We start from the raw sequence: 72089 nt of genomic DNA, 5'->3' as shown, positions 1-72089 counted from the left end.
TATTTTTGTATTGTGTGGTAACAGTTTTATAAAAGCAATAAGGTACTGGAGGCTATGCTGTATCCACTTCACGTCATGCCTAACAATGCCCTTCAGCCCTGATTTAATCACAATCATAGACTGTATAAAAACATGGACGTAGTGTCCGTGACGTCACCCATAGGTTTCTGAAAAGCATTTTTAAAGACAAAAGTAGGCGGGGCCAGCCGTCGCCATCTTGGCAATGCGTCACCGCACATCACTCCTGGATAATCGAAAATGGGGTGAAAATTGCTGAAACCACGCCATCCTAGCTTGATGACAGTAAGAGCATCTGTCACTTAAGTGGCCACGGCCTTAATTATGCAGAACTTTAATGGGGCGTTCACACCAGAAGTGACTTGCATCAATAAATTGCATAGTTGGCATAGTTGGACGCAAATTCACGTCATGGGAGGGGCTTCTGCCAGTTGAGTTCACGCAGCATTGTGATTTCAACCACCATTTATTCTGATAATTAAAAAAAATTACTATTATGTTGTCATGAAATGTAGTTCTAAAAGTATTTAAGGTGAGATTGTAGTTGTTTAAAACTAAAATCTGTTGCTAATTTATAAAGACATGTTTCGCCGATTTCGGAGACGATCAGCTCCACTCAATCAACGGGAGCTCAGTGTTCATGTATCTGCCTAGAGCAATCTCAACTCGGCTAGTCGTTCTGACATTTGCCGCCGGCTCTGATGTCTCTTTAGTGGTTAAACATAAAATATGAATTGTTTTTGGTGAATCTAACAGGTAATCTTTGGTCTTTATTCAATTAATCTATTCCTTCCCAGCAAGATCCTTATTATTCCTGATTATAATTATTGGTAATAATCATGTCACTACTAGAGCAAGCGCCAGATTGGTTAACGTGGTGCAAATTTTTGCCTAAATTCAGATTTTTCAACTCACACGCAGTTTGTGCAGGTTGTCTATTTGCGTCTTTGCATTGACTTAACATGTAAATCACTTGCGCTTAACGCTTAATTCGCATCTGGTGTGAACGCACCGTCAGGCATAATATAATAATAACGGATAAGTTATAAAAAAAATTCAACCTCCTCACAGTTGTCATGAGGGCATAATTAAGCTATATAGACCGAATTAAGTTTTAGAACCAGGCTGTAAACATTTTTTTTCTGCTGTAAAGTTGGGCATTTTAACATGAGGAGTCATGGGATTGACTCTCTTTTGTAGCCAGCCTCCAGCGTCCAGTCAACAAATTATAGTTTAAGTCACATGTTGGCCTCACAAGAGAGAATATATTATCTATATTATCTCGGAAATAAAATTTTTTTCATAAATATATACAGTACATGCATGTATGTGTATTTATATGTACTTAGTAAACATACATTATGTAAATAACAACTTTTATTTTGGATGTGATTAATCACGATTAATCTTTTGCGGCACTAGTGTGCACTTAAGTATATTCTTGTATGTTATATTATTTGCATAATACATACTCTTTTTAACAGTATGTTAGCGTGTATTTCTTTGTCACACTGTTTTCGAGACTGTTTTATTAACCTTAATCTTGCAATATAGCACAGAATTGGGATTCAGCCATCACTAGCTCACAGCGCTATGCCCCTGAGATGTTTATGTAAGCAGACATAAATTTGTAATGTAAATTTGGTGTCTAACAGGAAATGTCCTTGAGACGTATTGCTGATGAGCAAAAACTAAAAAAAATAAGTGTTCCAGATTTCGAATGATTGTGTCTTTTAAACTAAATTGTGTACAACCAGAACTGTAATCTGTGAAATTAACTATTTCTCATTCTTTATTTATTTAGATAGCTTGTGCTTTGTTTATGTTCCACTTAGCAAATGGCTAGCTGATCAGTTTGCTAGTTTTGCTTGTGCAAAATTGCAAATCTGCTTTTGTTAGAGAACAGACCCCCGGAAGTGGTTGATCACCCTTTGAGACAGCTAACTTCCAACCACCTACTATTTATTGTAAGTCCCATGTCTGTTTGAGGTTTTATACTTTGTTTTATACTTTTGTGGGACTACAAATTTAAGAATCTGTGATCCTACATCGTCACATAACATCATATGAAAAACTAAAGTGAACTGTATTGTATTCAGCATTCAAGGTGAATGTGAAGGCATCAATTTATTGATTAGATTAAATATAATTTGCCGTTATGGGGTTCTGCTTGTCTCTGATCTTCCTACTTAGTTAACTTTTTGTAAATAATTGCATGTATCTAGTTCTTGTGACCAGGTGCTGCTTAAAACATGTGGTGATATAGATTCTAGGCAATCTGTGCATTATGTTCACAAGTCTTTAGGTCATTTGATGTATATCAGGTCTAATTGAGGATCCGTTTGGGGGTCCTTGTATTCACCTCTTTTTAACCCTGGGTGTAAGTCCAATATGGATAAGGACAGTCCACTAAATGCCTATGAATTACAATGTATGCCTACAGTACCATAGTCAGACAGTGATGACTGCAGCACAGCACATTACATTCACAATAAACAATCTTTTGAGGACACACTGAAATCTCCTGGTATTTCTTCTGAGTTTCTTACAATTTGATGACATTCATTTTCTTAAATTTGGATGGTTGTAATCTGTACTTTAGTTTTTAAAAGCAAATGTAATGGTATAAAACCATTTAAAAACCTAAACCTCATCAATGCAGATATATTTAGCCTGCGAACATTCACACTAATACTTGGTTTTACTCGCCAAAAGTTTTCGCAGGAAGTTGATTTTGTAGTTTGCATGAATCTTTGAATATTAAATGAAGTGACAGACTAAAAAAAAGTGCTAAAGAGAAGTAAAGTGCAATTCACATATGCTTTTACTTTCGTGCCACTGTAAAAAGTGGTGACATGCAATTGTTACTGTATAGAGATATTTTTACCTGACTCTGTTCTGGATTCTAAGCAGATGTATAGTGTGTGAGAAAATATCATTTATGGTGTTAAAAAATAAATGACACAGCAGATTTTATTTCTTTATTTTTTTTAAGTGGAAGGACAGCATTTAAACAACTTGCTTCAAAAAGGTATGATTTCAATACATACATTTTTTTTTAAATATATATATATATATATATGTGTATAATATATATGTGTGTATAATATATATATATATATATATATATATATATATATATATGTTTATTGTGTGGCAACAGTTTTATAAAAGCAATAAGGTACTGGAGGACATGCTGCATCTGCTTCACGTCGTGCCTAACAATGCCCTTCAGCCTTGATTTAATCAGAATACAGCACGGCCTCTCCTAACTTCTTGCTTACTTAAAGGGGTCATATGATATGATTTCAAGTTTTCCTTGAAAGAGTTAGAAGCTCTTGGTTCATAAAGAAGATCTGTAAAGTTGCAAAGACTGAAGTCTCAAACCCAAAAAGATATTCTTTATATAAAGAATCACCCCCCCCCCCCCCTCAAAAAAAAAAAAATGTCTTGTTCTAAAAAACAACAACACATGTCTATGTCACGTTTTGCATAACAACTCCCAAATGTTCATGCAAAGAAGGAAGGCTTTAACTTTGATTCTTGCTGTTGCCGCTGGCACCATATTGTGGAGAGGCTGTTTCTTTGTTAAAGTGAAACTACTTTGTTTGGCCTTCCAAAAGTGGACACAACTACAAATAAGGGGTTGAACGACTACTGATTTTTTTAAAGTCGACTTTGATATGATTAAAGTCGAGTTGAAATCGACTAGTCAAGTCACCTTTATTTATATAGCGCTTTAAACAAAATACATTGCGTCAAAGCAACTGAACAACATTCATTAGGAAAACATTGTGTCAATAATGCAAAAATGATAAAGGCAGTTCATCATTGGATTCAGTGATGTCATCTCTGTTCAGTTAAATAGTGTCTGTGCATTTATTTGCAATCAAGTCAACGATATCGCTGTAGATGAAGTGTCCCCAACTAAGCACGCCAGAGGCAACAGCGGCAAGGAACCGAAACCCCATCGGTGACAGAATGGAGAACAAAACCTTGGGAGAAACCAGGCTCAGTTGGGGGGCCAGTTCTCCTCTGACCAGACGAAACCAGTAGTTCAATTCCAGGCTGCAGCAAAGTCAGATTGTGAAGAAGAATCATCTGTTTCTTGCATCTTGTCCTGGTGCTCCTCTGAGACAAGGTCTTTACAGGGGATTTGTATCTGGGGCTCTAGTTGTCCTGGTCTCCGCTGTCTTTCAGGGATGTAGAGATCCTTTCTAGGTGCTGATCCAGCATCTGGTCTGGATACGTACTGGATCCGGGTGACTGCAGTGACCCTCTGATCTGGATACAGACTGGATCTGGTGGCTACGGTGACCTCGGAACAAGAGAGAAACAGACAAATATTAGCGTAGATGCCATTCTTCTAATGATGTAGCAAGTACATAGGGTGTTATGGGAAGTGTTCCCGGTTCCGGTTTACCTAATAAATGCAGCCTAAAATTCCTTTAATGGATTTAGGTATTAAAAGCATATTAGTATGTTATGTGTAAGCCAGGTTAAAGAGATGGCCTGCTAATGACATCATTAATGAACAAATAAGTCTGGAGCTGTGAAAAACACATTGTGCACAGCTATGGCATATCACACAGCGCTGCGTACATGGCTATTTCTCCTATAACAGCTAATTTTTATCAGTTCTTTTGCCTTTGGGATGTTTTATTTCTCACAGATTTCTGCTCGTTCTAAATCAGATACAGATAAAGTAGCACAGTAAAGATTACCTTTATATGAATGCATTAGTGAGAGCGTGTGTGATATTGAATTATGCGTGTGTGTGTGTGAATTATTTCTACATGGCAGTGTCTCTCTAGTGGTAGTGACACTGTGGGATTTAGTTATCAACAAATATATGCTTAAACTTTTCAGTTTCTGAGCTATTTTATTGAGAAATCACAGAACAGCTCTTAAATTAGAACAGCGATTAACTTACCTGTACAATAAGCTGTTTAGAATGTGCTTTCTACCATTCAATTTCGAACATCCATCAATATATAATTGTATAATAATAAATGTATAATCGGATAATACATTTATTTGTCATTTTAACTGTTTGGGAACGATGCGAAAATGTGGAAGTCCTTCAAAGATTTATAATACTGTTGCGCCCTCTATAGGACCGGCGACTAGTCGAAGTCAAGTTTAAAGTGTCATGGCAGATCATTGAAGTCGACTAGTCAATTAGGCGGTGCAAACCCTAATACAAATCATTGGTGGAGTTGTATTTACAACACTGTTCCCGAACAGTTCAACCCAAATATTTAGTGTGCAGCACATTTTATGGAGGACTGATCCTGGGAGAAAAGACTACAATGCCGGCTGTTCTGACTAGAATTGTGAATCAGCTCCTGTTTCACGATTTAATTCAATTATGATTATCATGTCAACGATTCGATTAAATTCAGTATCACAATGCATCACGATTGTCAAATTTATTTTTGTGCATTTTTATTAAATTATATAAGCAGGCACATTTTTTTATAATTATGTTAATTACTTAATATATTATTTAATATATAATTAATTCTTGTTAAGAATTAAAAGTAAATACAGTATAGCTTCAAAACATACAAGCAAATATAGAGTAAAAGACAATTATAAACGATAAATAAAAATAATTTCAGAATATTTTCAGAATTTGGAAGGGCTTTAAGTATTGATAGTTTATAGATAATCATAGCATCCCTCTATGCACATCTTTGCAATAAAATGACTATTGGCTATTAAATTCTTTAGTTTATGCACCAGACTGATGGCTGACACACACACACACACACACACACACACATATATATATATATATTATATACGCACAACCATTTCTAGGGTTTACTCATTCTCATTTTTTACTCTTTACTTATTATTCAAGCTGATAGAAGATCAACTTTGACTGAAATAACTACTCTAGTCAACCGACGTTGCCACAAGTTTTCGCAGGAAGTTTTTTTAAATTATGTGACAGACTAAATATAAAAAGGTGCTAAAGAGAAGTAAAGTGCAATTCACATATGCATTTACTTTGGTGCCACTGTAAAAAGTGGGGGCATGCAATTGTTACTGTATAGAGCTATTTGTTTTATTTGATCTTAAACAATTATGTTTGTTGGTGTAAATTAATTCATATAATTTGATTCAGTGATGTTAAATAATATTTCTGACTGCAATAAAAGCAGTTGATTTAGATGTATAAATTATTAATAATAATATTTAATTATTTGGTTACCATTTTTCACTCTTTGCTACTTTCTCAAACGGGTGGAGAGAGAGAGAGAGAGAGAGAGAGAGAGAGAGAGAGAGAGAGAGAGAGAGAGAGAGAGAGAGAGAGAGAACAAGCAAGGAAGTGGTATATTGTAGTGCTGCCTACATTTAGAGTGCCTGGAAAGTTAGAAATAGTTAAGGAGCAAACTAGTTCAAGTTTTTAAACCCTTTGGATATGGCGAGATTGTCTGCACTAGGACCCTTAGTTTTGATCCTATGCTTGGTCTTATGTAAGTACAAAAACGTAACCTAAAAAAAAAGATTAACAGATTTTTATTTATTATAATTATTTATTTAAAAAAAAAAATATTTACAGATTAATTTGTGACTGTGTTCATGTATGCATGTATGTGGTGTGTATATGTGTATATATTAACTGCTGTATTTTGTGGCATTTTGTGACACATTTTTTAAATTGTTCAAATAACTTAGAAAGGTGTTGTCGTGGTATAGATTAATTCATATGTTGGTCCAGTGTCTGTTGCCAAAATGGTAAGTTGTTGCTTTGTAAAGCATGGTAGTGAATTCAGAGCTTGTGAAATATTGCAAAAGAGTGTTTCACTTAAGACCTAATATGAATTTATATATATATAAGGTTTTGTGGTGGGACTCTTGTAAGAGTATTAACTAAAGTATGTATTATTAACTTAAAAAAAGTCACAGAATTTAAAACCATTGTGTAAACGTAAATTCTACTTGTATTTTAACTGACTAAAAAAATAGAAGATGAAAAATTAAGAGATTTTTATTAATTAATCAAATTAAATAATACAATTAATTTTATTTGGTAACTTTTTCAACATTGTGTAAAACATAAGCTTCATCAAAGGAGTTGAAAGTGTACGACTTGCTAGAAGACACTTTGGTCTGTTGTATGAGTTTCAGTGTGTTTGTAGTTAAATCTTATACTAAAGCATCTAAACTGAACTTTTTCCCTTCACTCACAGACCCCTCAACCTCACAAACTCAAGATGACAACAATCAAGACCCAGGTAACAGTCTTTCAGCAGTTTGTGAAGGATAGGATCGTGATAAGGATGTATGAGATGAAGAAAAGGAGAAATCTTTTTCATATCTAGTTTGAAACACATTTGGAAAATTTAGATGTAGACAGTTAAACATGTGTATACCATTTCTACAAACAAAAGTGAAGTATTTTCCAAACATATTGTGGAGATTTGGACATATTTGTCAACAGTTTATATGATGTAAGTTTATATTACATTTAGTTTTCATGAATAATTGTGTAATTATGAAAATTATTCATGAATATTGAGCAGTTGTTTAACATTAACTTAGTCTTTGATAAATTCATAATATCAATTTCATTAACATTTTACAATGATGCCCCATTAGTTAAGTAAGGAATAATTGATGACGGGCCGTTGAATTATTAGAAAAATAATGCACACTTGCTGCGGCGGTCATTACACCTCAGCTGTGAATCATTTTTCTAATAATTCAAGGGCCTGCAGTCAATTATTCTGTTTATACTACGGTTACCACACCTCAAGACCAGGGCCGGATTAACCATACGGGCAACTGGGCAATTGCCCAGGGGCCCAAGACCTCTAAAGGGCCCAGGGCAGCAAGGGCACGAGCAAAATACTGTATCTGGTAATCTCCCGCTTTACATTAAACAAACTGTCAACACGGGCTTTTGCGCTGCACAGAGAGACGCTGCGCTGCCTATGACTTTGAACGTGAGTTGAGAGCGGTTGAGAGTCAGTCTCATGCGGAATGACCAATGAAGAGAGGGCCTCAAGTTAAGACCCTCTCCTCATTGGTCAGTCCGCATGAGGTTGGTCAAATGTTACGCCGAGCGGGTTACGTCAGGCGTTGCTACAACAGAAAAAAATCTGACATGGAGAAGCTAAATGGGAGCGCGAAGCGGAAATTAAAAAAGGAAAAGGACATCAGAAACGCATGTAAAGTATATACCTAAAATAGGTAATTTCTTCACTCCTGTTAATGTTGCCGACAGTTCTGTTAAGTCAGCTTCCGTCAACGACGAGGACAACTCAGCTAGCCAGGACTTTTCTTCAAGATGCCAAATGAAAGCAAACATGCACTTCATCATTATTTAGGATTAAAATTGTGTGTTTTGCCAGGTTTTGTAGTATTTATTTTTATCTTGTCTTCTAGAGAGAAATTGTGTCACAGACACGGCTCTGCACTCTCTATTTTAGCTATTGGACATGAACTTGTTATTGGCCTTGATTTTGAAGATGTTATACTGTACACCAGTTTGCACAGTCAAAGTCCAGAAAAAAGCCATTGTAAGATGTGTTTGCCAAATGAAGGCATTTCAAATTCAAACATGCACTTCCTCATTATTTAGGACTAAAATTGTGTGTTTTGCCAGATTATGTAGCATTTATTTCTGTCTTGTCTTCTTCAGAGAAATTGACAGATTTCTAAATGTTTATGTAGCACTAAAATGTTTAACTGGTTAATTGTGCTGTGTTATGTTGTTGTTCTATTTTAAAATGAGCTTAGGATAAAAATGTTTATGAGCAGATAATAGTGATACTGCATTTTATTTATTTATTTTTTCCTTGAGGTGTCAGCTTTATTAAAATGCTGTATATTGTTGTGGAGGGAAAACTGGCAGATTTTAAATTGTTTGTGTTGGACTAATAACTTGATTGCCTTGTTGAATTCTGAGGAAACAGGGTCACCCTGTCAGGGTGTGATTTCTGCTTAAAATGAGCTGAGGACCAAAATGTTTCTTGATGTGTTGTCTGTGGTCTTCTGTTATAGCTATATTAATTCAATACATTTCTATTGGGAATACATGTTGTTAAATAAACAATGGTTTGAAAGTGGTTGCTTATTTATTCATTTTTGTGAAAATGGAGGATATTTCCCTCCCTCTCAATGTAGTGGGTCAATTTTACCAGATTATACAGATGCTGATGTGTTTTGTTTTCATAGCATCATATGTGAGTGAATGTCTTTGATAGGGGACATAGTAGTGTATTTGTAGTTCTATGAGCATTTAAATATTTGTAAATCAAAATACACCTGATGACAGTTAGAATTTGATATGTATATGTATATTAGTATATGACCATATTATGGTGATCCTGGGGTCGTGATGATGGGGCCCTTGAATATTGTTGCCCAGGGTACAACAAAGTGTTAATCTGGCCCTGCTCAAGACATCGATCAGATGATATATTTAAAGGGATACGTCCGGTTTTTGTACTTAATTGTACTTACGCTATTGTGAGTAGGATTATTTCTTCCACATCTCATCCACTGTCTCTTTTGCTAGTACAAAACGTAATTTTAAAGCTGGAGATGGAGGCTTGAGCCATTAATAGCAGTCTAATGCAGTTATTAATGAAGTTATTAGAAAGAGAGCGAGAGCGACAGAGACACACAGAGAGAGAGAAAGCTGAATTAGGCCAACGTCACGTCTCTAAACAGCTCTGTTATTACCTTGCTACTAAGAAATGTCATGTGTGGTCTTTAAGATGCTACACTATATAGGTTAACTGATCAAATTGTCAGGGTTGCCCTGAAAACACATTTTTGTGACCATTATTACAGTTAACAATGTGAAGTGATATGAAATTGTAATGCGGTCAAGAGATCTGCCTGGAACTGTATACACTCGCCGTGCGTTTCCCAGAAAATAATTGCAATTATTTTATCACTTTGCATAGTAAAGCTGTAATAACAGTCACGCACTTTGCACAAAAAGCTGTTTTCAGCGATGCCCTGATGATTTTATCAGTTAGCCTACAGTATATAGTGTAGCAATTTAAAGGTTACACATGACATTTCTCACTAGCGATGTAATAACAGCACTGTTTAGAGACGTTACGTTAGCCTAATTCACACAAGCTTTCTCTCTCTCTGTGTATGTCTCTATCGCTCTCGCTCTCTTTCTAATAACTTCATTAATAACTGCATTAGAATGCTATCAATGGCTCTATAGTCTCCATCTCCAGCTTTAAAATTATGTTTTGTACTAGCAAAAGAGGCATTGGATGAGATGCGGAAGAAATAATCCTACTCACAATAGTGATGTAAGTACAAAAACCAGACGAATCCATTTAAATATATCATCTGATCGATATCTTGAGGTGTGGTAACCGTGGTGTGCATAATTTTTCTAATAATTCAATGGCCCCGTCATCAATTATTCCTTACTTAATGCATTAACTAATATTACCTAACAATGAGCATTCTATTTGTTACAGTTTGTATTTCAAACAATACAATATTTAGAAGTATTTGTTTTAACTGCTAGTTCATGTAAAAAAATTAACTGATATTAATAAAGGGTAAGTATTAGAAAAACATGTTATTTTAATATATATTTATAGTTTTTTTGTGGTTATTGCTGCATTTGGTTTATTAATCCGATGGACAATGTGTTGACTTTATGCATATAGACTGTTTATGGATCCAGTTTAAACTATATAATTGTCAACTAGGTGACAAACCTGACCAATCGAAGAACCTTACACAACCCACTGCTCCTACCCCTGCATTACCTACCACTGCAGGTAACCACGACAACACGCATCACCACAGCAGACACACACTCCAGCATTATACAGTATCTCTCTCACACTCAGTCTGTCTCACTCATGACCTCTGACCTCCATCCTCCCATCATGTACACTGTGAACTCGGATGAATATTACCCAGAATGCACTGTTTTAATGAAAAACAGCATGTTACTGTCAAAATTTGGCTGTTTTTTTACAGCGATTTTTAACAGTGTGTGTGTATATATTAGGGGTGACCCCAAATAGTCGACAATTCGATGCTTCGATTCGAGAAGCTTTATCCGACTACCAATCTCACAGTCGAATATTATCGGGGTGTTATTGACTATGCCATTCTGACTATATGGGGAGCTCAAATGTCTGAGTTCACATAGAACTTGTGGTTTTCTCCCAATAAGTTAATATGCAGCCTATTATGATAAAGCCGTGAATAAGAATCTGAAAAGAAAAAAGCTTCAAATAAATATTTGAAAGTGCGTGAATACATCCAACCACCCCTATAGATTTATGATTCACTTTCCATAATCCTGACCGAAGAGTGTCTTGGCGGCAGGGATTTAAAACTTTACCAAGACTCAAACTGACTCAGGCAGAGACTGGATTTTTTCAATCAGGTTTATTTTCAACATTTCAGACGGTTTATATATATCGTGGATATATTATTTTTTAATGTCTCTTCTGCTCACCAAGCATGCATTTATTTGATCCAAAATACAGCAAAAGCAGTAATATTGTGCAATATTTTTACGGTTTAAAATAACTGCTTTCTATATGAATATATTTTAAAAAGTAATTTATTCCTGTGATCAAAGCTGAATTTTCTCCAGTCTTCAGTGTCACATGATCTTCAGAAATCATTCTCATATACTGATTTGCTGCTCAAGAAACATTTATTATTATTATTATTATTATCAATATTTAAAACAGTTGAGTACATTTTTTTTTCCAGGATTCTTTGATGAATGTAAAGATTCAGAGATCAGAATTTACCGCTAACACACCGCTCGCTCAGGCCGGTGTAATAGAAATTAGAGAGCGAGTGGTCGGGGAAGTGGGTAAGGCACGCCAGATCTAAAAAGTCCCTGGTATGGTCCTCGAGCGACGGTCCAGTTGCTCCAGGCATAGGAGTCGGACTGCTGGGATTGCCATTCCGAGAGGGGGTGGGGGGGCAAAAAACAAAAAGAAAGAAAAACGCCGCTAAACTACACTTTGGGTCCGTGATTCTGTTGCGGGTTTGCTGGTGTGTAAGGAAGGTGCACAAGGAAGACGATATACAAAGGGTTTCTTTTAATGATCGCAGAGGAACAAGGGCACATCCAACATAAACTTAACTCACATCAGGATACAACAATACTACATTAATCACGGACGAGGAAGAACTAAACAGACAGGGTATTTAAGCACACAGGAGGTAATCAGGGAAATGGAGACAGGTGGGGATTAATCAATTAACAAAACAAGAAAAAGAAGATGACCAAATAAGGAAACAGAAAGTAACTGAATGTAACATCAACTGTCCAATTTTGGTGAGCTCGAGCAAATTGGTAACCTCTTTTTCCTATTTGTAATGGAGATGAGTGGTACCCGGTGGGGTCTTCTGCTGTTGTAGCCTGTACGTTATAGTACTAACTTTACTATAGAACTAATTTAGTACTAGTTTTAATCGTTTAATCACCACCACAGCCTCTATTGGCAACATGCACGATTTGTGTCGATTGCAAGTGTCGCAGGTAGCAGAGAGTGCAAGTAGCGATTGCAAGTGACATTGTTATTTTGTTTCTTTTTTCTTGTCTTCGCCACCTGGCTACTGTTATAAAATGTTGGGAAATTCTAACAAAAAGTAATAAAAAATTCAAAAATACAAAATAAAAAATAAAGTCTGAAAGTGACGTCATTAGCGGAAGCACAAGTGTCTGAGAGTGCAAGTCTGCAGCCAGACCCTCTTGGGAGGTTCCCGCTCAGAAATATCTCAATGATTTGATTTCCTGATTTGAACATATGGGTCATAAAATATTTATCAGTGAAAACTTCAACCTCTTAATGCCGTCAATCTATCATTACAGTCACTCCCAAGTCACTTTATCAAACACACCTGCAGACATCACCAAAGGTAAAGCAGACATCAAACTCACACTGCTGCATTATTACTCACACACACTCTCACCTCCAGTTTCCCATCATGCCATGCTGCAAGCACATGTTACTGAGCAAGAGGTGTTATTTATTTATTCATTTGTTTGTTGAGACCCAAGCAAGCCCTTTATGGCAACACCAGGTGTCACATTTAAAAATCCTGTAATATAGATACTAATATAAAACATTTATTTTTGTTAATCAGTAAATCCAGTTCTTGTGCTGCAATATCATCATAACATCATGCTACACTGTGAACTCTCCTTCAAAATCACATCTTCAGTTCTGCACTCATGAGCAGTGTTATACTTGTATAATGTTGCTAATCTTTATTAGAGTTTTTATTTGTCCTATGAAGTCAGCTGAAGACATGAACATAAATAGTAATGCTAACAGATGCTTTGTGTTTGGTGAGGTAATGTGGGTAAAGTACAGTAGCTGCGCGTCATGCAGTAATTTCAATCTAATCATCACTAAAGCTGTTGACCCTTTAATTCATATAAATAATTGAACTAAATAATCAAAAGTTTGGTTGCAAAACATCATTTTAATGAAGTTAATAATGTTTTATCTTACACTCAGACTCCTCCATTCCAATCAATGCATCAGACACACCTGCAAATACTACTGAAGATAAAGATGACATCAAACTCACACTCCAGCATTACTATACTTTCTCTCTCTCTCAATAATAAATAAATAAATCCAGATTAAAAAAAGAGTTTTAGTATTCATTCCTTTTTTCTGTTTGCATTTTATTATATTTATGCAGTACCAAACTCAGCCGCAAGGTGTCTTTAGCAGTATGTATGAAATCTAATGTTGCACAGCTTTCTCGATTCTTCCTTAACAACACATTTTGCTCATTGTATTGTTTTGCTCATTGCTCATTGTATACCAATCAGGTTACATATGTTTCATATTGCATTTGTTGTCATGTAACTGGTGTTTTTTTATTTTTATTATTATTATTATTATTATTATTATTTAAACATGCCATTAATACTTCTGCCATCACATTACAATATTTTACAATACTTTGCATATTTCAAGTCATTGACCTTGAAAAAGCTTTCTCATATCTACATTCCTCTCTGTAACAGGGGTCTTCAAGTAATAAATCATATCAGAGAAAGATAAATGTCAATAATCAAATTAATTTAGCCACATAATAATGCATTGATAGAAAATTATCTAAAAAGCAGACAAGAAAACTTTTGTGAATCACACAATGTGATTCTGATGAAGGTAATTAATATATTTGTTTATCTCACACTTTTCCTGATAAAAAATATGGGACATAAAGTATATACAGTTATAACTGTAAAACTTGACATGTTAACATATTGTTTCATGTTGTCAATCCATCATTACAGACAATCAGTCAAACTGCTTCACTCCCACAACTTCAGCAAACACAACTATCACTGAAGGTAAAGCTGACAACAAACTCACACTCCTGCATTATTACTCTCACACACAATCTCTCACACTCTAACCTCCAGCTTCCCATCATGCCCTGCTGCGAGCACGTTACTAAGTACATTCAGTGATTGATGTATATGTGTGTGTGTGTGTGTTGTTTTCATATTCAAAATGTTTAGACAAGTTTACATAGTATATTTAAATATTAAAAAAAAAATCTCACAAATATCAAATAGTTTTAATTCAGTTGAATATGTTGGGAACCAGAGGTGGGACAAAGTCATTGTTATGCAAGTCACAAGTAACAGTTAAGTCTCAATTCTTTGCCCTCGAGTCCTGAGTCAAGTCGAGTCAAAGATGAGGCAAGTCCCGAGTCGAGTCAAAAGTCAAAGCCAACAAGTCTCAAGTCGAGTCCAAAGTCCTAACATTTTAGTTTCAAGTCATTTCAAGTCATCTTACCACAGAAATAAAATGTATACAAATCATGTATGTCTGTAAGATTTGTATTTATTTAAACCTCTTTTTATACAATGACATTAATCAAATACAGTAAAAAATGGAAAATAAATGTGTGACGAGTGGGGCGGGGCCGAGGGACATGGGAGCGAGGCCGGGGGAGTGATTGGAGATGAACTGCACCTGTTCGACCCACCGGTCTCGAGGCCCATGGAGGAGATGGAAGGATATAAAACTGGAGCGACGACAGTGAAGGACGAGAGAGGACCAGGCCTGGGCTTTTAGTTGTGTTTTGGTTTTATTTTATGCGCACCAGTCGTCCGTGAGGGGCTGGTGCGCTGTTTTGGGTTTATTTTCCTTTATTAAAATGTTGTTTGATTGTCCGCCGGTTCCCGCCTCCTTCTTCCGGATGAATATGAAGGTTGATATCATTACAGTGGTGCCGAAGCCCGGGAGAAGGAGGGACGCGCTGCTGAAGATCCCTCGCCGCTGTGGTGAATCCGCGGTGCCATCGAGCTGGCGAGGAGTGTGCCGCCATGGACGCTCGAGGCGGTGGACTGGAGCGAGTTGCCGGGGACGGGCGAGCTCGCTACCGGCCGCCCACGATGTGGAGAGACGGCTGCCGTCCGTGAGGGAGCGGAGGAGTCGGCGCCGTTCGCCAGGTGGCCGGAGCCTGCTGCCTCCGCCGGAACGGGGAGGAGCAGGGAACGGGGGACTCCTGCCGGCTGCCCAAAACCGGAGGAGCCGTCGCCGTCCACCGGGCGGCGGAGGAGTGTCGTGCCGTCCGCCGAGGGCCGTCCAGTGCCACCGCCAGGCACCGCGGAGGAGATCACCCAGCTGGTGGAGGGCCGAGCAGCGGTGCGTCTGGGAACCGGAATTTTTTTTTTTTTTTTTTCCTCTCTCCCCTCTCTCGTCTCTGTCGCTCCTCCTTCCATCTCCTTTTCTCTCGCCTCGCCTGTCCTACCCCCAGGTTCCCGCAGGTCCCCGGGAGCGGCCCCCCCGGAGGGAGGGGGGGGGGGGAGTAGAGCGCAGTCTCGGGAGTACCCCCCGGCCTGCGAGGGGCGATGGGGGTATGTGACGAGTGGGGCGGGGCCGAGGGACATGGGAGCGAGGCCGGGGGAGTGATTGGAGATGAACTGCACCTGTTCGACCCACCGGTCTCGAGGCCCATGGAGGAGATGGAAGGATATAAAACTGGAGCGACGACAGTGAAGGACGAGAGAGGACCAGGCCTGGGCTTTTAGTTGTGTTTTGGTTTTATTTTATGCGCACCAGTCGTCCGTGAGGGGCTGGTGCGCTGTTTTGGGTTTATTTTCCTTTATTAAAATGTTGTTTGATTGTCCGCCGGTTCCCGCCTCCTTCTTCCGGATGAATATGAAGGTTGATATCATTACAAAATGTAAATGTTTTTGTCTCGTGTGTTGGAGAGACTGAGATATACATTTGTGTTTATCCGTCTAGCAGCAAGGTAGAAATGGTACTTTAAAACGGACGTTGACATGGTGTTGGCGAGGTTTTCCATCTGAGTGTGCTACACTCATGTACCTCATATAATCCGGGTTCAAAAATCCCTATTTTTGTTAGCATGAACCAGCAAGAGACGGGCGTTTACGGTCTCGTTGATACAGTATGGTACATCCGACAAGGTGCTTAGCATTCATTCAAAACTTACCTTTCTTTGTGCAACTTCAGGTGTTGAACAAAGTTGGACGTTGTGGCAGCTCCGTCTGTAATCTTCGACCCGCATTTTTTGCAAATTGCAACTCGTTTTTTGTCAACTACCTCGTAATATTTATAGCCAAATGAAACTATCCTTGGTATCATTTTGCCAACTGGGGCGTTGTTGCTTGTTGCGCTTCAGTGGTTGTCTTTTAATGTGCCTGCTTAGATCAGAGCCTGATTATCCATAAGGGCACTTGGGCCAGTGCCCAGAGGCATCAACCATTCACAACAAATAGGGGGCACAACATGACACAAGTTTTAAAAATATTTTTCGTAAATTGTTTTATTATTAACTTGAAATTCTTAAAAGACCATACATAACTCGTTTATGAACACCAACTTAACAACAACAACAATAATAATAATAAATTATAAATAAATAAAGATTACATGAACACTATCAGTCCCCCCCTTCCGTCCCCAATCTGTCAGAGTTGAGTTGGTCCACAACAAGTACGCGCAAATGTGTAATTTTTTTAACGGCTACAGAAAATAAATCAAAGTGGACAGATGTCAATTGAGTGGTTTTGCAAAAAGAAAGTTAAATAAAGACAAGGACGCTAGACGTTTAGCTACAATTCAAAATGTTCCAGGGATCGAAAGTTTTTTTTAAAAAACGAGTGAAGAATGAGCTCAGGACAACAATGACACAGAAGCGATCCGTGACGTGTTTCCCATTGAAGTTAAAGTTAAAACATTACCGTCTACAGCCGCGAGAGGGCGCTCTATGCTGCTCAGTGCTCCTGTAGGCTACCACTGAAAACATGGAGCGCCCTCTCGCAGGTGTAGACGGTAATGTTTTCTCTTGGTTCTTTGTTCTAAAAAAAACTTATAGTCCAGTGCGACTTATATACCGGTATGTTTTTTCCTTGTCATGACGTATTTTTGGACTGATGCGACTTAAACTAAGGTGCGACTTATAGTCCGAAAAATACGGTCAGGTGATGAAGCTTGTAGATGAATATATACTAGTCTTCCAACAATAATTTATTCTGTACTGAACTAAATCCTTTTACAGTCCCATTTAAATACACCTGGCAAGTTTGTAAAAATGTTGCATTTATAGTTTTTCACTCTTAAAAAATAATAATTAAAGTGTATCATTCATTATGTTAACTATTATGTTAATATATTGTTAATTTTAAAGTTCATTTGTAACATTTTTATATATTTGTATTTAAACATTACAAATATTTCACAATCATTAATATATTTAATATATTTGTGAATTACATAAAGTGATGCTCAATATCATGAACATTAGAAACAGGCCCCTCACCCTCACACACTCCTACACAAACCTCACTATCACCAGATCAAGGTAATGATTTGCTTCTTGAAATGTGTTATTTATTCATTAATTGAACTTTGCAGTACATCTTCAGTCTGGTCAGACAGTTTTAAATCTTTTATTGTCAACTAGCAACTCAACAAAGTTCAAGTAATGACTCCATCACCTCACCTCCAATCACGACCATCACATCTCTCACCTCCACACAACCCACCTCAACCTTACACACATCCACCAGCATCACGGGTAACTCCACAACACTTGTGCTCTCTGATATAATTATTAATGTTTATTGAGACAACATTGCTTGATTTATGATAATTACCGTTTAAATATGTGTTTTTCTCAGGTACCACAGAAGGACCATATGAGTATTTGTTTGTCTGCTGTGTGAAGTCAACTTTAATTGTGTTGTTCAAGACACAGTTTCTTCTTATGAGTTTGTGACTGTTCATACACACTTACACACAGGTCAGTACAGCGTTTTGGAGAGAGTGAAAGAAAACGAAGCTCATGTGGTGAATATCAATGGCTCTAAGGACCAAATGTACACAATCAGGATAAAGGATAAGCACAATGTGACCCATACTGAGCAAATATCTAACCAGACTGCCTTTAAAATTCCTTTTGAATGGTTAAAACCATGCACTGTGTACAGCGTCAGTGTGGATGACTGTAAACTCAGTGGAAACAACACCTTTACTTCCAGTAGTAAGTGTGAAAAAGATTTCTGCATGAATTAAAACAAGCTGAAATAGACTCAAATGGGACATAATTTACAGTGAACTCACACTTAAAAATATCCAGGTTGTTTACACTCAATAGATTCATATTTTGTTACATAACGCAATAATAGTCATTTTTAAATGTGATTTTTAAGTCTCTAAACACACTTTGGGGACTTTTTTTATTTATTTATTTCACATCATAGAGAGCAATATCAATTCTTATATGTCAGGTTTTGAACTGTGTTTGTATTTTGTTGCTGAATAAATATTTTGTGAAGTAATATGTATTTATATTTGTCTCTCGTTTCTTGTACAGAAAATGGAGAAACCGTTCCAAAAACTGTTGTGACAAGCGTGACAGATAATGAAGTGTGTTTGAAAGGAGAATTCACTGGTATTCAATGGGATCTGACTGAATGTGTTGAAATAACGGAGCAAAACTCTTGTGCATCCACACACACCGTTGTACTGGACACATGTAACTACACAATGAATGTTGATCTGCCCCCAGGTTGGTATTTAATAAAGAAACAGATGGATCATTATTCAGTTTATTTTTTACTGCTGTTTAAACACAAATGAAATGTCTGTAGAATAATGATGAATGTTAAATCAATCTCTCTCTCATGATGTAGAATTGACTGTTTTTCAGTTCATGAGTGTGAATTTGAATTGGTCACAACACACAGGAGTGTTCTTAATTAGAATTTTATTGGCATTAATTGCAAAATAACTGAATTAAATATTATATACATTATACATTTCAGTAGATGGCATTTCAAACACTGCTTTTTAATAATATCTGTTTAATATCGGTTTCTTTGCATATAAGTATCCAACATATATTGTATTTCATAACAAAATTAAATCAAACAAAGCAGTTTTACACTAATGTTATAATTTTAATTTTAATTGCATTTTAATTATACATTTTGTTTGCTCCTTTAATCAAAATTCATTGTATTTTTTCCTGTTTGTTGCTGACATGTTTGTGATGTGACTTGAAAAGTTTGATCTGTATTTTATTTATTTATTTTTAATCAACTGAATGTTTATGTTTCAGTCAAGCCGCACATAAACTTCAAGAAAACTATTCCCTCTCAGTTTGAATGGATGAATAAACCAGAACGATGTAATGCTGCACTGCTTAACATCAACTGCATCAATGACAAGAACAGTAAGTACTGGACATGTTTTAATGGGACTGTGAACTGAATTTTTTTATTATTATTTTTTTATTATTATGGTAGTCATACTATATTTTCATTGATGATTAAACAGAGAAGGGGACGATGAATTCGTTTTCTCTTCTTTATTTATCAGAAAAGGGCACAGTTTATAGTTTAAATACCCCAGTGTTATTATTACTAAACACACAGTACAGCTGCACTGGAGAATATCCTCGTGAGAAACAACCCATCAAGAGTCATGAGCTCGACATTCAGATCAAATGTGGTGAGTTCCTATTATATGGACAACAATGATTCAAAGTTTTTCCTAATTTTGTCTCCTGCACACCTGGGAAGATTTACCAATAATATCATGGTGACTAACAAAAAAACATTGTTTACCTGTAGTTAAATTTACAATACTTTGACCCTAAAAAGTATTTAGACTCTTATACTCCAGCCTAAAATGAAAATTTTGTCATTAATCACTTACCCCCATATGATTCCAAACCCGTAAAAGCTCCCCTCCTAGTAAATAACAAGGTCCATAAAAGGTATGAAAAGTCATTGTCAGAATACTCCATCTGCCATCAGACGTGCAATCTGGGTTATATTTCAAATAAAAGCTAAAAACACTTGAAAACATCCTTGTGGCGCGGAGGACACAGAAGAGCACACACAGCATGGTGATATGGAGTTCTTCGATTACAAAAAGTGTTCCTATCGCTTCATATAACCCAGATTGCACATCTGATAGCAGATGGAGTATACTGACAACAACCTTTTATACTTTTTATTGACCTTGACACTGTTATTTACTTGGCAGTCTATGGGACAGTCTCAAGCCTCCCGGTTTTCATCTAAAGTGTCTTAAAGTGTGTTCCAAAGACGAACTGCACATGGGGGTAAGTGATTAATGACAACATTTTCAATTTAGGGTGGAGTATCCCTTTAAATACTTACCGGTCACCCCCCATTTTCGGCACGGAGACACAAATGACATACCCAAAATAAAAAGGTTGCTGCTCATGAGTCTTTCTGACTAGATAATCATCATACGTTCACAAAGCTGACACTTCAAAGTTTGCAGAATTACTCAGACTGTTATGATAATAAATATATATAAGCTCAAACATGTAAACAAAAATAAAAATATTAAAAACTTTTTTTTTAATGTATTAAAAAAATTGACGTAGGATATGATTTTAGAAACATAATTAAGCTAGAGACAGAAGTCTACTAATGCTTCTTTTAAAAATTCATTAATATAATTTCTAAAACTGTGAATTTAATGAAACATTTTCTAAGACAATCTCATGTCTCTTTTTAGAGAAGGCTAATAAAAGGCTGATAAAATTGATTGACTCACGACCTTACATTGATTATTATGACAAAAACAACCACACCTGCTATGTAGCTGCAATTTGTTTGTTTACTGTTGTTAAAATATGCTATTTATAGCCTTTTATATTGCTTCACAAATTAGCATTCCATATGTACATATTCTTTATGGTTTTCAGAATTCCTCAAATCTCAAGTAAATCACATTCAAAGCATATCCTTTCATAAACATGTGTTTATCATATTCAGTCTTTGTGTGTAAAAGTGCAAAATATTCAGATTATTATTCCCTATGATGCACAAGGCTTGATTTTTCAGAAATGCATTTAATGCATTATATACAGTACTGATTCCATGTTTTTCATGTTTTATATACTGTACCCACTTTAATTAAATTCTGACACCATTTGAGATAAAGGAATCAAACCAACTGTAAAATATTCAGAATATTATTCCCTATAATGCACAAGACTTGTTTTTTTTTTCAAATTATGCATTTATAGTTTTTAAAAACAATAATTAAACATGTTTTCATATGTTTCATATACTGTACCCACTTAAAATATTCAGAATATTGTACAGTTGGTTGTATATCTTTATCTCAAATGTGAGTTCCTGTTATACAGACAACACTGATTCAAAGTTCTTCCCTCTTTCTCTCCTCACACCTGGGAATATTTACCAATAATATCATGGTGACTAGCGAAAAAAAAAAGGGTACATTACGGTACATTGACCCTAAAAAGAATTAAGACACTTAAGGTTAATTTAAAACAATTTACATGTCCTTACATTTAATTCTATATTATAATATAAAAAATGAAAATTTTGTCATTAATCACTTACCCCCATATGATTCCAAACCCGTAAAAGCTCCCCTCCTAGTAAATAACAAGGTCCATAAAAGGTATGAAAAGTCATTGTCAGAATACTCCATCTGCCATCAGACGTGCAATCTGGGTTATATTTCAAATAAAAGCTAAAAACACTTGGAAACATCCTTGTGGCGCGGAGGCTTGATTTTTCAGAAATGCATTTAATGCATTATATACAGTACTGATTCCATATTTTTCATGTTTTATATACTGTACCCACTTTAATTAAATTCTGACACCATTTGAGATAAAGGAAACCAACTGTAAAATATTCAGAATATTATTCCCTATAATGCACAAGACTTGTTTTATTTTTCAAATTATGCATATATTGTTTTTAAAAACAATAATTAAACATGTTTTCACATGTTTCATATACTGTACCCACTTAAAATATTCAGAATATTGTACAGTTGGTTGTATATCTTTATCTCAAATGTGAGTTCCTGTTATACAGACAACACTGATTCAAAGTTCTTCCCTCTTTCTCTCCTCACACCTGGGAATATTTACCAATAATATCATGGTGACTAGCGAAAAAAAAAGGGTACATTACGGTACATTGACCCTAAAAAGAATTAAGACACTTAAGGTTAATTTAAAACAATTTAAATGTCCTTACATTTAATTCTATATTATAATATAAAAAAATGAGAAGGTTTTCACCATTACATTATAACATCTTTGGTTTTGTACTTTTAATTTGTCACATCAATTTATCAAATGTAAATCACTTTTATTTTACTTAAACTTCAAGGCACCGATTAAACTAAAGATTATAATTGTAGTTTTTTTCCATCTTCTTGTTTGTTACATTTTAAAGTTGTTATTTGTTATTATTATTATTATTATTTTTTTTTTTTTACAAATAATGATATTAGTTATGTGATGTTATCCAATACGCTGACAAGTCAAAATAAGACCACTGTAAATCTGTATTTGACTCATGGAGAGTCTTGTGTACAATTGTGTATTGTGAAGATTTGTTTTGAATTGTTTGTGATTTCTATTTTTCTTTCTTACAGATTGGCAAAAGAATGGGAGATTTCAGCTCCTATCCAGCAGCTCATTGGAAATCTCCTGGTCTTCACTCGAGGGAGATCGATGCTCAGGGATTGAATGGGAACGTTATTCAGCCAGCTGCAAAACCCCTGGCAGTGATGGAAACAATCATCGTAAGAGCTCCAACTTTCCTGTTGTTTTACCAATACACCATCACTGAAATTATCATCCACACATTATCTGTAATAATACTCCAGGGTCTTTATGATATTAGTAGAGGTAATAGATGTTCAGTGTCTTATTCAGGTATATTTTGTCTTTTCAGGTGTGAGCTGTACACAAGACAGTGGCACTAGTACAGTCTGTAGTATTACTGGATTATTGCCATATACAAACTATGAATGCAGTATTATTGGAAAAGTCAACCAAAAAGATTATGTTATTTACACTGGTAACCGTGCAACACTTTCTGACAGTAAGTTTTATATCTTTTACTCAGATCTATTCCCTCTCTTTCTTCATTTTGCAGTTATTTTCTGGATATTAAGATTTTGTCCTTATGAGTAATGAATCTTTTTACCTTCATGCTTTTTTGATCTATGATGTGTATTGTTATTAATTTAATCTTCACAATCAGTTAACAATTTACCGTGGAATAGAATTTTCATAAATGTTACAATTAAATGCTTGTATGTAAATGAAAGGTCGTTGTGTGTCTAAAATAAGTTTTGTTTTATTCTGTTTGATAGAGCCCATTTTCAAATCAAAAAGTAAAGTACATAACCCTACTCACAATTCTCTTGAAATAAATTGTAAAAAACTGGAATCAGATCTCGTCTGGAATGGAGGAAAGGGAACATTCACAGCTGAAATCACATACAACGGAGACACTAGAACTGCAGGTCCACAGAACGAATGTTTGTTTAAGTTTTCAGATCTTTACTACCTTGCAACATATAAAGTTAAGGTATTTGATTCCTACCTAATGTCTTTCAGCATCTGTCATTCATTAAAGCCAAAGAGTCGCATGTGTTGGGATTGCAGTTTTTCACATTTCACATTTATTCATTTCAGATCACAGCCAAGAATACAGAAGGAGATTCAGCTTTCATTACTTCTGAAGCTACTACTCAGTGTAAGAACAACCTTTTCTTTTTCCAGCACAACTAGAGGAGATATTTGCCATTTCAATTTAGCTCCATCATTGTTATCTGTTCATGTATCAGCTTTCCCAGAGTGCTTTAAAGTTGCTCTTTGTATAAGTTTTTACGATGGCCGAAAAGAGCCATATATATATATATATATATAGCTTTTCTTTTATTAGGCTGATATAGCATTTATTTCTTTGTGCAAATCTTTTTTAATGAAGAAAACAACTGAAGATTGCACCTTTAAATGTACCAACATACTGGAAGCAGTTTATTCAGCCTAGTTTCATGTGTTTCTTCCTCAGACAACGATAAGGCTGTCGTTGGATTGCTGGTTTTCCTGATTGTTGTGATATCAATTGCGCTGCTCTTGGTGTTCTTCAAAATCTACCTTCACAAAAGAAAGCGGTCAGTGTCACAGTAAATCCCAGCTGTCCTCTGAACTCTTAAGACACAATGTTTTCTGTGAACGTTCATCAAATGTTCATCAATGTTTCTAATGGAATTGCTCTCCACAGTGATGGAGAAGATGGAGAAGATGAAGATTGTGTATATGTGAATGTTCCTATGCATGTACACAGAATGGAGACAAAACAACAGACCAGGAAGTGAATATGGATGGCTGCAGTTTTATGGATGGTATATTAAAATCAGTGTACCATCAGAATAGATGAATGCATATCCAGAGGAAGCACCAGCATTTGTACATTCTTTACAGTGACCACAAAAATTATTTTTTATGCTTAATTCCCACTTGAAAATTTCCAGTTTGTTAACACTTAAAAATAAAAGAAAAAAGATTTTGTTGCATTATGTAATGATAGTCATTTTTAAATGTGATTAAATGCATCCAAATACTCTTTGGGGACAGAAGAGAGAGAACACCTGTTAATGTATTACCTTTTCTGTCAGCATTTAATATTAAAGATTTGTTTAAATTAATTGTTTGCCAAAATCTTGCTTTACAGTATTATGTTAACAAATGATTGGACCATAAATGCAGTGCAATACAGGACTGAGGTTTAAATATCAGGACATATTCACTTGTCTGAAAAGTTGAACAAGATGTGTTATGGACTGACACAAGTACAGGAATTAAGAGCCAATGGATGCAGACAAGACATTCTTGAAAACCTTGTTCCACATAATTGTTCACATCAGTTCTGTAGTAATACTAATTACTTACTTGTATTAGTTTAGTAGTGAATATATTCAAAACTGAACAAAGGAATACATTTACCATGCATCATTTACTATAATTATTTGGCATGCATAATTTCATATATACCTGCATTATTTGTTTTATTTGTCTAAGTTTAATATCAGTAGGTTACTGTATTTGCTGAAATTATTATGTTTTTTGTTGTTGTTGTTGTTGTTGTTTTGGGTTTCTTTGATCAATAGAAAGTTCAGAAGAACAGAATTTATCTGAAATAGAAATATATATAAAATGAAATATATAGCTAGCAAAGAGGAGCTAACAAGACATGACATCAAAGTTATCAACTGCAGTTATTAAATATGCAGTGTTTTACAACACAGATTGTTAGTGAGAATTTTTTTTAATTTCAACCCCCCCCCTCCTCCCTTTTCTCAGTCGGACACTGACAAACAATTCAGTGATTATTTTTTGTGTGTGTGTGTCTTTTAAACCAAAAAGACGGCTGACCCATAACCGACACTCGCGCCATGGAGAAATTAAAGCATTCATTATATTACAATGAAATTAAAGCATTCATTATATTACAATAACTTTAATCGTTATTTATAATCTACTTCATCAGTTTCATCTAGCATATCTATGTGATGCTAATTAAGTTTAATAATACAGGCGAAGCCCTGGTAATTTTTTTGGCTGTTTTGCTAACATTATTTACCATTTCAGACTGATATTTGAGCCTCACGGTTTTTTTATTCCAAAACTCATTGTAAAATTACATATTTTTTTGTCTTTATATTTCAATGCCGTCCGACTATTTTCAGTCCTTGCATGAGCGCATGGAAAGAAGTTGAAAGAACAAGAAGCTATTTTGTCCGTTCACAAACTTCTTCAAAGTTTATTATTAAATCCACACATTATATAGTTGCATTGCAATGGGTGGTGTTTTAGTTTATCCAATGAGCTATGGAATACATATGTGTGGTACACAAGCATAAAAAATAATTATATATAAATATATATAATTGAAGTATGGCCTGGAAGTTCTGGACATGTTAGGAGCACACTTGGCCAAGGATACCTCAACTCTGAGCATAAGGACCGACCGAAATCAATAACCTTCGGGTCTATAGCCCCCGTCCTGGTCTGAACATCCAACCCCGTGAGGAAATATACATGTGTGCGAATGAGTGTATACATTGAGGAAGAGTGAGAGAGAGAGAGAGAACACAGAAGTGAGGAGGGATTGCAGGGAGGCAAACTCCTAAAAATATCTGATAGAGATCATGATATAATCTAACGGATCCAAATGAAATACAAAACTTGCTCATCTGAAAAAAGGATTTTGGACAACTGGGAAACAGTCCATTTGTTCTCCTTAGCCCAGGTAAGACACCTCTGACATGGTCTGTGTTTCAGGAGTGGCTTAACAAGAGGAATACGACAACTGTAGCCAGTTGTGTGGTGGCTCTTGATGCCTTGACCCCAGCTGCAGTGCATTCCTTGTGAAGTTCACTCAAATTCTTGAATCAATTTTGCTTGACAGTCCTCATAAGGTTGGATGGATACAGCACTCTGTGAACAGCAGAGCCGGATTATCCATAAGGGCACTTGGGCCAGTGCCCAGGGGCACCAACCATTCACAACAACTGGGGGGCACCACATGACACAAGCTTTAAAAATATTTTTTGTAAATTGTTTTATTATTAACTTGAAATTCTTAAAAGACAACACAGTCTCACTCTCTACTCGTCAAATGTCTGACGCATGGTCAAGGGATCTGGCGTCACTTTTTTGATGCACTGGGTATACCTTTGGCGTTATTTTTCATAGACTTCTATAGAACTCAGCAGCGTTTAAATTTGACGTCTTGTGTCAGCACACCGCAACGAGACTAAATAAATAAAAATAAAAATGAATAGGTTACAAAAAATTATATATGACAGAGATCGTTTTTATCTGGCCCTCCAACTTGTTTTTGAGGTTTAAAAATCCTCGCAATCTGATATCAAAGTGCTCTCTGTGCAAAGGCTTAGCGCGTTCATCAGTGGTGAGTTTAACAACACTCAACTGCAGGTAAAACAGCATTCAGCGGTGAGTTTAACAACACTCAACTGCAGGTAAAACAGCATTCAGCGGTGAGTTTAACAACACTCAACTGCAGGTAAAACAGGATTCAGCGGTGAGTTTAACAACACTCAACTCCAGGTAAAACAGCATTCAGCGGTGAGTTTGACCAAAGCAACGCTGAACTGCAGGGAAAACGGCATTAAAAGGTGAGTTTAACAACGCTCCAAGGCGCGTGCAAGTAAGCAGTTTAACCGTTTTCTTACAACCCATTCTCGCTTATCGCTTATTCATAGTTTATCACTATGAAATCACGTTCAAGAAGTCTCATTCAGCACACATCACAATACTTGCCATCAGTTTACATGTGCCACAGGTTCGGTGAGTATATTTTAAATACGCTCTTTTAATGCCTGTTATAAAATGTATTCTGTCTTCTTTATTAATCAGATTAGTGCCGTATTGTTTACTCGCTGTATTATATCAGTCATCCGAGGCTGTCTTTGAGTTTCATTGCGTTTAACTAAATGAACACACCTGCTAACTAGTGTGATTAAACTCTGTCGGTCACGTGACGTGCCATAGACTTTCAATATGTTCATTTCAGGTTCAAAGATGTAAATTTGTAGTAAAATCATTGTAACCACGACATGTACAATAGTAACAAATTAAATTTGAAGTTAAAACCCAGGAACGGGACATTTAACATGTTTTTACCACAGTAACTGTGAACGGGACATTTACCATGTTTTTACCACAGTAACTGTAGTTTTGCTATGGTATATTAATAGTCAATACAACAATACAATAATCATCAAACTAACTATGGATTGTACAACTGTAATGGTCGTTTTTGATGTGCTTTTATATGACAGATATCACACATTTACTGTACCATGCTTTTGATACCTTTTTATGTAAATCCAAAAAAAGGAAATAAATAAAAGGACACATTTTCCCCTCTTGCAGTTCATTCATATCAGTTTATATTTTAAATATTTTGCTCACAAAACATTATTAAAATTCTGTTGATAATTCTATTTTATTCTACCCCCCCCCCCCTCTTATTTATTTATTTTTTTTAGCTGAAAAGATGTAAAGGAAGCAGTCATCCCTGTGGTGTTTGTGGAGAAGTATTCCTTCAGAAATGGAGAAGACAGAAAGCTGCAGAGGCAGACATCCGCAGCAGTAAGTCTGTGATAGTTTGACCTTTTTATCAAACTCCTGTTATAAATTGCACAGCATTTGTTGTTTCTTAAACTGTTGCACTGTCCAAATACCCACACTTGCCATCTTTGCAATTGACCACTTGATTATTTATTTGACGTATTTCCTGTGTTTAGCCCAAGTGTTCGAGTGAGCATGGTGACCAAAAGTGTGTGTCGAACTTTTCATGACCTGATGACAGTGGTTCCCAATCCTGGTCCTGGAGAACCCCAACACTGCATGGTTTTGGTGTCTCTCTTATCTGACAAACACACTTTTGAGGTCTTGTAGTCTACACTGATGAGCTGATGAGTTGAATCTGGTGTGTTTGAACAGGGAGACATCTCAAATGTGCAGTGTTGGGGTTCTCCAGGACCAGGATTGGGAGCCACTGCCTTATGGGACACACTTAAGTGTTAACAGAGATTTTTAGTTTTTTTATTATTATTTTTTTTATTCAACTTTGCATTTTAACCTGTTAACTGTCACTGGCCCACCGGTGGGCCCATTTGTCATTGCATGTTTAAAACAATTACATACAACCTGATCTAATCATGACAAACTATATATCGTTGGTTTAAGACTCCTTAATAGATATTTGACCCCTTTTTGTTGTTAAAAATTATGAAGGAACAGTAAAAGAAATATTTATAAAAAGAGTGCACCTCAAAACATATACATCATAACAGGACTTCTGACCTTTGTCACAAAAAATCTACTCTTCCTTTTTCCCTATCACATGTTTTAGTAATCATCATAAATTATATATCATTTGAAAGCTTAAATACTCCAAATTCATCCCATGAAAACCATTTTGAAATCAGACACTGCATTACCGTGGAAATCATACTTTAAAATCTTTTAGCATGCTCCTCCCCCTTACTGGGAGGGGTCATATTCCAAATATATTACGGTCTTTTAGAATCAAAACTTTTCATAATCTTGACAAAATACATATTGTTGGAAAGGTCTGAGTCTCAAGATCCCATATTTGGTGGTTATTTTGTCATAGACATAATATTGAGAGAGAAATTGATACATTTGTGACAGAAAAATTCATCCAAAAAATTCAATGGAGTTTCAATGGCACCCGGTGGCTTTTTGTGGTATAACGCCTAAACAAAATTGCATATAAACCTACATTTTTTTTATATCAACTTCAAATTTGGAACACAACTTATTTAGACATATGGCTTTAATTTTATAGAAATTTTGGATTAAAACATATTTTTTAAAATATTAATTTTATATAAAATATAATAAAAATAAAATAATAAATATATTTACAGTAAATTTAAACTTCTATAACTTGTTTATGCTTTCATTTTTTTAAATGATTTCACTTCTGCAATAATCTGCAGATTGTCTTCTTTAAAAAGAGACCAACCTTTGGTCTGTATTCAAAAGCGTTTATGAATTATAACAATTTAAGTGTGAATAGTGTACTTTCACGTCTATGTTCAAAAATGGGGGTGACAGTTTATTGCTCACTCTAAAATACCAAATTTCACTCTGTCTTTCAATTAAATCATAGAGGTTTACACAATTAAAATATTTAGATATCCAGTTTTCCATTAAATATATTATTTATTTCATTTCATCAATAAAACGATTTAAACTACATTACCCACAAGCCTCCATAGTTCTATCTATGGAAAGGGAAAACTAGGCGTGGTTTTTTTGTAGTTCATTGAAGTTATGCTTAGGGTTAGGGTTAGGATCTCGCTAAAGAGGTAATGTTTCTCAACATAGCAACCCTTAATTGTTGACTTAATCTATTACTAATGTGATAATTGCAGCAAAACGTACTTTTGTAACACGATGCGCTGTTTAATATGGTTTAAAAGATAGTCCAACCACAGACAATCCTGCGGTGACAAGGGACATTGACAACCAATGATATCAAAGCTGAGCAGCGGCGTCACGCTTCCTTGTCCATTTATGACCAATGTCTTTCGTTTTTCGGCTGAAGGGATAGATAGGTTAACAATCAATAACATTTGCTATCTATTAGATTGTGTTTTATTTACGTCAACACCTTCCTCCAACAATAATGCAAATGCTCTAATTATTGTTGTTCAGCTTGACAAAAATTGGGCAATACCGATGAGCACATGGCCAGCATTCGCAGTTCTATCTAACCGATTCCTCTCATTAAATATAAGATTTTTTTTCAAAGACAAGTGCATTTTCTAATCAAATGATTAGCTTCTAACATTAACACTGTATGTTATGTTGTGTTTTAAAGTTTCTGTGATTTGCCATTCTCTACCATTTGAACTCTAGCAATAAAAACAGAAAGAAAAAACTAATTCAAAGAATTAGCACTGCATCCTCTGTCAATAAGCTTGTTTTTGCCACTATGAAGAATAAAAATACTAGTAAAAATACTACAACCCGAATTCCGGAAAAGTTGGGACGTGTTTTAAATTTTAATAAAATGAAAACTAAAGGAATTTCAAATCACATGAGCCAATATTTTATTCACAATATATAAAACATAGATAACGTAGCAAATGTTTAAACTGAGAAAGTTTACACTTTTATCCACTTAATTAGCTCATTTAAAATTTAATGCCTGCTACAGGTCTCAAAAAAGTTGGCACGGGGGCAACAAATGGCTAAAAAAAGCAAGCAGTTTTGAAAAGATTCAGCTGAATGGAGAACATCTAGTGATTAATTAAGTTAATTGATATCAGGTCTGTAACATGATTAGCTATAAAAGCTTTGTCTTAGAGAAGCAGAGTCTCTCAGAAATAAAGATGGGCAGAGGCTCTCCAATCTGTGAAAGACTGTGTAAAAAAATTGTGGAAAACTTTAAAAACAATGTTCCTCAACGTCAAATTGCAAATGCTTTGCAAATCTCATCATCTACAGTGCATAACATCATCAAAAGATTCAGAGAAACTGGAGAAATCTCTGTGCGTAAGGGACAAGGCCGGAGACCTTTATTGGATGCCCGTGGTCTTCGGGCTCTCAGACGACACTGCATCACTCATCGGCATGATTGGGTCAATGACATTACTAAATGGGCCCAGGAATACTTTCAGAAACCACTGTCGGTAAACACAATCCGCCGTGCCATCAGCAGATGCCAACTAAAGCTCTATCATGCAAAAAGGAAGCCATATGTGAACATGGTCCAGAAGCGCCGTCGTGTCCTGTGGGCCAAGGCTCAATTAAAATGGACTATTTCAAAGTGGAATAGTGTTTTATGGTCAGACGAGTCCAAATTTGACATTCTTGTTGGAAATCACGGACGCCGTGTCCTCCGGGCTAAAGAGGAGGGAGACCTTCCAGCATGTTATCAGCATTCAGTTCAAAAGCCAGCATCTCTGATGGTATGGGGGTGCATAAGTGCATACGGTATGGGCAGCTTGCATGTTTTGGAAGGCTCTGTGAATGCTGAAAGGTATATAAAGGTTTTAGAGCAACATATGCTTCCCTCCAAACAACGTCTATTTCAGGGAAGGCCTTGTTTATTTCAGCAGGACAATGCAAAACCACATACTGCAGCTATAACAACAGCATGGCTTCGTCGTAGAAGAGTCCGGGTGCTAACCTGGACCTATAGAGAACATTTGGCGCATCATTAAACGAAAAATACGTCAAAGACGACCATGAACTCTTCAGCAGCTGGAAATCTATATAAGGCAAGAATGGGACCAAATTCCAACAGCAAAACTCCAGCAACTCATAGCCTCAATGCCCAGACGTCTTCAAACTGTTTTGAAAAGAAAAGGAGATGCTACACCATGATAAACATGTCCCGTCCCAACTATTTTGAGACCTGTAGCAGAAATCAAAATTGAAATGAGCTCATTTTGTGCATAAAATTGTAAACTTTCTCAGTTTAAACATTTGCTATGTTATCTATGTTCTATTGTGAATAAAATATTGGCTCATGTGATTTGAAAGTCTTTTAGTTTTCATTTTATTAAAATTTTAAAAACGTCCCAACTTTTCCGGAATTCGGGTTGTAAAAAAACAAAAACAAAAAAAACAATGAGTAAATACAGATAGTCTTTCAGAGAACACTGGAGAATTTAATTGACCAAAAAGTGATACAACACAGTTTCAAACCCAGAAAATAAAAACCATGAAGACATGCATGTCAAGTGTGCAATATCATCTATAAAACTCCATCAGCACAGCATCAAATCAACACTGATTGTCCGAACAATGGAAGAAAGATAACGTGTTCATGAAAACAAACACCTGCTACATAAAAATGCAGAAATAAAACTGACAATAACATCATTCACTGTATGACTGGAACTAGGGGATGGCTGTGCATGAATACGTCCTTTACGAAAACTCCTGATGAGAACTGATGGTTTTTTTATGATAAAAGCACCAGAAGTAAAGTTTACTGTATGAAGCTTGAAAAAGAGAACACAATGCTTTATCAATACGAAAATACTATTTTCAACTATTGTTTTGATCACTGGTTCTGTATACAGTATATGGGTTGCTGGAAGGTCACAATGTATTCATTATGAACTTAGAATTAAAACAAAGTTGCATTTTCTGCAAAAATCAAACCACTGCAAAGTTTAAACACTGATCAAGGGAGCATTTCTGTGTGTGGTGGGGATATAAAGACATGGCCGCGGGAAGTGGGGGTGCTGGGGGTGCTGCAGCACCCCCTAGTGACGAGAGGGAGATTTAAAAAAAAAATGTAGGCCTATTAAAATATTTTGCACAATTTATAAATTCCTTATGAATATTTTAGAAAATGATTTTGACACACGTAGGCTATTACGTATATTTTGGATTTTAATTTCATATTTTGAGGCCGAATCAACACAGGTTCGGAAGTTACGTTGTCAACGTCAGGCAGGCAGGTTTGGTCGCCGAGTAAAGAGGTTTCCCGCTCATTCCATGCAGAATACATCCATCTTTGGCAGCAGCTGACTAGTAAATATAAATAGTTTAATGATAGAAACGAGGAGAAAATATGTCAGAGAAACAGATTTTGGATTTTTTTGGAAAACCACCAGCGAAGAAATCTAATACCGCAACCATGACAATGGAGTCTGTCCGCCTGCCTCTGCCTGCAGTTGAACCGGCAGGCCCAGCACCCGCAACCCAACCTAGCGTGATTGGATTAGACGAGCCCTTCCAGCCAACATCCAGTTTCAAATTTTCCCCCGGCGTTGTGGTAATGAAACGTTCTCACGTTCTGGCCTCATCTGAACGCACTTTCTCCGCCTTGCGTTTTTTGAAGACATGGGTACGCAGCACCATGACCCAGAAAAGACTAACACACCTTTCGCTGATGCATACCAACACAGACATTCTGAACTCCCTGGACATTCGTCCCCTCATGAGAGACTTTATCTCCACGACCCCAGAGCGCACCTCGACATTTGGACACCTATAACCAGGGCACTCTGCCTGCATGTAGCTCAGGTAAGAGCATGGTGCTGCCGCGCTTGTAACATTTATTTTTTTGGCAACAAGTGTGGGATCAGCTTTGACTAGCCAAGCAATTGTAAGTAGTACACTATAGCAGTGGCGGCTCCTGCCAGTTCTCTCAGTGGGGGCACATGTTTGCTCGATTAATGAGGATAGTTCACCCATTCAATTGATAAATTAACAGCTAGTTAAAGATGTAAAGGGAACTGAACTACTATAGTATTAATTAAAAATAAACTGACATTAGGAATCAATCTCTTGCTCTCCTTATGTTTTTATATGCATGTTAACAGCAGCAGCAAATGAAGACTGACACCAGGACGTGGTCAAAAAAAACGTTTTACTTCGATTTCAGTTTAATAAGAAATAATTGAAGTCACACAAATCACTGTTTACACAACTCGCTTATATTACTGCTCATTTATATCACATTCCTCACTTACATTACACTGCTTACTTAAATTACTCACTTATATTACACTGCTCCCTACTATCCATATGCATTTTTGCTCTTTCGTGTTTTTTCACCTTCTCCGAGAGATGATGCATTTCGGTGACACCTGTAGTTGTCCATGCAATGTCCGTCATGCTCTCGCGATGTAACAAAATGCAGCTGTAAATTAGCAGAATAAAGCGTCAGCTACTTCGCAGCCTATTAGCCTTTTTCTCTGTTCATACCACTTCCTCGAAAATACTTGTTTATACGACTTCCCGCCCTTTGTAGATACTTGTTTGATGTTTAAATTTGGTCTTGGTTGTCCTAATTCTTTAATTGCCAATTTATCCTTATTGCTACAACGAATGAATGGTATTTCTTTCAGTGACACGATAGAATTAATCTACGCTGAGGTAACGTTCGCCTTGATGTTTATCAATTTCAGCTGACAACTGAATTTGCATAGCTGTCCCCGTCTCTCTGTTTTTTTGTTTTTTTTTTCCACATTTGATAAAGATATTAAAAGTAGTTTTTAATTTTTTCCTTGTTGTTACAATTAAAAATAGTTTTTAGGATGTCACTGTTCCCACCAGTAGTTGCACAAGTTAAGGTTACGCACGATGACGAAAGCACGTTAGTGCAAGCCCTCCCAGAACTCATTGAGATTGCATTGCAGTGGCTGCAGTTTGAAAAAAAAGATCTTTGAATGGAAGTCTATGAGAGCACTCTGGGCGATTCACAGTTTGACAGAAATCAAATCGCCCAAAAAGGGGCGGTACTACACAGAACGCGACTCGACGCTGATTTGACTATTTAGAGGCAGCAAAAACAGTCTAGCGTAACTGATGTCTGTGTGTTTCAGACCCTGGCTGGCTGTGCACTGAAGTGTATATGACAATAAAGTAGTAAATCTCAATGTATTTATTTTTAAAATGTATTTTAAATAGGCCTATAGGCTCATAGGTTTTTTGTCAAAAAAAAAAAAAAAATTCACAGCACCCCCTGTTCAAAATTAGTTCCCGCGGCCCTGTATAAAGAGTTAAAGAGGTGAGTCCTTGTGCATGATGGAGAAGAACAGCATTATCTCCAAACAGTCCTGAAAGACAGAAAGGAAGGAAATATTATTTCATTACATGCAGCTTTTTTTTTTTTTGACCATAAAAGCAGCCTCTGTAAAGATGCTGTATAATTAAATGTTAAATGCATCTATTATTAAAAGCTAGTCAATAATAGCAAGCTATAGTCATGTGAATTATTTTTTAAAATATTACATGCTTAAAGGACTGTTATCAGTAGTGTAATTGATCTGGTCATGGAAACCTTTCCAATGTATGTGGAATATTAATAATAATAATAATAATAATAATTACATACTGAGAATAATTTGGTAGTAAAACAAAGGGTTGCACGTTTTCTTGGTGTACAGAAAATTATATATTTTTTGTACATCATTTGCAACTGCTTTTTTTCCACTTAATTAGAAGCACCAAAAATTTAATTATCCTCTGTAATAGGGACTAATGAAAAGAGATTTAGAATTTATTTTAAAATGCAAAGTTGAATAAAAAAAATAATAATAATAAAAAAACTAAAAATCTCTGTAAACACTTAAGTGTGTCCCATAAGGCAGTGGCTCCCAGAGACACCAAAACCATGCAGTGTTGGGGCTTTCCAGGACCAGGATTGGGAACCACTGTCATCAGGTCATGAAAAGTTCGACACACACTTTTGGTCACTATGCTCACTCGAACACTTGGGCTAAACACAGGAAATACGTCAAATAAATAATCAAGTGGTCTATTGCAAAGATGGCAAGTGTGGGTATTTGGACAGTGCAACAGTTTAAGAAACAACAAATGCTGTGCAATTTATAACAGCAGTTTGATAAAAAGGTAAAACTATCACAGACTTACTGCTGCAAATGTCTGCCTCTGCAGCTTTCTGTCTTCTCCATTTCTGAAGGAATACTTCTCCACAAACACCACAGGGATGACTGCTTCCTTTACATCTTTTCAGCTAAAAATAAAAATAATAATAAATATAAGAAGGGCGGGGGTGGGGGGGGGGGGGGGGGTAAAATAAAATAGAATTATCAACAGAATTTTAATAATGTTTTGTGAGCAAAATATTTAAAATATAAACTGATATGAATGAACTGCAAGAGGGGAAAAATGTGTCCTTTTATTTATTTACTTTTTTGGATTTACATAAAAAGGTATCGAAAGCATGGTACAGTAAATGTGTGATATCTGTCATATAAAAGCACATCAAAAACGACCATTACAGTTGTACAATCCATAGTTAGTTTGATGATTATTGTATTGTTGGATTGACTATTAATATACCATAGTAAAACTACAGTTACTGTGGTAAAAAACATGGTAAATGTCCCGTTCCTGGGTTTTAACTTCAAATTTAATTTGTTACTATTGTACGTGTCGTGGTTACCATGATTTTACTACAAATTTACATCTTTGAACCTGAAATGAATATATTGAAAGTCTATGGCACGTCATGTGACCGATAGAGTTTAATCACACTAGTTAGCAGGTGTGTTCATTTAGTTAAACGCAATGAAACTCAAAGACAGCCTCGGATGACTGATATAATACAGCGAGTAAACAATACGGCACTAATCTGATTAATAAAGAAGACAGAATACATTTTATAACAGGCATTAAAAGAGCGTATTTACATATACTCACCGAACCTGTGGCACATGTAAACTGATGGCAAGTATTGTGATGTGTGCTGAATGAGACTTCTTGAACGTGATTTCATAGTGATAAACTATGAATAAGCGATAAGCGAGAATGGGTTGTAAGAAAACGGTTAAACTGCTTACTTGCACGCGCCTTGGAGCGTTGTTAAACTCACCTTTTAATGCCGTTTTCCCTGCAGTTGAGCGTTGCTTTGGTCAAACTCACCGCTGAATGCCGTTTTACCTGGAGTTGAGTGTTGTTTAACTCACCGCTGAATGCTGTTTTACCTGCAGTTGAGTGTTGTTAAACTCACCGCTGAATGCTCTTTTACCTGCAGTTGAGTGTTGTTAAACTCACCACTGATGAACGTGCTAAGCCTTTGCACAGAGAGCACTTTGATATCAGATTGCGAGGATTTTTAAACCTCAAAAACAAGTTGGAGGGCCAGATAAAAACGATCTCTGTCATTATATAATTTTTTGTAACCTATTCATTTTTATTTTTATTTATTTAGTCTCGTTGCGGTGTGCTGACCCAAGACGTCAAATTTAAATGCTGCTGAGTTCTATAGAAGTCTATCGGACTAACCTGCACATTATAAAATAACGCCAAAGGTATACCCAGTGCGTCAAAAAAGTGACGCCAGATCCCTTGACCATGCGTCAGACATTTGAGAGACTGTAACTCGTTTATGAACACCAACTTAACAACAATAATAATAATAATAATAAATATAAATATAAATATAAATAAATATTTATAAATAAATAAAGATTACATGACCACTATCAGTCCCCCCTTCCGTCCCCAATCTGTCAGACTAGTTTTTAATTTGTAATTTTTTTTAATGGCTACAGAAAATGAATCAAAATGGACAGACGTCAGTTGAGTGGTTTTGCAAAAAGAAAGTTAAATAAAGACAAGAATGCTAGACGTTTAGCTACAATTCATATGAGGCCATGATGGTCAGAGGGCAATGGACAAATTTAGCCAGGATGCCGAGGTCACACCTCTACTCTTTTCGAAAGACATCCTTGGATTTTTACTGACCACGGAGAGTCAGGACCTCGGTTTAACGTCTCATCCGAAGGACGGTGCTTGTTGACAGTATAGTGTCCCCATCACTACATTGGGGCGCTAGGACCCACACAGACCACAGGGAGAGCACCCCCTGCTGGCCTCACTAGCACCTCTTCCAGCAGCAACCTAGTTTTCCCAGGAGGTCTCTGATCCAGGTACTGACCAGGCTCAGTCCTGCTTAGCTTCAGTGGGCAACCGGTCTTGGGCTCCAGGGTGAAATTACAAGTGGGGCGCGACAAACAGGTTGTATGCCCATCTTTTTAATGTTTTTTATTTATTGACCATACACTCAAAACAAAACAAAGACACTGTGATGAGTGGGGCGGGCCGAGAGCCGTGGGAACGGAGTGAGGCTGGTGGAGTGATTGGGAAATGAGCGACACCTGCTCGACCCACCGGTCTCGAGTCCCACAGAGGAGAACGGAAGGATACAAAAGAGGAGCGACGACAGTGAAGGACGAGAGAGGACCAGGCCTGGATTTTATGTTGTGTTTTGCTTTTGTTTGTGCACGGCAGTCGGCCATGAGGGGCTGTCGCGCTGTTTTGTGTTTATTTTGAAATTAAAATTGTTATTTGATTATCCACCGGTTCCCGCCTCCTCCTTCCCGAGATTATGAAGTTTAATGAGTTACACTGGTGTCGAAACTCGGGAGAAGGAGGGACGTGCTGCCGAAGATCCCTTGCCACTGGGGTGAATCCGCGGTGCCATCAAGCAGGCGTAGCAGTCTGGCGCCGTGGACGCTCGAGGGGGTGGGCTGGAGTGAGTTGCCGGGGATGGATGAGCATGTTATTTAATTGTCTGCCGGTTCCCACCTCCTTCTTCCCGAGATTATGAATTTTCATGCATTACAGACACATTTAAATGTAAGCCTTACTTAACCTTTTCACATGTAAGTTTAAAAGTTTTCAAGGCGACCTATTGATCGTAGTATCACTTTATGGTTCCCATGGAGACGCATCATTCATTGCTTGTCACACCGCAGCCACAGTAGCGCTGAATGACTGATGACTTTCATTTCCTTTTTTTATTTAAAATTTCACAAATTTGCTATAGCAGGATATATCTGATATTCCGATTGTCAAATATGTGGAAGTGGATGTGTTTTGTTGTTCAAACACCTTTATAACGATTGCGTTAATTGAGCTGTATGCACAACGTATTTTAGGTAACGTTATCTATCTTATTAAAATACCTAAAAAAATGACCCATACTCAGAATTCATGCTCTGCATTTAACCCAAAGTACACACACACACACACAGTAGGCAGCCATTTATGCTGCAGCACCCAGGGAGCAGTTGGGGGTTCAATGCCTTGCTCAAGGGCACCTAAGTCATGGTATTGTGGGGAAACTCTCTAACCACTAGGCCACGACTTCCCCTGGAGTTTCCCCACACTTTTGCATGGAGTTTGCAAAGTGACAAAATAAATCAAAGCACAACTAATGTTAACGTTAGTCACAAAACAGTTTCTGAGAATTAGAAGCTAATTAGATTTTTATTTATTTTAATTATTAGAGGCTAAATGCAAACACATTTTTTTTACCTACTTTTGAGTCTTATTTCATGCAAAGTGATAATATAATTCCACTTTCATTTTCTCTATTTGAAAATTTTTAATGCTGTTATTTGAAGTTAAGTTTTTAAAATGTTATGTTAATGAAATACATTTTAACAGTTAAACTTAAAGCCTAGTTTATTAACATTTTGTTTGGGTGATTGGGGACAGGTGGGGCTCGGAACCCTTTCCTACCTCTGAAGTGGAGAATGGCAGAAAAATTTTGAGGAACACTGAGTTAGCTGATGATTTGTTTTGTTGACTGGAGTTGGCTGGCTAGATGTTCATTTGCCAGTGTCATATAAGGAAAAGCCAGAGGGTGACAGGGACTGTGTAGAAAGTATCACAGTAAAAGTATCACAATGTATTTCTAATACAGGAACGGCAAATTAGCATGTTACCTTTTACACAATAAAATTATTCAATAAATAAATAAATTAATAAATATGCTGCAAATTTAATGGTAAATTTATTCCTTTGTTCAGTTTTGAATATATTCGCTACTAAACTAATACAAGTAAGTAATTAGTATTACTACAGAACTGATGTAAACAATTATGTGGAACAAAGTTTTCAAGAATGTCTTGTCTGCATCCATTGGCTCTTAATTCCTGTAGTTGTGTCAGTCCATAACACATCTTCTTCAACTTTTCAGACAAGCGAAGATGTCCTGATATTTAAACCTCAGTCCTGTATTGCACTGCATTTATGCATTTATATCATTACATAATGCAACAAAATGTTTTTCTTTTATTTTTAAGTTTTAAAAATCTAAACCTCATCAAAGCAGATATATTTAGCCTGAGAACATTCTCACTAATACTTGGTTTCATCGCCACAAGTTTCCGCAGGAAGTTGATTTTGTAGTTTGCATGAAACTTTGAATATCAAATGATATGACAGACTAAAAAAAGTGCTAAAGAAAAGTAAAGTACAATTCACATATGCTTTTACTTGCATATGTAAAACGTGCACTGTAAAACATGGTGACATGCAGTTGTTACTGTATAGAGCTATTTCTACCTGATTTATCCTTTAACAATTAGGTTTGTTGGTGTAAATTAAGAGAAATGACCAGGCAAGGAAGTGGTATACTGCCGTGCTGCCTACATTCAGAGGGCCTGGAAAGTTAGAAATAATTAAGAAGCAAAAAAGTTCAAGTTTTTAAGCCCTGTGAGAGAAGAAAATGTTTGATAATGTTTTATTTTAAAAAATGTGACTTTTCAGGATATTCAGATATTAGGTTAGTTTGGTCAAATTAGGCATGCAAATCAGCGCAAGATATCAATCATACAAAGAGATCCTCAAATAAATGTAAATAAGTGCCAATATACATTAGCAGCTGCATTTATACAATTATGCTTTTTAGGTGCTATACTGAAAATGTGGCCTAAAACTTGCCCACTCTATCCTCTCCACTCTGCGGTCAAAATAAAATTTCAAACTGACAACATGGAGTGTCAGGAATCTTATCTTCTTCTTGAGAGGCTATTCCCCTTGCAGCCAACATGACCATGGAGTGGGTTTGACAATCACACAACAGTGGTTCCTCTTCAGGAACTCGAGCTGTGTCGAAACGCTATGTGCCTTAGACATGTGGAAGAAACCTTGGTTCTTGAATCAGGGCCCGGTGCTGGGAGCTCCTTGTCACCATGTAACTCTAGCGACAGACGCATCCCTCACCGACTGGGGTGGGGTCATGAGTTCCACCCTGCCCGTGGTCTGTGGAGCGGTCGCCATCTGACATGGCATATCAATTGTCTAGAGATGCTAGCTGTGCATCGAGCATTAAAATATTTCCTTCCAGACCTGAGAGGTTACGATGTGTTAGTGTGCACCAACAACACATTGGTGGTCTCTTATATCAACCACCAGGGTGGTCTGCGTTCACACCCCTTGTACAAGCTGGCACACCAGATACTTGTGTGGTCCCAAGACAAACTCCTCTCACTCAAAGCAGTATGTATTCCTGGAAGACAGAGGCCGAGGCCCGGGGAATGGAAGATTCACCCTGAGGTGGTGAAGCAAATATAGAGAGTTTTTGGCAAAGCTCAGGTGGACCTCTTTGCGACCCAAGAGACATCGGATTGTCCCCTCTGGTACTCTCTGGTTCATCCAGCTCCTCTGGGACTGGACACTACGGTACAGACTTGGCCAAGGCTTTGTCTGTATGCTTTTCCCCCTATTTCTCTGCTCCCGGGAGTTCTGGCAAGAGTACGCCGGAACAGGGTCCATCTTCTATTAGTAGCCCCATTCTGGCCGGGACGAGTATGATTCTCAGATTTAATCTCACTCCTCGATGGCTCTCCATGGGAGATTCCAATCAGGACAGATCTACTCTCTCAGGCGCAGGGCACTATAGTTCACCCTTCCACGGAGTTATGGAAACTATGGGTGTGGCCCCTGAGGGGGCGCAGCTCATAGAATCTGGTCTCTCAACCAAGGTTGTTGAGACCATCCTCCAGTCCAGAGCTCCTCAACGAAGAAAGTGTACGCCCTGATGTGGAAACTCTTCACCTCATGGTGCAGAGACCGCCAGCTTGACCTTGTTAACTGCCCTGTTGGTACAGTTCTGGAGTTTCTACAAGTCAGGTTATCTGCAGGGTTAACCCACTCCACCTTAAAGGTTTACGTGGTGGCCATTGCGGCCTACCATGTCCCCTTCGGTGACCAGTTAGTGGGTAGACACCCCCTAGTGACAGGTTTCCTACGCTGTGTGCTGAGGCCTCCAGTACGGTCCCGAGTTCCCCCTGGTACTTGGTTATGGTTTTAGAGGCTCTTTGTAAAGCTCCATTCGAGCCGATTCAAGATATATAAGACAGACATCTGACCTTTAAGACGGCCTTGCTACTAGCTATTACTTCTCTAAAGAGAGTTGGAGATCTTCAGGCCCTCTCAGTGGCCCCTGCTTACCTCGACTTTGTGCCCAGCATGGCCAAAGCATTCTTATACCCTCGAGCGTGTTATGTTCCAGAAGTTTCCTCTGTCACGCCACAACCTATAGTGCTGCAGGCCTTCTGCCCTCCTCCCTTTCGGGAGCCAGACCAAGAACAGCTTAATTGTATGTGTCCAGTTTGAGTGCTGGACACATACATCCACAGAGCTGCCCTGTGGAGAAAACTGGACCAATTGCTTGTGTGCTACGTTCCCCCGAAAAGGAGCTTTGCTGCATCTAAGCAGACCCTTAGTCATTGGATAGTTGAGGCTATCAACGTTACCAATGAGTCCTCTGTTCTTCCCCCACCGATGGGAGTGAGGCTCACTCTACATGGGGTATGGTGGCCTCTATAAGGCCTTCTTAGCAGGTGTGTCCATGCTGGACATCTGCAATGCTGTGGGGTGGTCCACGCCCTCCGCCTTTGTGAGATTTTACAATCTAGACATGTTTTCTTGCCTTAGCTGTGCTCTTTGGATACACAGTAGGCAGGGATTTGGAAGTCTGGCAGCCTGGGCACCTCATTCCCCATATAATTTCAATACAGCTCGAGTTCCTGAAGAGGTACTTCTCATTGTAACACATGTAACTTGCCCGGTGATGTCACGCCCTTCCATTGGACAGATTGCACACGATATTCAGAGTTGCACATGCAAAAGGAATTCCCCATAGCGTTTCAATGTAGTCAAACCAAGTAGAGTAATAAAGTAATAGATTAATTTAAAAAAACAAAACAACAACACTTTATTTATTTTTATTTTTTTTTGCTTATTTCATGTATAGGTCACATTGTCATTTCATGTGATGTACAATTAACTACAATAAAAAAAAATTAGAATTTTTTTTTTAAATATTTTATTCTAAAATAATTAATCAAGGCAGTAACAATTTAAACTATATTTTAATTTGTGAACTTATGTTCAGCTATTCTTTTTAATAGCTGATGTTTAACTATTCTTTTATAGTCCATGGCTTTAGCTCATCGGACGCGGTGGGCTCTAGCTCTCCATCAGCGGTGGGCTCAGGCTTAATCTCCATGGGAGGGAGATGATGGGCTGGGCTCTGGGTCCTGAATGGGGCCGATGTTGTCGTCCGCGATGTCAACCATGAGCAGCGATCCACAGGACACCAGCACCCACTAAACAAAGGTGGCAAGGCTCTCTCGAGGACCATCCATGGACAGCTGAGCTTGTGTTAAGGTGTTCAGTCCAACTTTATAAAATGAGCAAAGGCAGCTGTCTGGTTAGTGTGACAGGTTGGCCAGAAATACAAAGGAGGATGAGGACGGCATGGTGGTGTGGGAGAGAAAAACATAAACAAGTAAGATACAATAAATAGTCTTTAATACTTCACAGAGGGGTAATCCACAGCAGGATCACTACAAAAACACACACCAGGGGCCCGTTTTTCGTACATTGCTTAAAACATCCAAGATCAAATGAGACATCCAAGATCATATAATCGTGTTAATCATGATCTGGCTAATTAGGTTCTTCGAACACTCCTGCCGAATGTGATTAGTATAGATGTATTGAGGTAGTGAGATAATTGTGCATTCATGCACTTGTTTAAAAGGGGATATGTATCGATAGTAGATATTCTTATTTTAAGAATTTAAGAATTGCTTGATGTCAGAGCCAGCTCAGGACCCACTAGAACATGGGAACAAGTAAAAGTTAAGTACAAGAATATTCTTCAAACTGGTAATCCTTTCTACTTCTGTTTAGTATCTGTTACCAAAAACACTTTAAATTGTTTGTTTGTCTTTTTATAATCATCAATCAAGAAAAAGGCGGAGCAGAAAAAAAAACAGCTGGTTGTCCTGCACCCCCACATTATACCCCAGCAGAAGAGCTGGCCCTTGGGCTAAATGAGAACCGACCTATTGTAAAGGGCATCCCTGGGGGCAGCTCTTCCTTAGACCTAAAGCCAGGGACTAGTACAGAAACATCTTAATTACAGGTAAATGAGTTTTAAATCCTCTTGCTACACTGTAAATAATTTGTTGCTGTGTTTAATAAAGTACAGTACATCTATAATCCAAATGGCTGGTGCAGTCATTTCAACAGAGTAAATTGCTTTGACTAGTGAAGGTGAAAACTGCATAACTTAATGTAAAAATATTTTGCAATATGTTATTGATCATATCTTTTCCTAGTGTATTGTAATTTGTAATGCCATTGAATTCTCCTCTTTTGTGTAGTTTTACATAATACACCAACACTTTTACCTGTTCCCAAGAAAGTGGTGGCTGAAATATGTGCAGTAAGTGGACATTTCTAACTTTACATCAAAAGGAAAGAAAGTGCAACACTTTGTAATACCCATTTTTCTTTTACACACAACAGCGAAGAAACAGCGCACAAATAAGTTTAATTTATAGGTGTGTACATTATTTCTGACTGCAATATGAGTTTCAGGAGGAAACGCCTGGCCTACAGCACAAAGTGATACAGAGGTGGGCAGTCTACTTTTCCTTTTTCTGTTGCATGAGGCTTGTGTTGATTTTATTTTTTGATGACACAGGGGGCTATCCGTACCCTATATAAACGGAATCTTCAACAGAAAATGTAGTATTTTGATCTTAAAAAAAACAAATATTAAGGGGAGAAGTTGAACTTGACAACTTAAAGAAGAAAAAAAAAAAACTGGCACTAGAGATGGAGTTGCTTCAAAGGGAGCTTCAGAGTAAGTGCTAAAACACTATTTTCACAAAGAGCAGTATTGCTGCCCTTGGATAACAATATATCTTATTGCAGGCAAAAGATGACCATCACTGGCTTTTCTTGAGAAACAATAATTTAAAAACTCCATGAACTAAGCATGTTGTCCTGTCTTCTATTATTAATTTAATGAAGGTTTGTGTGTAAAATAAAATAAAAAATGGCGTTCCACAATTCTGTCCCACGCAGCTCATCATCAGGCTGCACCTCCACCACAGGGGTCCTCTCCTTTCTGATGGTGGCAATATTGTGGCGGATGGCACATGCAACAGTAATGTCACAGGCCCTGTCAGGTGCAACCCCCAGACCCTTAAGACACAAAAATCTTCCCTTTAGTTGCCCTTGTCCTGGCAAGAGCTGCATTGTAACGGGTTTGGGTCAGGGAATGGCATCATGAAGTACTGCCTGCAGGCATAACCCCTGTCACCAAGCAGGATCCCATCGTAAGCACCTGGAAAAATGCAGTTTTGTTAGGCTCAGAATAAAATCATGTAATACAGTGAGTTTTAAATTTTTTCCTTACCACGTTCAAATAATGTGCATAAATGTGACTCTCTGAAAATCCTGGAGTCATACACAGAACCTGACGTTAGCAACAGGTTCCTGATGTTAAAAAAAGGACACAACATGTCTGCGAAACTTCCCAGATAACCTCCGCTTATAAAGCCGGGATATAATCCTGTTAACATGAAATAAACCTGCTCGTGAGCAGGTTTAAGATTGTGCACCTGTTGCTATGACAGCAAGTCTAGGATGAGCTTCGAAGAACCCAACAATCCAAGATCATGCCAAATCGTCTACAATCAAATCCAGCTAAGTGAGTTAGCACCGTACTAAGAACGGGCCCCAGGATACAGACCCTAGATGATCCCTAATCCCTAATTAATCCCTAGATGATAATCCCTTGATGATACCGCAAAACGAGTATCGAGTAAATGAGGATAATTGACGAGACACACCTGAACATAATGACACAATTACCACGAGACTGAAAGTAGGTCACACAGAGAACATGAGGAATGAAAACAAGTCCAGGGTCATGACATTTATATTGTTCATTCAGTCTGATTCGCAAACACACACAAACATTTTATTGGATTTTATCAATTCTTTATTATTGGTTTTTTATATTCAATCAAAATGTATATTCAATTGCCTCCTCTCATATGATCCTAATTCATTTTCAATGATCCCCCCGGTAAACTCAAGGCACTCTTAAGGGGGTCTGTTGAAACTCAGTGGGCTCAGGGGAGAAGAGAGATGTGGACTCCCGCTGTAACTTTACCTGCTGGTGTCACTGTTGAATACTTTAGAAGAACAAGTGATTTATATACTTTTACTGTCAATTTTGCAATATTGATGTTCTATCAGTTTTTAATCTTTAGCTACATTTAGCTACACTGTCTCTTTTGCCATGTCCCTGATATTTTAGCTGTGTGTATGTGTGTGTAGATAGATATTTTTAGGAAGGTTTTGGTGATACATTGATCCACGAAATTGATGTATGATGTGACAGTTTGTGTATTTGATGAGATTTGACTGGATATGATCTCATTACCCATTTGGGGATATGACACAGTACTATGTGGCATAGTTTAAAATGCAACTTCCTGGTAAGAAAGAACATTAATGCAAAGCTAAAGGGGAGAGTGTCTCTGAGTGTCTTTGAAGAGGAGTTTGAACCCTTGGATATGGCAAGATTGTCTGCACTAGGACCCTTAGTTTTGATCCTATGCTTGGTCTTATGTAAGTACAAAAATGTAACCTAAAAAAAAAAGATTAACAGATTTTTATTTATTATTATTATTTTTTATTATTAATATTATTAATATTCTTTATGTATGCATTTGCTTTTTAAAGGTGAATTTGTGGCTGTGAAATATTGCAAACAAGTGTTTTAATAGGCCTTTTTTAATAAAAAGTTTTATAAAAAAAAATTAAAAAGGTTTTGTGGCGGGACTCTCGTAATTCGTATTAACTAATTCGTAATGAGTATTAACTAAAGTTTGCATTATTAACTAAAAAAAAAAGTCAAAGAATGGAAAACCATTGTAAACGTATATTCTACTTGTATTTTAATTGACTAAAAACAACTGAAGATTACAAATTTAGAGATTTTTATAAATTAATTTTATTTGGTAACTTTTTCAACATTTGCTGCTCGTATTGTTAACATTATTTTGGTGTTGTTGATGTTTTGGTGTAAGTTTATCGGCCATTTAATATGGTAATACTAATGCAATAGTTAATAAATTTGATATTGACTTAAATTCTTCCACCTTTTATCATGCAAGACATCGGCTTCATCAAATTAGCTTTAATTTGAAAGTGCACAACTTGCTAGAAGAAAGCTTCTTGGGTGATTTGTATAAGTTTGTATTTTTATTGTATTTGTAGTTTCCTGTACTGGGTTACTTAAAATGAACTTGTTTATAACCACAAGCCCCTCACCCACACTCACTTCTAACCCAGACACAAACCCAGAAAAAAAGGGTTTTGACAAGCTCTTTTGAAGCAGTCTAAAGCACTGTAAAGATGTTCGAGATTATGAAAAGGAGAAATCTTTACAACATGTTAATTCAAAATGTGTGAAAATTCTTAGATAGTTGTTAATAATGTTTGCAATATTTATTTACCTATGAATAAAAACATCAATTTCATTAACATTTTACAATAGCATTCTATTAATGTTAGCTAATGCACTAAATGAAAACTAACAATGAGCATTACATTTCTTGGTACTTTTCTTCATACAACTTCAACTTAATGACAGCTTTGTAACATTTGTGGCCTCAAACACAAAGTCACCAGTGAAAGGAGTGCTATTTTTTTTTGCTATATAGCCTATATATATTTTATAAAGATTGTGAGAGAAAAGAAATTAGGCTTGTTCGACTTGAACCGCACTGCACATTGCAAGACTGATCGGTTTATTACTGCGAGAGCAATTCAAAAGCATAAGCATACTCTCTTTGATGTCATATGTCGTGTGTGCAGTGGTGGACAGTAACGGAGTAGCTTTACTTCGTTACTGTACTTAAGACCGTTTTTCAAGTATCTGTACTTTACTGGAGTAGTTTTATTTTGAGTAACTTTTAATTTTACTTCACTACATTCCAAAGCATAAGATCGTACTTTTAACTTCACTACATTCCATACAACATATCGTTACTCCCTATAATATATCACGTGCTCCGACACGCAGAAGTGGTGTCTGATTAATCATGAACGAACTGAGTCTTTTCAAAATAAACTTTTAAATCGGATCGCAAATAACTCATGCATGTTCACATTTCCCGCTGCCGTAATATTAACAGTTTTATTAAAATGCTACCATGTCCTATGTGACGTCTGTTTTTATATTGTTTATCAACAGTAATGTATATTGTTTGGATTAACTAGACGAGTAGACAGACTTGATTGATTATTCATAACTGTACCGAAAATAAGTAAATATTGTTAGCCTATGCTAACTGTCTAGCTAACAAGCTTGCTGGTGCTTTCTTGAGGTAATTTTTATAAATAATGTCCAAATATTTTTATTCAACCACCTATATATATATATATATATATATATATATATATATATATTACACCTGGGGAGAAAAGAAAGGATGTGATGTTCAGAACATGGTAACTACAGTAATTATCAAAGTGGGAAGAGATGCACCCGTTTGGCCAGGGGTGTTTTTACACCACAGACAAGGTTTGAGAAGGAAAAAATCATTATGAAAATATAATTATATTTTCTTACTGGTGAAAATCAGATGGTCAACAAAAATATATCTTGACTCCATATAGTGGTTATTTCGGAATAAGTATTCCAGGTATTTTGAGCAATAGGATTATAAAAAAAAAAGTGCTAATATAAAATTAAATTAAGCAGCCTATATAAAATTGCAAACATCTATCTTTCAGTACTTTTTTACTTAAGTACATAAAAAATTGAGTACTTTTGTACTTTCACTTGAGTAAAATTGTAGAAGAGACTGTTGATGGTTCCCACTCTAAAACACTAGACAAAGTCTTTAACAAAAAGAATCAATCATTTTATTAGAGCAAGAGCAGACGTTTCAGCCATCCAGCTATTCTCAATGCTCATGAATCATGTAATGAATCAACAACAGATATGCAGTCAATTAATACTCCATAGATAATCAGGAAACAAGTAACAGGTGCAAAGGGTGCTTCAGCCCAGACCCAGAGAACAAATAGGAACACAATTCTTTTAATAGAAAAGTTAACAATATTTATCTCTAAAAAAGAAAGAATAAAGGCATTTACAGAAAACATGAATAGTTTATCTCTTCATTCATCCCTTTCGGGAAAGGCTGTTGAGTTCAAAAATCAAAAAAGATTCTCTCTGTAGCAGTTTTTTATCTACATCACCACCTCTCCTTTTAGGCAAAACTCTTTCTACTTGAGTAAAATTGAAAAAGGAGTACTTTTACTTTTACTGGAGTAATATTTTATTATACGTATCTGTACTTTTACTCAAGTACTTGATTTGTGTACTTCGTCCACCACTGCAATGCGTGTGAGTATGTATATACTCAGACCGGCCCGTCTGGCACCAACAACCATGCCACGCTCAAAATTGCTTAAATCATCTTTCTTTCCCATTCTGACATTCAGTTTGGAGTTCAGGAGATTGTCTTGACCAGGACCACACCCCTAAATGCATTGAAGCAACTGCCATGTGATTGGTTGATTAGATAATTGCATTAATAAGAAATTGAACAGGTGTTCCTAATAATCCTTTAGGTGAGTGTGTATAAACATACACACGACATATGACATCAAAGAGAGTAGACACTCCTTATGCTTTTGAATCGCTCTCGCAGTACTTTAATGTCATAAACTGATCTGTCTTGCAGTGTGCAGCGCTGGTTCACGTCGAACAAGCCTAATTTATTTTCTCTCACAATCTTTATAAAATATATATAGGCTATATAGCAAAAAAAACAACAAAAAAAACAAACAGAAACAAGACCATCTAGTGGCAATGTGAAAGGAGTGTATCTACTAATGTCAGAGGGGTTAACCGCAGTTTAAAAAACAAAACAGCATGTCCCAATATAATGATACCCTCCTAAAGCATGTTAGCAATATCAGCTTATATAACTAGTAGCTAATGTTAGCATCTTACCTGCTGCACTGTCTGCTGCTTTTTCGTCATCAGACCGATAGCACTCCTTTCACTGGTGACTTTGTGTTTGAGGCCACAAATGTTACAAAGCTGTCATTAAGTTGAAGTTAGTGTGCTCCTTAGCACTGGGAGCTCCCTCTGCTGTCCATAAGGTGCCTCTGCGCACCAGCCATTTCAAACCCAGCCTCCAGTATTTGGGCCACGCCCAAATCCTAATTTGCATACACTCCTCAATCCTCAATCCTCAAATGCCCAATCCTCAATCTTCAAATGCCCAATCCTAAATCCCCAAATCCCCAATCCTAAATGGCTAAATGATTAAATGCCCAATCCTAAATACCAAATTCCCAATCCTAAATCCCCAAATGCCCAACCCTAAATTCTAAATGGCTAAATGACCAAATGCCCAACCCTAAATAGAAAATGCCCAATCCTAAATACAAAATGCCCTATCCTAAATACCAAATGCCCAATCCTAAATACCAAATGAATTTTCGATTTGGACTTTAATGGCGCTTTTCCACTACACAGTACCAGCTCGCCTCGGCTCTGTTTGGTTTTCCACTGTGTAAAAGTTGTACCTGTACCGGCTTCCAGGTACTTTTTTTCGTACCACCTCCGGCGAGGTTCCAAGCGAGCTGAGGCGATACTATAATCTGACGTGAAAACACAGCAGACTGCTGATTGGTCAGAGAGAATCGTCACTATTCACTGCGTCATCATTACACGCGCCAGCAATAGTATCCAGATAGTATCCAGAATAACCCCGCTATTTATAAAAAGTTTCGCCAGAGATTGCGTGATATATCCAATCCATTACATATTATGGCAACTCGGAAGAATACGCCGTGGTCAAACGAGGAGGTGCAGACTTTCCTTTGTTTGGTTGCTGAAGAAAGGATCCAGCGAGAGCTTGATGGGGCAACGAGGAACGAAAAAGTGTACCAAGAAATCTCCGAACTGCTGTCCACACATGGCTACAACAGGACTTTCCAGCAATGTAGGGAAAAGTTAAAAAACTGAAAAGTGACTACAGAGCTGTAAAGGACCACAACGGCCGCAGTGGTTCAAACCGAAAAAACTGGAAGTGGTACGAACAGATGGACGGTATCTACGGCCATAGACCGGCGAGCAACGGGAGGGAGGGTGGACTTGACTCGGCCACCAGTTTGCTGGAGTCGCTGATGGAGGAGGATGGTAAGTGTTTTAAGTTTACATTACATTAACCCTGTAGCTAGGCACTCTCTGCGTGAGAGTTTTGTTTTCTGTAGGCTGGCTTTTGGAAAGCTGAAGCTCACTTATAACAACGAACACTGTAAACTTGTGTCGCAGATAACAATTGCTGCTAGCTCTAACGTTAACTAGTTGCTAGCTGCTATTGCTATTTCATAGTGTGTTGACTTTTGTATTATCTTTCTATTCAAGATTCCTATTCGACGAGTGAGAATGCTTCATTGTCTCCCACTGATGCCACGTTGGCATTGGCTTCGGCACCAGCGCCCGGATCCAACAACGGTACCAGAACCAGTGGTACCATCGACACCCACACGATCAGCAGCATCAACACCGAGACCCGCAGCAGCGTTGACACCAGCAAACGGTTAGTATAATAGGAGAAAATGTAAACCCTTCTAGCCTATTGTCTGTGAATCTATACACACTTATTAATATATAATTAATATGAATCATTAATCGTATCAATAACTCATTAATATAAAATATATTATTAATATTAATATAACGTAAACTTACTTGCATAACAACAGGAAGCATTCCCAGTTATGGGAATCAAGGATTCATTAATAAACCTGTTCAGTATTTTTATAACTTTACAGATGTACACAGTGTATGCCTTTACTGTACACATGGTAATTTAAAGTTGACATTTACTAATAAATAGTGGGCTCAGATGTTAAGTCGTTATATTGTTAGATTCTATATATGTAATAGTAAGTTGTGGGCTTTTATGTATGTATTTTTTATCTTTTTATGTCTTTTTTATGTAGCAGATGTAATGATAATACATGTGAACAATTTAAAACATACACAACCTGTGAATGAAACGTGTGTTGTCTGTTTTTCTTTATTGTAACTCATTCATTGTAATTATTTTTTGTCCAGGACAGAGGAAACGACGGAGGGAACAGGAGCATCTCACTGTCCTGAGGGAGATGCAGACATCTGATGTCGAGCAGATGGAGTTGAACCGGGCACAGCGGGAGCGCCATTTACAGATGGCACTCGATGATGCAGCACAGGCAAGAGAGTTAGAGGTGGCTTTGAGGAGGGAGGAGATTGCTGCAATGTCGTCCTTCAACCAGGCCTTTCTGGGAACCCTGAGCCAGCTTGTACAGGCACTGAACCGGCGGGACGCTGTTCCACCACCCCTGGACTGAAACCCCAGTTTGCTCATTTGAACCTCATGTTTGCACTACATGTAATATATATATATATATTGTGTGTGTGAATTTATATTTATATTATAGTTCTTTCTATTTGTGTGTGTGTGTTTAAATAAAACCTTTTTGAAACTTATTACAAAAGTGTCATTTTTGATGGGTTGCTTCTTTTACAAGGATTTGACCATGTATTTTCAAATGTTATACTGTGATAACCTTAAAAAAAACAGCAGAGACAACATTTTTAAAGATAATGTATTTATTTCTTAGCAATTAAAGTAACGCATCAGACCCTCTCGTACATCCCTGCCCTCCTCCTCTGCACCCTGTGCCACTGCCACCACAGGCTCTGCTGCTGCAGGTGCATCCCAGTCATTGTCATAGTCCTCTCCATGACTCTCGCAAAGGTTATGCAAAGCACAGCAAGTAAGAATCATAGATTTCACGATTGTAACATCACAGTCATTTCTTTTCATGAGACAACGCCACCTTCCCTTCAGTCTACCAAAAGCGTTTTCAACCACGACCCATGCTCGACATATCTTCTTGTTGTAGATCTGCTGTTCTGCTGTCAGCCGTCCAGTGTCAGTGAATGGTTTTATGAGCCAGTTCTGCAGGGGATAGGCAGAATCTCCCAGGATGTAGTAGGCAACATTCACTCCACCAATATTCCTGGTGTAAGCTGGAAAGAGGTTGCCACGGCCAACCAACTCCCACAATGTGGACAGTCTTAAAACACGGGCATCGTGCAAGCTGCCAGGCAGTCCTGCAAACACGTTCCAGAACAGTCCTTTTCCATCTACAACACCTTGAAGGATAATGGAGTGCCAGCCTTTACGGTTGAAATAGTCACAGTGGTACTCCTGTGGTGCCAAAATGGGTATGTGTGACCCATCAATTGCACCAACACATTGCGGGAGCCCCCATCTGTTTTCAATGTAGGCAGCCATTTCTTCAAACTTCTCCTGGTCTGGGAAACGAATTTGTTCAGGAACCAACAAAGTTTCTGCAGCAGCAGTGAACTCTTGAACACACCGGCAAACAGTTATTATGCTTACTCCGAAAAGATGACCGACAGTTCTGTACTCTGAACCGGTCGCAAGCTTCCATAGTGCGATGGCCACTCTCTTCTTTAGAGGAACACACTTGCGGAAGCTTGTGTCCTGTCTCTCCATCACTGGACGCAGTTTGTTGTACAAGTATGTAAATGTTTCTTCGGACCTTCTGAAGTTCTGAACCCACTGCGCGTTTGTGAAACCGGGAACAATAACATCCCACCACTCGGTAGCTCGGTTGAAAGCCCAAACAGACGGTCTGTCGCGGCGACTTTGCAAAGCGAAACAGATCTGAAACTTATAAAGAATACACATTTTAGTACGTAATACTGGTAGCTATAAAGTTGATAAAATACTTTGTATATAATATAGTGTTTACACATAAGCAAACGTTAGCTACGTTAGCATAACTTACCCTCTTGCGTCGGCTTTGAACAAATGGATTCGTCTCGTAGTCTGAACTCTGTAGTAATTCCCAAACTCTCCAGTTTTTTTCAGCAGTGTTTCGTTTTGCTGCCCTCAGCCTCTCCTGAAACAACGTTTGTCTTCTTGCTGTGAGAAACAGCCACATCCCGAGGATCAAAAACAACATGCACTCGATTTCCTCCATTGTCCTGTGTGTGAGCCGAGTCGAGCTGGTACTGGTAATGGAAAAGCGCCATAAGTTTCAAATTTAGATTTTTAGTTTTGGTTTAAGCATTTTAGTTTTAGACTTTTAGTTTATAATCTGACCCAATAATTCCTCCATAATACATGACAATTAAGACACTTAATAAATGTCTTTAAAAGCAAACATTGGTAATCGTGTAGATGTGGCAGTGGAACGTCTGTCCAGTAACATGGTTATGAAGATGAGTGTCTCTCATGCCAGCTGAGACTTGAAAGCCTTAGTGATCTGAAACAAAGAGACAACATCCAGAAGTTGCATGGTAATATGCTCATGCTTATAATGGGGAGGGAGGGAAGGTTGCGAGCCATTTGTGCATACTTACTGAGCAGTAGTGGCACGTATATATGTCCTGTGTCTAATAGGAGAGTGGTAGTGATTGGAGCTGTTTGACAGCTGACTGCATCAGCTGGTCGCAGCCTATGCCTCCGACACCTGACTGAACTAACACTTTGCTCGATATGGCCATTGTAATTATTTTACATTATATTTCACGTGTTGTTTTTTTTTTCATAAATGTGAAAAAGTATAAGATAAACATCTGATTTGATCAAATATTTTTCATCATATATATATATATATACATATATATATATATATATGATATGATTTATCAGTGAAATATGTAGCTTCTTCATGCTATTAATCCATCATTACAGTCCCTCAGTCAGACTCCTCCACTCTCATCACTTCACCAAACACACCTGCAGACATCACCAAAGGTAAAGCTGACATCAAACTCACACTGCTGCATTATTACTCTCACACACTCTGACCTCCAGTTTCCCATCATGCCATGCTGCAATCACATGTTACTGCCCAGATAGCAATTACACTTGGCCCGGATCCGTTTTAAGCCCCTTGCCTCCGTTTCTATCTTAGAGACGTTTTCTGATTGTGAACCAGATCCGTGCCAGATAGAGGTTTCAGCTTAAACATTCTAACTGCCATCAGTTCAGTATTTATATCATTTTACAGATCTGGCCCAGATCACTTTTCCCATAGGTAACCGAAAGACATTAGCTGTGTCTGACACTGATTTGGTCCAGATCTGCAATATGAATCTGAGCCGATACTGTTTTCACATAGGCTTCACTGGTGTGGCCCGATTCTGTGATACATATCTGAGCCGACTGCATTTAAAAAAGGGCTAAAAACTGCTCTGGCCCATATCTGCAAAATGGATTTGAGCCAACACTGTTTTGACCATAGACTCTCAGAGACTACCTGATGTGGACCACATTCGAAATAATTTTCTCAAACTGTGTGAAGAACTCCGTGGAATAAACATTTTCAAAACAACATGGTTACCTGTCTGCATATATTTTTTTTCTATCTAGAGCATGAGATAAATGCATTGTCATTAAGCTGAGCAATATTATCAGTGTTTAAAAACTATACAGCAACATTTTGTGATGCTATAAGGTCCGTTACAGCACAGGTCCGTTTGAGCTCCGTTTTAGGTCCGTTTTACGACAGCGCCAAAAGTGCCAAGTGAACGTTGGGTCTCGCTTGACTGTCGTCTTGCAGATACGGTCCATATCCGTACTACGGACTTCAGCCAGAAGCGCCAAAAAATAATAAAAAATATCATCAAACCAAGCTGTCAACGGAGATTTATCTGACCAGCTAGGCTACCACACGTACGTTTTTATGTGTTTATTCTATGTGTTTTTTTTATGCGTTTATTCTAATTTACTGTCTATTACAACCCGAATTCCGGAAAAGTTGGGACGTTTTTTAAATTTTAATAAAATGAAAACTAAAGGAATTTCAAATCACATGAGCCAATAATTTATTCACAATAGAACATAGATAACGTAGCAAATGTTTAAACTGAGAAATTTTACACTTTTATCCACTTAATTAGCTCATTTAAAATTTAATGCCTGCTACAGGACTCAAAAAAGTTGGCACGGGGGCAACAAATGGCTAAAAAAGCAAGCAGTTTTGAAAAGATTCAGCTGGGAGAACATCTAGTGATTAATTAAGTTAATTGATATCAGGTCTGTAACATGATTAGTTATAAAAGCTTTGTCTTAGAGAAGCAGAGTCTCTCAGAAGTAAAGATGGGCAGAGGCTCTCCAATCTGTGAAAGACTGCGTAAAAAATTTGTGGAAAACTTTAAAAACAATGTTCCTCAACGTCAAATTGCAAAGGCTTTGCAAATCTCATCATCTACAGTGCATAACATCATCAAAAGATTCAGAGAAACTGGAGAAATCTCTGTGCGTAAGGGACAAGGCCGGAGACCTTTATTGGATGCCCGTGGTCTTCGGGCTCTCAGACGACACTGCATCACTCATCGGCATGATTGTGTCAATGACATTACTAAATGAGCCCAGGAATACTTTCATAAACCACTGTCTGTAAACACAATCCGCCGTGCCATCAGCAGATGCCAACTAAAGCTCTATCATGCAAAAAGGAAGCCATATGTGAACATGGTCCAGAAGCGCCGTCGTGTCCTGTAGGCCAAGGCTCATTTAAAATGGACTATTTCAAAGTGGAATAGTGTTTTATGGTCAGACGAGTCCAAATTTGACATTCTTGTTGGAAATCACGGATGCCGTGTCCTCCGGGCTAAAGAGGAGGGAGACCTTCCAGCATGTTATCAGCGTTCAGTTCAAAAGTCAGCATCTCTGATGGTATGGGGGTGCATAAGTGCATACGGTATGGGCAGCTTGCATGTTTTGGAAGGCTCTGTGAATGCTGAAAGGTATATAAAGGTTTTAGAGCAACATATGCTTCCCTCCAAACAACGTCTATTTCAGGGAAGGCTTTGTTTATTTCAGCAGGACAATGCAAAACCACATACTGCAGCTATAACAACAGCATGGCTTCGTCATAGAAGAGTCCGGGTGCTAACCTGGCCTGCCTGCAGTCCAGATCTTTCACCTATAGAGAACATTTGGCGCATCATTAAACGAAAAATACGTCAAAGACGACCACGAACTCTTCAGCAGCTGGAAATCTATATAAGGCAAGAATGGGACCAAATTCCAACAGCAAAACTCCAGCAACTCATAGCCTCAATGCCCATACGTCTTCAAACTGTTTTAAAAAAAAAAGGAGATGCTACACCATGGTAAACATGCCCCGTCCCAACTATTTTGAGACCTGTAGCAGAAATCAAAATTGAAATGAGCTCATTTTGTGCATAAAATTGTAAACTTTCTCAGTTTAAACATTTGCTATGTTATCTATGTTCTATTGTGAATAAAATATTGGCTCATGTGATTTGAAAGTCTTTTAGTTTTCATTTTATTAAAATTTAAAAAACGTCCCAACTTTTCCGGAATTCGGGTTGTACTTAAACGTGCAAGTGAAATGTTGTTTGCTTCGTAGATAGCAGTTACAGGCTGTTATTTGCGCACCAGTCTGTGTTATGTTAAAGCTGCATCTGCTATAGCGCTACTGTGCTATACAAATAGCCTATGATTGTAGCACAGAATAGACCCAATTATAGGATAACTGAATCAACTTTTTAATATCATGGCATATATTTGCGCTAATGTGCTGAATTTTAAAAGGTAGTCTTAGCTTAGGATGTCCAGACGTCCCCGGTTTCAGGGGACAGTCCCCGTTTTTGGTTGCCTCTGGGAAAATACAGAAAAAACTACCTATGTCCCTGTTTTTTAAGATAAAACTTGTTTGTATTTCAATCAGATTGACAGTCAAACTGAAAATGTCCCCGTTTTTTCCAAAATTTTGGGATTATGTCCCCGGTTTTGGTCTCGGACATCTGGTCACCTTATCTTAGCTTTAGCTGCAATGCCGTTAAAGCGCTGAGAATTGCAGGCACACATTCATGAAAATGACATGCAACATTGTGAGCTTAATTTTACACCTTGACCGACCATTTAAACACTTGCTTGAATTGTATGCTGCCAGTTAGCCATCATCTAACAGTGTCAATCACTGATGCCACAACCTGCAGCTTTCTTATCTTTTTCATTTTTGAGCAACACTTTTTGGCTTGCTGAACATTGCAGTTGCTTGGCTGTTAACAACTATTAAGTTAGATGAGACACTCTCAGAAAGACTTCTTTTTGTGTTTTATGGCGGTTGGCAAACCAACTTAACGGCGCATTACCGCCACCTCTCAGAAAGACAAACCTAGCAATAACATTTGAGGACGTAGCCTATGATAAGAAACTTAACGATGAGAAATAAAATGATTCATCGAACAGATTTCCCAGCAGGCCGTGCTCTTTTGTAAAAGTTGAGAATAAAACAAATAGTCCAGGCAAACTAACTCATTTTGGAGCCAAAAATAAAAATAATTGTAAAATAATTTTTTTCAGCATAGATCATTTCTATGAGGTGTCTAGAACAACATACTAAAAGTCCTAAGAAATCCTATTTGAGGAAACATGTTAATTTATCATCAATCCGAAATGTGTGCCATTAAGGACAGCAACAACACAACCAATATTTGCATATAACAATTAATTTTCTGAAAATTACCAGGACATTGTCTGTTAAATTTACGGACACTTTAGGGACACTTCCTTCAACATTAAAACAGAAATTTCTGTAGATTAACATTTTCTTCCGGACCATAAATGGAAAATCCATTATGCAGAGATTGAAAATATTTTTTTAGCATAGGCCTCTTCTGTAGCAAATAAAGCCAGCACAATATGTACAAATTGAACATGGTTTATTTTTACCTCATGTGAACATTCTTAAAAATGCGTTCAGTAGCTTTTCATCTGAGTTCATTTGAACCTTTGACGCTCGTTCAGGATTTCTTCACAGGAAGACTGGTAATGACAAGAAATAAAAATGAATGAAAAAGTACAGAATAACATGCAGAACAGGTTGAGATTGAATTATTAAGTTCCAGTTTAAACATTGCTTATAAAATATCTGTTAAGTCATTCAGTTATCTTCAGATCACAAATTAAGATATTTCTGATGAAATCTGAGAGCTCTCTGACCCATGGGGAATGTGTGTGGTGTTGTTGACGTAGACCCTGCATGTGCTGCACCTTGTTTACTGGCAAATTAATGCACACGCAAATTAATGGTACTCTAAAGCACTGTAAAGATGTTCGAGATGATGAAAAGGAGAAATCAAAAAAGAAAAAAAAAAGAAAATTCTTAGATATTTGTTAAAAACTTTTGTAATATTTATTTACCTGTTTTTTTTTTTTTTATGTATAAAAGCATCAATTTCATTAACATTTTACAATATATTCAATTAATGTTAATGCATTAACTGACTTAAACTAACAATGAGCATTATATTTCTTGGTTCATCTTAATAAAAGATTATCCCTTCATGTTAGCTCAGGTCCATTAAATAATATTAACAGTAATATTATTTAACAATAATCTTATTGTTATACAAAATCTTATTTCTTATACAAGAAAATTAGAATATAACTTAAGACCAATACAAAGAATTATTATTATTCTAAATAAATCAATAGGATAAAAGGTAAAAAAATAATTGCCATGCAATTTGGAATCAGTAATGGGCTTAAATTTGTAAGTAATCTGCCCATAAATGTCTATACATTCCTCTGCAATAGTGGTTTTCAATTAAATTATCCCATATCTGTTCTGAGAAAAAAAAAAAACATTGCTAAGTCCCAAAAGTAAAATTAATTTAGCCACATAATCATGTAGGAGAGCTGATAATCATGGAGGAGAAGCAAGCCATTTTAGGCAACACCAGGCTTCATATTCAATAATACTGCAATATAGATACTAATATCAAACATTTATTTTTGTTCATCAAAAAATCCAGTTCCTGTGCTGCATTATCATCATTTTGTGTTTGGTGAGGTAATGTGGGTAAAGTACAGTAGCTGCGCATCAAGCAGTAATTTCAATCTAATAATCACTAAAACTGTTGACCATTTAATTCCTATAAATAATTACCGTATTTTCCGGACTATAAGTCGCACTTTTTTTCATAGTTTGGCTGGTCCTGCGACTTATAGTCAGGCGCGACTTATATATGTTTTTTTCCTCATCACGACGTATTTTTGGACTGATGCGACTTATAAAAAAATACGCTATACTAAACTATTAAAAGTCTGGCTGCAAAACATTATTTTAATTAAATTTAGAATGTTTTATTTCTAAGCATCAAACACATCTGCAAATACCACTGAACATAAAGATGCCATCAAACTCCTGCATTACTTTCACACACAACCCTCACATGAAACTTTGTGCATTTTTACTTTCTCAAGAAAACTCATTCTGTATGGTTTATAAGCGTTTTGAAAAATGAGGACACCTCACCCTCTCCTTGTAATTCCTGTGTCATACCCATGTCGTTATACAGAGTTGTGGCCTGATGTGTCACAAAAACAAGAACACACACACACACACACACACACACACACACACACACACACACACACACACACACACACACACACACACACACACACTCATACACACACACACACACACACACACACACACACACACACACACACACACACACACACACACAGACACTGTCCTTCATCCACCACACATCTGACCATCCTATCATGCAGTGCACACAAACATAATATCACTGAACAAGAGGTATTGATTGATTGATTGATTGCCCCAAGCAAGCACTTTTAGGCTACACCAGGTCTTTTAATAGAGTTAATGATGATAAACATCTGTTTAATTATTAAACCATTATTTACATTGATTAGCCCCATTAAACCTACCTGAGTGTGGAAAGGAGAATCTGGTGAATAGCAGTGTCAAAAGCAGCAGACAGGTCCAGTAAGATGAGTACTGAGGATTTTGAAGCTGCTCTTGCTAGTTGCAAAGCTTCAGTAACCGAGAGCAGGGCAGTCTCAGTTGAGTGGCCACTTTTGAAGCCAGATTGGTTGCTGTCCAGGAGGTTGTTCTGTACAAGGAACATAGAAAACTGGTTGAACACAGCTCGCTCAAGTGTCTTTGCAATGAATGGCAGAAGTAGTTAGTTTTCTAGAAGGGTTGGATTTAGAGATGGTTTCTTAAGCAGTGGGCTTACCTGAGCCTGCTTGAATGCTGAGGGAAATGTTGCAGAGTGAAGAGAGGAGTTGATAACGTGAGTAAGTGAATGTATGATTGAAGAAGAGATCACTTGAAGGAGGTGAGTGGGGATCGTATCAATATAGTAGTCTTCCAACAATAATTTATTCTGTACTGAACTAAATCCTTTTACTGGTTTACTGGTCTCGTTTAAAAACACCTGGCAGGTTTGTAGAAATGTAGTGTTTATAGTTTTTCACATTAAAAAATAATAAAGTGTATCATTAATTATGTTAACTATTATGTTAATAATTATATTGTTAATTTTAAAGTTAATTTGTAACATTTTTATATATTTGTATTCAAACATTAAAAATATTTCACAATCATTACACAGTTTTTCAGGTTATACCTCCTTGAAGTGTTATTGCTAATGTCAGCTTCAATTTAGTGTAAATTTTTAATTGTTTCATTTACCATGACTAATGCTAATACTAGTACAATATTTAATATATTTGTGAATTACATAAAGTGATGCTCAATATCATGAACATTAGAAACAGGCCCCTCACCCTCACACACTCCTACACAAACCTCACTATCACCAGATCAAGGTAATGATTTGCTTCTTGAAATGCATTATTAATTCATTAATTGAACCTTGCAGTACATCTGTAGTCTGGCCAGACAGTTTTATTTATTAACTTTTATCAACTAGCAACTCAACCAGGTTCAAGTAATGACTCCATCACCTCACCTCCAATCACGACCATCACATCTCTCACCTCCACACAACCCACCTCAACCTTACACACATCCACCAGCATCACGGGTAACTCCACAACACTTGTGCTCTCTGATGTAATTATAAATGTTTATTGAGAAAAAATTACTTGATTTATGATGATTAACATTTAAATATGTGTTTTTCTCAGGTACCACAGAAAGCACATGTGAGTATTTGTTTGTCTGCTGTGTGAAGTCAACTTTAATTGTGTTGTTCAAGACACAGTTTCTTCTTATGGATTTGTGACTGTTCATACACACTTACACACAGGTCAGTACAGCGTTTTGGAGAGTGTGAAAGAAAACGAAGCTCATGTGGTGAATATCATCGGCTCTGAGGACCGAATTTACACAATCAGGATAAAGGATAAGCACAAAGAGATCCGTGCTCAGCAAATATCTAACCAGACTGTCTTTAAAATTCCTTTTGAATGGTTAAAACCATGCACTGTGTACAGCGTCAGTGTGGATGACTGTAAACTCAGTGGAAACAACACCTTTACTTCCAGTAGTAAGTGTGAAAAAGAAGATTTCTGCATGAATTAAAACAAGCTGAAATAGACTCAGATGGGACATAATTTACAGTGACCTCACACTTAAAATATCCAGTTTGTTTACACTTAACAGAATAATATTTTGTTACATAACGCAATGATAGTTTTTAAATGTGATTTTTAAGTCTCCAAATACTCTTTATAATTTATTTTAACATCATAGGGAGCAATAACAATTCTTATATTTCAGGTTTGTATTATGTTGCTGAATAGATTGTGAAGTATTATGTATTTATATTTGTCTCTCGTTTCTTGTACAGAAAATGGAGAAACCGTTCCAAAAACTGTTGTGACAAGCGTGACAGATAATGAAGTGTGATTGAAAGGAGAATTCACTGGTATTCAATGGGATCTGACTGAATGTGTTGAAATAACGGAGCAAAACTCTTGTGCATCCACACACATCGTTGTACTGGACACATGTAACTACACAATGAATGTTGATCTGCCCCCAGGTCGGTATTTAATAAAGAAACAGATGTATCATTATTCAGTTAAATTTTTACTGCTGTTTAAACACAAATGAAATGTCTGTAGAATAATGATGAATGTTAAATCAATCTCTCTCTCATGATGTAGAATTGACTGTTTTTCAGTTCATGAGTGTGAATTTGAACTGGTCACAAAACACAGGAGTGTTCTCAATTTTAATTTTATTGGCATTAATTGCAAAATGACTGAGTTAAATACAATGATATACATTATACATTTCTATAGATGCATTTCAAACACTGATTATTAATATCTGTTTAATATATATTTCTTTGCTTCAAGTATAGCCAGCATATGTTGTGTATCATAACAAAATTCAAACATATTTAAAGCAGTTTTACACAAATGTTAAAAATTTTATATTACTTGCATTTTAATTCTACATTTAGTTTGATATCTTAATTCACATTCATTGTCAATTCATTGCTGTTTGTTGCTGACATGTTTGTGATGTGACTTGAAAAGTTTGATCTGTATTTTATTTATTTATTTTTAATGAACTGAATGTTTTTGTTTCAGTCAAGCCGCACATAAACTTCAAGAAAACTATTCCCTCTCAGTTTGAATGGATGAATAAACCAGAACGATGTAATGCTGCACTGCTTAACATCAACTGCATCAATAATGAGAACAGTAAGTACTGGACATGTTTGATGGGACTGTGAATTCATAATCACATTTTTTTTTTGTTATTATTGTTTTCATACTATAGATTTGTTGATGATTTAATAGACAAGCAGATGATTAATTAATTTTATCTTCTTTATTTATCAGAAAAGGGCACAGTTTATAGTTTAAATACCCCAGTGTTATTATTACCAAACACACAGTACAGCTGCACTGGAGAATATCCTCGTGAGAAACAACCCATCAAGAGCCATGAGCTCCTCATTCAGATCAAATGTGGTGAGTTCATTTAAAAAAACAGATGGCACTAATTCAGAGTTCTTCCTTTTTTTTCTCTCCTGCACACCTGAGAATATTTACCAGCAATGTCATGATAACTATCAAAAAACAATATATATTACTAAACGGACAGATGAGATTCATCCCTGACGAGTTTCCCAGTTCCGAACTCACTGAATCAACCCCAAAGCATTGCACTCACACCTTCATGTTTCACTTCTGAGACGGTGTTCTCTGGGTTGAGCACCTGTCACCTGACCAAAAGAGCTCTGCTTTTGTCTCATCTGACCAAATGACGTGTTTCCAGTATGTATAGTTTTTCTCCAGGATGTCCTTCTTCAGTCTAGCTTGGAGGTGTCTCTTCTTCAGAAGAGGTGTTTTTCTTGGTCTACAGCAACGCAGTCTATTCCTGTCCGAGCCTCTAGTGTCCGTCTTCATTGAGACTTGACTGAATCATTCAATAGAGTCTCGGCAGTTGTTCTTGGGTCTTTAGAAACCTCTCTCAATAGTAAAAAAAAAAAGAATGTATATCTTTCCCTTCCTGCCGCTGTTCTCCACTGTGTGGGTCTCTTCAAACTTCTTGTACTTCTAATTCTCTAAGTAATAGTTAATACTTCTCAAGGCAGTTCATGACTTGAAAACGCTTCGTTAAATGTATTTATGCTTCTCTTCCTTTTTTTACTATTATTTTTGTCTTTGCCATGATGTCAATACATATTATTTTACTTCATCATCAGTTTACAGTGTAATTTAAAGGTTTAGAGGATTATGTTAATTAGGCAGAGGTGGAAAGAGTACAAAAATATTCTACTCAAGTAAAAGTACCATTACATTAATGAAATTTTACTTAAGTACAAGTAAAAGTACCAGTCTAAAAATCTACTAAAGTAAAAGTAAAAAGTAGCTCATTTAAAATTTACTAATTTATAAAAAATACTAATCATTTAGGTTTATTTGAAAACTACATGATATGTGTGCTGGAGCAGGGTTAGAACTAAACTCTGCAGGGCTACGGCCCTCCAGGAACTGAGTTTGACACCCCTGGGATAGGTCTATTAATCTCAAACTAGTTGTTTTTAATTAAAGGAATCAGTTATTTAGAATAATAAAACATTTGGGCTGTTACCAGGCAAATCAGTATCAACAAACTCATCTTTTAATGCAGAAGATTCATTGGAAGTGGCATTTAGATGTATTACACTGTTTAGTGCAGGACAAGAATGCATTTAACCTGCAGTTACAAATGCATGAATAATGTTTTGATATACAAGACATAAAATGTTGAATACTCATTTGAAATGATAAGAAACTAATTATTTAAAAAAATCAAAAGATACTTTAAATGTGAAATTAAAATGGCCAGTATGTGTCAGCAAGTCACTGTTAATAAGTGAGTCATTGCGATTGAACCGAATCATTTAAACGGTTGTGTTTGGAATTATTTTCTGTTGTAGAAATAGAGCTAAAAAAGGCAATAATGGTGTCTAAAACGCAAGTCTCTTAATTAACTTGTTTACTGAACTGTTATGTATATGTATATATTCATGATGATTTTTGGAGGAAAAGATGGCATTCTTTGTGTGATTTTGATTTAATATACGTCTAAGTTGTACGTTTTTATGTGCATGAAAACGTAAGTAAATGTACGTGTGGTAGAACCACATTTAACGTAAAAATAGACACGTATTCTCATGAGATCACGTTGCAACGCAGCATTTGAATTTTCTGCCCCTATATCTTACATTTTGTGATCATTCTAAATGCATTTTAGGAGACTGAATCACACAGTGAAAGAACGCACAATAAATGCGCGCGCACATCATTAAAACAAAAATAGCACACTCCTCACCACTCTCTTTTTGGCTAATTTGTGCAAAACCTCTTGCTAAAATGTCAAAGCTTCATTTTAGCCACCAATGCAACGATGCAATTATTTAGCTTACCTCTACATTCTTGCGAAGGGTTGATGTCTTGTCGAGATTTTATAAGCTGCTAGTTTGGTCTTCCTAGGCAAGTACAGCTTACACTGCATAATAGAGCATACATATGGCCATGGGTTCACTTCGTTTCCTTCGAGTTCAACTTCAGAATATGACGGGGTTTCGTTTTCAGCGGTGTCTGCACCACTAACGCCTGTTTTGACCGTCTGCATCTTTCTTGTGATTTTAGCGCCAGTTTGCCCTCCTGCCCATTATTTACTGCCGTTGTTTCCAGGGAGCGATTTATTTTTTTTATTTTTATTTTTTTTTACTCAGTAATTAATGTGTTTTAAAATGTAGCGAAGTACAATACTTCAAACAAAATATACTTAGGTAAAAGTAAAATTACAGATTTAAAAAATTACTTTAAAAAGTATTAGTACACAAAAAAGCTACTCAATTACAGTAACGCGAGTAAATGTAATTCGTTACTTTCCACCTCTGTAATTAGGCAAGTTAGGTTAGTTAACGACAGCCATTGAACAACAGTTATTTGTTCCGTAGCAATTTTTTTTTTACATCATTCATTTATTCCAGTCAAATTGAAATAAGCTTTCTCCAGATTAAAAATATAATAAGAAATACTGTTAAAATTACCTTGCTCTGTTAAACATCACTTGCGAAATATCTGAAAAAGGACTGAAATTTTATAGGGGGCTAATAATTTTGTCTTCAATGTATATATTAGGGGTTGAATGACTTCTGGGTTTTTTTTTTATTGATTGAAAGTCGAGTCAAAATCGACTAGTCACTGATGATGTCATTAATGGACCGGAGAATCGAACACCGTGTGCACAGCTATGGCACAGGCTAACGGTGCTGCCCACATGGCTGTTGCTACTATAACAGCTCATTTTTATCAGTTCTTTTGTCTTTGGGTCATTATATTTCTCACAGATTTCTGCTCGTTCTAAATCAGATACAGATAAAGTAGCACAGAAAAGATTCATTTGAATGTGTGTGTGAATTAAATCTACCTGGCAGCGTCTCTCTACTAGTAGGGAGGCTGTGTGGTTTAGTTATTAAGAAATATATGCTTGAACTCACAGAACAGTGTTGACTATATTACCGCGCTGAATGGTTCTGTGCTAGCGATCTGCGTGTGACGTACAAGCTTCTGTCTGAAGCGATGTGTGTGCGTTATAGAGCAGCAGCCCATTAAATTAGAACAGCGATTTGCCTGTACTGATAGATGTTTTAAACGTGCATTCTCCCGTTTAGTTTCGAGCGTTCAGTAATATAATCACACATGTCTTGTGGAGCGCTTTCAGAATCTTCATTTATTTTCATTTCCTGTTTGGAAACATAAATGTGAAAGTCCTTCTGAGATTTCTTATTCTGTTGCACCCTCTATAAGTATGGAATGATATTGCGGACTTTATTCAAAAGGAATTGCAAATTGTATTTGCAACTGCGTTTTCAATTTGTGGACGCATAATGTGACATAATCCAAACACAAATGCAAATCGCGCATTACCGTTTTCATTTTCGATTAAGTGAACGCACAGTGTCTGCCAAATTTAAAATGGAAATACAAAGCCCGTTTGCAATTGTGTTTCCCATATCTTACGAGCTATGAGCTTGATATCAGCTGCTGAATCAAGGAAATGTGACCGTGTTAACTTGTGGCCTGTGTTTACCTATTATGAAAATAAACAATAAGGTCTCAGACAACTGTACATTTGTGGCTACTGTGGCTTAATTATAAACACTATCGTTAACTCATATTTACCCTAGTAAAAACATGGTACATTTTAGTACGATCGAAGATACAAAAATTCTATTAGAACAGACTTGTATATGTGCATTCCCAGAAGAGATGAGAAATGGATTCGTGTTCAGCACCACAAAAAGAGCATAAGGTGTCAATAGCAGGAAACATCTTTTTTAAAGCTTCACAGGATAGAAAAGATGAAGTAATTTGTAAGACACATCCTTAATCTTATTGGTTATTAAGTATTTAGATGACAAAGTCCACACAAATTAATTAATAATTATTTATTACCGTCGACTGTGAGTGGCGTCACTTCCCAATGCAAACACGCCCAATAAAATGGCCCCACCCCTGTCACTTGATTGAAAGGTTTCCATGTAGACGTTGGAAATTCAAATGCAAAAGGTATTGCGATTCCATTTGAGTTTTGGCAGTTTACATGCACAGTGCAGAGAGAGTGAAAAGGCAAATGTGGTAATTAATTTTGCTATTTAAATATGACAGGCTCATAGCTCGTAAGATATGGGAAACACAATTGCAAACGGACTTTGCTATTCCATGTTAAATTTGGCAGACACTGTGCATTCACTTAATCGAAAATGAAAACGGTAATGCGCGATTTGCATTTGCGTTTGGATTATGTCACATTTTATGCGTCCACAAATTGAAAAAGCAATTGCAAATACAATTTGAAATTCCTTTTGAATAAAGTCCGCAATATCATTCCATATATAAGCTTAAAGTGTCATGGCAGAGCATTAAAGTCGACTAATCGATTAGTCTGTGCAACCCCTAATATATATATATATATATAAAATTATAAAGTTATTGGCCCCTATAAAATTTCAGTCCTTTTTCAGATATTTCCCAAATGATGTTTAACATATTTAGATATTTATATATTTAGATAAGAGTTCAGATGCAAAAGCCTCTAAGTGCCATTTGAAATGTTTTTCTAAAATGTGCAGTTCTATCAGGCTTCTTTAGTAATTCGATGCCAATAAAGTTAATAAAGTTATAGTTATTTTCATTTTCATCAAAGAAAAGTAACTGAACATAGATAGGAGCCTGAAATAAAGCTAATTTTAGAAGAAGATTTCAAACAGCACTTTTTAAAAGGCAAAATATTATATGAAAATATACTAAAAAATATTTAATATATAATGTTAAACAATCAAAGGGTTTTTATCATTATATTATAACAACATATTTGGTTTCATTCTTTTAATTTGTCCACTATGTTTTATTAGTGAATTTTAACTCTGTTCTTTTCATCAGGAAACTTACTATATCACCTTGACTTCACTTAAACGGCAAGGCATAAATTAAACTAAAGATTAGTATTTTTTTTTTTTTTTCATCTGTTTCTTTGTTACATTTTAAGGATGTAATTTTTTTTAACAAAAGTTGATATTTATATTTAATGTTATTCAATACACTGACAAGTGTGAACGAGGAATCCAAATAAGACAACTGTACTTTTTTTTTTCTTTTCTTTTTTTGAGTCATGGAAAGCCTTGTGTACACTCAACTATGAATAGCGAAGATTTGATTTGAATAGTTGGTGATTTCTATTTTTCTTTATTACAGACTGGCAAAAGAATGGGCGATTTCAGCCCCTATCCAGCAGCTCATTGGAAATCTCCTGGACTTCACTCGAGGGAGATCGATGCTCAGGGATTGAATGGGAACGTTATTCAGCCAGCTGCAAAACCCCTGGCAGTGATGGAAACAATCATCGTAAGAGCTCCAACTTTCCTGTTGTTTTACCAATACACCATCACTGAAATTATCATCCACACATTGTCTGTAATAATACTCCAGGGTCTTTTATGATATTAGTGGAGGTAATAGATGTTCAGTGTCTTATTCAGGTATGTTTTGTCTTTTCAGGTGTGAGCTGTACACAAGACAGTGGCACTAGTACAGTCTGTATCATTACTGGATTATTGCCATATACAGACTATGAATGCAGTATTACTGGAACAGTCAACCAAACAAATTATGATATTTACACTGGTAACAGTAAAACGCTTTCTGACAGTAAGTTTTTCCTCTTCTTCTTCTTTTTTTCCTTTAGATCTCTTTCCTCTGTCCTTCTTCATTTTGCAGTTATTTTATGGATATTAAGCTTTACCCCATGCATTTTCTATCTATAATGTGTTTTGTTAATAATTTAATCTTTACAATCAATTAACAATTTACTGCTGAATGAAGTTTTCATAAATGTTGCAATTAAATGCTAATTGTATGTAAATGAAAGGTCATTGTGTGTCTAAAATATGTTTTGATTCATTCTGTTTGATAGAGCCCATTTTCAGATCAGAAATTGAAGAAACTCACCCTTCTCACAATTCTCTTGAAATAAAATGTGAAAACAATGGACCAAAGATAGTCTGGAATGGAGGAGAGGGAACATTCACAGCTGAAATCACATACAATGGAGAACGTCCAATCACCAAAAAACCCAAAACTAAATGTTCATTTCATTTTCAAGATCTTTACTACCTTACAACATATAAAATTAAGGTACCTAAATCCCACTTAGTTTCTTTCACCATCTGTCATTCATGCATGCCAAAGAGTTAGTTTTGGAATTGCTGTTTATGCAATGTTTTCATGTTTGTTTCACAGTAAATATGTATTATTTTCAGATTACAGCCAAGAATAAAGAAGGAGATTTAGCTTTCATTACTTCTGAAGCTACTACTCAGTGTAAGAAAAACCTTTTCTTGTTCCAGCACAACTAGAGATATTTGCCATTTCAGTTCAGCTCTATCACTATTATCGGTTCAGCGTATCATCTTTCCCAAAGTGCTTTAAACATTGCCAACACACACACACACACACACACACACACACACACTATATTCTGCAAGAAGAAGTGTACAAAAACATGGGGGATGCTAGGATAAAGATAAACTGATTATTTGGCTGGTCACTTCCTTTTGCAAAACCTTTTTAATGAAGAAAACAACTGAAGATGGCACCTTTAAATGTACCAACATACTGGAAGCATTTTATTCAGCCTAATTTCATGTGTTCTTCCCCAGACAACGATAAGGCTGTCGTTGGATTGCTGGTTTTCCTGATTGTTGTGATATCAATTGCGCTGCTCTTGGTGTTCTTCAAAATTTACCTTCTCAAAAGAAAGCGGTCAGTGTCACAGTAAATCCCAGCTGTCCTCTGAACTCTTAAGACACAATGTTTTCTGTGAACGTTCATCAAATGTTCATCAATGTTTCTAATGGAATTGCTCTCCACAGTGATGGAGAAGATGGAGAAGATGAAGATTGTGTATATGTGAATGTTCCTATGCATGTACAAAGAATGGAGACAAAACAACAGACCAGGAAGTGAATATGGATGGCTGCAGTTTTATTCACAAATACTGTTAAAATTAAAACCAGTATAATATCAGAATAGATGACTGCATATCCAAAGAAAAGACAACTTTTTGACATTCTTTACAGTGACCGCAAAAAGTATTTTTATGCTTAAGTCACAGTTGAAAATTAGCAATTTGTTAACACTTAAAAATAAATATGTACATTTATTACATTTTCTGTCAGCATTTAATGTTAAAGATTTGTTTAAATTAATTGTTTGCGACAATCTTGCTTTACAGTATTATGTCAACAAATGATTGGACCATAGATGCAGTGCAATACAGAAATGAGGTTTAAATATCAGGACATATTCACTTGTCTGAAAAGTTGAACAAGATGTGTTATGGACTGACACAAGTACAGGAATTAAGAGCCTCTGGATGCAGACAAGACATTACAACCTTATTTCACAATTGTTTACATCAGCTCTGTAATAATATTAATTACTAGGGGTTTAACGGTACGTGTATTCATACCGGAACGTTTCGATACAGGTGTTTCGGTACGGTGCACGTGTGTACCGAATGACGGAATGCAATATTTTGTGCGCGGAATATAAGTACATTTTTGTGTTTCTAAACGAACATATAAAGTGGCGGAAGTCTCCACGTTCAGCGCAAATCCCGCCCTGCAG

At 36.8% G+C, this 72089-nt stretch overlaps 1 protein-coding gene across 1 annotated transcript; it reads left to right on the top strand.

Moving 5' to 3' along the window:
• Positions 1 to 17985: 17985 nt before the first annotated feature.
• On the top strand, positions 17986 to 71535 carry LOC132160207 (receptor-type tyrosine-protein phosphatase C-like). The gene is made up of 12 exons (XM_059569948.1): positions 17986 to 18078; positions 18182 to 18203; positions 18259 to 18543; positions 18877 to 19071; positions 19624 to 19737; positions 19884 to 20015; positions 69657 to 69806; positions 69960 to 70109; positions 70375 to 70595; positions 70721 to 70781; positions 71120 to 71222; positions 71333 to 71535. Exons 1-12 carry the CDS (start codon positions 17986 to 17988, stop codon positions 71424 to 71426), a joined length of 1620 nt encoding a protein of 539 aa, XP_059425931.1. The 3' UTR covers positions 71427 to 71535.
• The last annotated feature ends 554 nt before the right edge of the window (positions 71536 to 72089 follow it).

This window comes from Carassius carassius, chromosome 16, assembly GCF_963082965.1.
Source record: "Carassius carassius chromosome 16, fCarCar2.1, whole genome shotgun sequence".
Taxonomy (NCBI): Eukaryota; Metazoa; Chordata; class Actinopteri; order Cypriniformes; family Cyprinidae; genus Carassius; species Carassius carassius.
This window is presented reverse-complemented; position numbering and strand designations above follow the sequence as displayed.

What these genes read in the sequence shown, in the direction of transcription:
- LOC132160207 (XM_059569948.1), top strand. Translation starts at nt 17,986, where the DNA reads ATGACTCCATCACCTCACCTCCAATCACGACCATCACATCTCTCACCT. An exon ending in CAGTGATGGAAACAATCATC is followed by an intron (nt 69,807 to 69,959) that starts GTAAGAGCTCCA and finishes TTGTCTTTTCAG; the next exon opens with GTGTGAGCTGTACACAAGAC. An exon ending in CAGTAAAACGCTTTCTGACA is followed by an intron (nt 70,110 to 70,374) that starts GTAAGTTTTTCC and finishes TCTGTTTGATAG; the next exon opens with AGCCCATTTTCAGATCAGAA.